The sequence below is a fragment of the Tenrec ecaudatus genome, chromosome X (assembly GCF_050624435.1).
Source record: "Tenrec ecaudatus isolate mTenEca1 chromosome X, mTenEca1.hap1, whole genome shotgun sequence".
Taxonomy (NCBI): domain Eukaryota; kingdom Metazoa; phylum Chordata; class Mammalia; order Afrosoricida; family Tenrecidae; genus Tenrec; species Tenrec ecaudatus.
Genome location: NC_134548.1, coordinates 151,222,855 through 151,284,891, shown reverse-complemented (window position 1 = coordinate 151,284,891; position 62,037 = coordinate 151,222,855). Strand labels below are relative to the sequence as shown.

The 62,037-nt window shown below is 44.0% G+C and overlaps 1 pseudogene; it reads left to right on the top strand.

Moving 5' to 3' along the window:
* Positions 1 to 25,921: 25,921 nt before the first annotated feature.
* On the top strand, positions 25,922 to 27,488 carry LOC142433790 (NAD kinase-like; annotated as a pseudogene).
* Positions 27,489 to 62,037: the final 34,549 nt, after the last annotated feature.

Sequence of the window (62,037 nt, the reverse complement as noted above, 5' to 3'; positions counted from 1 at the left end):
GGTATGCTTCTTTCATGTGGGCTTTGTTGCTTCTCAGCTCGATGGCTCCTTATTTACCTTCAAGCCTTTAATACCCTTGACGCTTTATCTTTTGATAGCTTGGCACTATCAACTGTCTTCACCACATTTGCTTATGTACCCATTATTTTCAGCGATTGTATTGGGAAGGTGAGCCCACAATGATAGTATTTTTTTTTTTGTTCTCTGATGCCTGATAACTGATCCCTTTGGCACCTCGTGATCACACAGGCTGGTGTGCTTCTTCCGTGTGAACTTTGTTGCTTATGAGCTAGATGGCCGCTTGTTTTCCCTTTAAGTCATTAAGACTCTAGATGCTATAACTTTTGATAGCTGGGCTCCATCAGCTTCTTAACCACATTTGCCTATGCACCCACTTTGTCTTCAGCGATCTTTTCCTGAAGGTGAGCATCATAGAATGCCAGTTTAATAGAACAAAGTATTCTTGCATTGAGGGAGTACTTGAGTGGAGGCCTAATGTCTGTCTGCTACATTAGTACTAAACCTATAAATATGCACATAGATCCAGTTCTCATATAAAATATATTTACATATGCATATGCCTTTATTTAGACCACTATAAATGCTCATTTGCCTCCTAGTTCTTTCTTCTATTTCCTTTTACTTTCCTCTTCTCCCACTACCATGCTCAGTCTTAATTTGGGTTTCAGTAATTCCTCTTGGTTACATTACCCTTGATCATGCCCTACCTGACCTTCTACACACTCCTCACCACTGATTTGGATCACTTGTTGTTCCCTTGTCCCTGAGTTTGTTAACACCACTTCCGTGACCCCTACTTCCCCTCTCCCATGTCTCCCTGGAACCGTCTGTCCCATTGTTTCTCTTCCAGATTGTTCATCCAGCCTATCTTATTTAGACAGACTTTCTGAGATAATAACAAGCACAAAAACAAGGCATAGATAAACAAATCAACCAAAGAAAACAAAACATCAACCACCACAACAACAAAAAGCCAATGACAAACAACAACAACAAAGAAAAGCCTGTAGTTAGTTCAAGGACTATTTGTTGGCCTTTAGGAGTGTTTTCTGGTTGAGCCTGATGGGATGCCAAGCCCTGCCCCTAACGTCTATTTTTGGTATTCCCTGGGGACTTCTTTGCCCTGTTTTCCTTGCTGTTCTGTTGCATTCCCTTAGTGTTTTGCCTCTGTGTGTTTCGAGCAGATCAGGCATAATTCCCACACTGTGTCTCCAGTGTTGTCCCCTGTAGGGCTACGGGTCAGTGAAGGATATCTTGTCTCATAAAGGGGTGGTCATATGGTTTTCTCTGTGGATTAACTGAAGAGCAGCACTTTCAATACAAACTTTAAACAAGTGGGATCTTGAGTTTTTTTGTGGAAGCACTATAAAAGGAGATGAAATGTACCTTTGCTAGTTATATGCTGAACACGAAGCCCAATCATAACAATGGCTACGAAGTGGTTGGTGGGAGTATTCCAGTCAAAGCAAAGGTATGCTAGTCAAGAGAAAAGGTCACGGTCACCACAGTGTTTTGATCATTTGGGGTTCAAGTTATCTTGCTTATGACTTTTCTGGAGAGCAAGTCAATGGTAATATGTGCTTATAATGCAAGTGCTATGAGAAAGCTAGCCAAAGCTCTAGCAGAAAAATGACCAGGAAAGTGTTATTAACAGAGTCATTCAAGACCATGTTTCTGCTCTTTCCTCTCATCAAATAGGGGATTTTTGGATAATTTTAATTGAAAATCTTTAGAAATACACCTTATACCCCTGACTGGCTTCTTGTGATTTCTTTTAGCTTCTTAATCTTAAAAAATCTTTAAGGACAGCCAATTATATTCAGTTACTAATATAAAAAAATCTGCATTGAAATGGTAAAGTTTCTTGCATCCTCAGTTCTTTAGAGGTGTAGTAAACAGCCGCTAATATCACTTACAAAATGTCTTCAATCTGATGGAACTTATGTTGAAAAATATAATTTATATATTTTTTCTCTATGTAATTAGTACATATTTTTATTTTAAATTCCATTTTCCTACACATTCTTTGAAGTTTCCCTCACACATTCTTCTCTTATGTGCATGCAACAGTCTCAAATCAGACCATAGTTTAGGCCACAAAGGAAACCTCAATAAATTTAAAAACACTGAGAAACCACAAAATATGTCCTTAGATCAAATACTATGAAACACCACACTACAAACACTAAAAAACACCAATAGTAAGATAAAGTAAATTCAATCAAATATATAAAACTGAATAACAACCTCCTTACACATGACTGGATAAGAGAAAAAATTAAAAGATGTAAACTTTCCTTGAGTCAAATGAGAATTAAAGTACCAAGTACCCAAATCTTTGGGACACAGGCCAAATTTGGGGCAATTTATACAAAAACCCCCAAGCCTATACCTAAACCCAATAGCTCAAGCAATAAGAAAAATAACTGAAAAATTGGACTGTAGCCATCAGAAGAATATAAAATAAGAACAGATATAAACGGTAGAGAAAAGAGGAAAATAATAGAATCGGAAAGGTTAAAAGTTGATTCTTTGAAAGGATTAAGTAATTCAGAAACCAATGGTAGCTCTCACAAAGAAAAAGAAGGAGAAAATGAAAGTAATTTAATAGGAAATTAAATTAAATTTAATAGCAAAACCATCGGAAATACAAAGTATAACAGTATACTAAGAAGAAGTATGCCAACACATTTGAAAAACCTAGAATAAATGGAAAAAATTTTTAAACATCATACATATCCAAACTAAGAGAAACTGAAGTGGAAATTTTGAACAGACTTGTAGCACTCCAAAAAAATTCCCCGAAAGAGAAGATCTGGCATCAATTCTACTCAAAGGAACCCAAAGTATAGAAAAGGACAAAATACTCCTCAGGGCATTTTATGATGGGAATATAACCCTGACTAGGAAATATATATATATATATATACATACTAATATCCCTCATGAAAATAGATGCAAATTTCCCAATAAAAGCTTGCGAACAGAATACAAAAACGTGAAAAAATGCATCATGTGCAAGTGAGAATCATGCCAAGCAAGGCAAGCAAGGATCGTTCAACATTAGAAAAACAATCAATGTAATCCACCGCATAAATAATATAAAGAGAAAGAATCAGATGATACCATCAATTGATGCAGAAAAAGTATTTGACAAAACTTAACACCCATTCCTAAAAAACAAAAAGAAAAAAAAAAACCCCTCAACAACATAGGACTAGAAGGGAAATTCCTCAATATAATTAAATACATATACATAAAACCAACAGTCAATAATAATCTTAATGAACAGAGGCTGAAAGCATTCCCTCTGTGGATGGGAATCAGACAAGGAGACCCTCTATCACCACTACTATTCAACAGAGTACTGCAACGCTTAACCTGAGCTATTACAAGGCAGGAAAGGAAAAATAAGTCATCCAAATAGGTAAGGAAGAAATAAAACGATCTCTATTTGCAGATGATAAGGTCCTACACATAAAATCCCAGAGACTCAGCCAGAAAGATATTTGGAGTAATAAATGGAATTCCACAAAGTGACAGAGAGATTAACATACAAAAATCAGTCAAATTCCACTACACTATGGAAGAGAACTCTGGAAAGACAATCAGTTTTTTTTAAAAAAAAATTACAAATTCAACAAAAAGATTAACTAATTAGTAATAAATTTAACCAGAGATACAAAGACTCATACAAAGAAAACTACAAAACAGTACTGCAAGAAACCATATGAGAGCTACATGAATGGTAAAAGCATGCTGAGTTTAAAAGTGTTGTTAGGTGCCGTCACGTTCCTTACAACTCATAGCAACTCTATGTATAACAGAGCAAAACACTACTAGTCCTTCATAATGCTCACAAGTGTTGCTAGGTTTGGGCCCATCGTTGTGTCAATATTTATCATTTGCTAGGTTATTTGTAGCTGCCACCATGTCTGCTCTGACCCCTAGCGACCGTAGGCACAACAGAACAAAACACTGCCCAGTTCTGTGCCATTCCCACAACTGTTTCTGTACCTGAGCCCGTTATGGCAGCCACTGTGTCAATCCACTTTGTATAGGCCATCTCTTATTATTAAGATGTCTTAATATTGTGAAAATGTCAATACTATACCAAGTGATCTACAGATGTAATGCAAACCTCATATACATTCTATCATCATTCTGAAAGTGATGAAAAAACTCAATCTAAGCTCAAAGATGAGATGCTGCTAGCTTAGGTAAAAACACAGCAAAACAAAACAAATAACCCGCAGCCACTTCAAATGTATAGTATGGATTTCTTAACACACTGACTACAAGATGCATCCCAATTTAAAAGAAATTATAAGGATGCATCTTAGAATCTATAAAGAGCACTACTTCAAAGAAAAATAAAATCAATAAATTGCCACTCAGCTAATAGTTTGGAAAACTTTTACATATATAATTAACCAATAAATTTTTAAAAACATTTTATTAGGGGCTCATACAAGTCTTATCACAGTCCATACATATACATACAGCAATTGTACAAAGCACATCTGTACATTCTTTGCCCTAATCATTTTCTTTTTTTTTCCTCCTCTTTTCTTTTTTTTACATTTTATTAGGGACTCCAATATAAAATGTAAATTTTTACCAATGTAATTAACTTAAAAAATGAATATTACAAAATATTCCGCACATTATTAATTTTAGTAAGTTCACTGTAAGTCATCTTGTTTACAATTTCCACTCAAACATAGGTGGATGTTGCTCATGCTTCATCTCTGTCAGATATAGGTTGATGAGTCAGTGAATGATAATTCACTACCTTTCAACTGAACCACGACTAACGACTACACTCTGGGATTCTTTTCAGGAAGGATTTGAAATCCTGAATGATCCCATTAATTCTTCCCTAAATAGAGGTGAAATTGCTAAACCTGGCCTAAAAATTGGAATGAGTACTTTGGCACATTGACCATGGAAATCCAGACATGTGCTGAAAAAAATCAGTATATGCAGAAGATGCAACTTACAAATTTGAAGTCTGAACTCCCACCTTTGCTGATTTAATTGAAACAACTACAGAATCACATCGAATCGTAACCCAAAGCATCATATTATCCACTTCAGAGTCTGAGAACCTCCAGGTTTTAAAGGAGCATTTGTTTGACCCCAGCAAAAATCAAAGCCACTTTCTACAAAATGAAATTACACATGATCCTATTTTACACACTCCTATTTTTTTCCTTATTTCCAAAGCAACTAGCTGCAGTGATGTCAATTCTTACTCATGTGTGCCGGGGAAGATTGCAGATCACATGGCCTTTCTTCCTAGGCACCTGTGAACCAGTTCAAACTAGAAATCTTTCTATTAGTAGTCAAGCAATTAACTCTTTGAGACAACCAGAGAATCCCCTTTACCACGAGGGTGCTAAAATATTTTACAGAAGCAGTAAACAATGTCTCTGTCCTCAGAGGGGTAGAGGGTGGGCTTTCAGACTTGTTGAAATGAGTATTATAATTCAAGGCAGATTATATGAAGGAACAGAGGGGATTATAAACCAATCTTCCAAAATCTTCTTTAAAATGTCTTTAATTCATTTGGTGCAGGTAGGAGACAAAACAAAAAATGCCATTGAGTTTATGCCAAGTCCTAGGATCCTATAAGATAAGGTCACTTCCCCTGTGAGTTTCTGATATGGTAATTCTTTACAACCTATGGCAAAGCATTTAATTTGGATGCATGATCAAATTCCTTAAGCAAAATAGGAAGGGTTTGGCTAGCCTCTATATAGAAAGGAATGTGAAATAGTAAGCATTAGCATGGCCAAAATTTACCTACAAATGTTTTACAACAAAAAAAGAAAGAAAAGAAAAGCCAAAGCACACGTGGACATACACATGTAAAGGAATCCTGGGAAACTACACCAAGATTTGTACCATCTTTACTGTTCATCTTTTCCACCTGAAAATGGAATCTTCCTTAAGGTATAAACAAAGTACATAAACCAATGAACTTTACATTATGGCTGCTAAAATCAAGGAAATAAGCAATTTATGTTTACCTTGAAGGTGTCCTGAAGGTGTAACAATTAAAGTAACCACTGTGGACTCTGTCAGAAAATTGTCTCCTTCAAAATGATTCCAAACTTCGTAAAGATTTCTAGGAAATACCATGGGGCCTCAATGAGTCAGAATCAACTGGGCAGTAAGGGGTTTCATTTTTCTCACTAAATACACATACATTTTGCCACACCAAGAGCACTGCCTAAAAGCACTGGCCTGTATCCCCTCCAGTTGTGGAGCAAAAGAGCCACAGCTACTCATTAAAAATCAGAACACAGAGCTCCAGGTAAAGATACTCCCACCCTTAACTGCCTTGAAAGTTTTGGTTTTGTTTTGTTTTTATAAAGCACCGATGTTCCCATCAACGTCTGATTTTTTCTCGTTCCTAGATAATTGACCACCTTCTTTGAAGGACAGCCCACTTGATTCACGATGAACTCTTCCAGCTGAACCCACTGAAATACTTTAGACTACACACAATTTTGGTTCTTGTGGAGAAGTGGGGGTCCTCTCGAATGTTATGCAGAAAACACCGAAAACTAGAACAACCAGTTCATTCCCTCACCTCCCAACATTCACCACCAGGAGCCTTTGGATCTCTTCAACCGCCAAAAACTCAGGAACACTGCTCTAGGGGCGTGGTCCTCAGGGATTAGCTGTCCCCCCAGCTCCCACTACTGCAACCTGAAGGTTCTGCTCCGCACAAGGGGTGGGCGGGAAGCGGAAGTGACCGGAACGCCACTGTCTGTCCTCTATCCCTTGCTCCCACCTGTGACCTCTGCCCAGGCCAGGCCCCATGGCTGCTGGTCGTAGCTCCACCGCTTCTTTGGCCATGTGGAGCTTTGCTAATAACACGAGGTACATATTCCAGGTCTAGCGTTGAGCTCAAGCCAAAATGGGGACGTCAGTAATATGTGCAGAACCGAAATGGTATCGTCCCTGAAACATGTACAAATGTAGCTCCGCTTTACTCTCTTCAGATAGATTGAGCACCTCCATATGTTGACCCAGTGCCCAAAAGTCAGTTTTAAGGCTAAGGAAGTGACAGAAAATTACCCCCTAAAACAGTAAGTGGCCTGCTGCTGTTGATTCAGCAGTCCCCTCAAACATTAATTGTTAATAAGGCAGATTGTAGAGACAGGTCTATTGATTCTATATGAGTTAAACTGTTTTTTTCTCTCAAGGGATGTGTTGGCTGATCTCAGATAAACAAGGTGCTTCCTGGTTCTACATACCAGAGTCTGAGTGAATATTGCAATTCTGATCCATGTAACAGGATAGTCAAGATTCCTGGAGGGTGGGTCAAGAGCCTTCTGCCCAAGGATACTTCATTCCTAAGATGGACTTTGAGCAAAAGAGGCTCAACTTTCTTCAGACACTGTCTTGTGGGTTTTGAAGTCTGGGAAACTGAGTGGATATCAAAGGGCAGGCAGGGAGGGCGGCAGAGCAAGACACAATGAAATTGGAACCTTAACTATGTGACTGAGTCCCTGAACCAACCAGCCCAGCAGTTTACCCTACTCTTGGGCAGTGACACAAAAAATTACATATATATATATATATATATGTATATAACAAATTACTCCCAGGATTTTGAAGGTCAAAAAATGGTATGATTGCAAGAGGTTAACGTAGGTTGGTGGATATTGAGGAGTTTAAGTCAATCCCACATTTAGTAAACTTAAATATTGGTGTTACAGTAGTTTTGTAATATAATGTTATTAACAGGACACTTGGCTTGTCAGACATTGTTCACATATTTATGCATATTTTACCATGCATGCTTAATATATGGTTGACTTAATGCTAGTATCAAATAACAGACATCCAGATAGATATGAGGAGAGATTTCATTCAGGAGAATGACTATTGACTGCAATAAGGAGATATTGCTTAAAGGAATCTTTTCGTTTCTCCTTCTAGAACAGCTGTCCTGAGATATAACTGGCATAACAAAACTCTTTCTTTAAAAGTGTACACTGGGTTGTTTGTTTCTTTCTAGGGAAGTCTAGTGAATTATTTTACAGGCTCATAGCTATGGTCTTGGGACTCCCACAAAATGATTGCGTAAGACTTCACATAAAGTGCTTGTGGTCCACCAAAGGGAACTAGAGAGTTTGCGAGGTGACCAGAGCCCTTGCAAAGATATTGCTGCTAGCTGTGGTTAAGTAGGTTCTGATTCACAGTAACCCTAGATACAAGCGAAGGAAACACTGCTCAGTCCTACACCATCCTGAGAAGTGTTGCCATGCTGGAGTCCAGTGCTGCAGCCCCAGTGCCAGCCCACCTTGTCACTGATCCTCCACTTCACCAAGCATCTCGCCATGCTCACACCTAAGGAGCATCCTGGAAGTACTTCTGTGGTCGTCACATAATCTCGTGTCAACCTGAGGGTATTAAGAGGGAAGGGGGGTATTCTAGCCTGGTAGTTAGGTCACAGCATGATGACGTCTCCTTTTGGGCATGGCATTCTCATGAGGATTCTTTGAACTTCCTCTCTCCCTCTTCCTTGGCCATCTTGGTGATGAGCCACATGTAGACTTGCTGAAACCTTTAAGGGCTCTCTTTCTCTGTCTCACCTTTCTGTTAGAAGTTATGTGGAGCCTGAGTGAGCCACATGGTGTAAATATGTGACAGCCCTGTGATGCTTCCACTGACATTGGATCCACAAAGCTTTTCACCCCCAGGCTTATGATCTACCTGTGTTTTGAATCATTACATATGTTATATGAGTCTAAGCAGTCATCGCTGGACTAGTGTTGGACAAATATCAGACTTATGGACTTGATCGGGACAAGGCTGGACTCATATATACGTATATGAGGATCTCTGGGTTCTATTCTCTAGTCAACCCAGACTAACACAGCAGCCTTCATCTGTGTTTGCTTTTGTGCCAGCCCAAAGAGCTTTCAATGTTTTTGTCAACACAGTAATTCAAATGCTTTGATTCTTGTCTGCTCTTCTTCATTCACTGTCTGGCTTTCACATGCACATGAGGTTACTGAAAATACCACATCTCGTGTCAGGCTCAGCTTAGTCTTCAGAATGACATCTTTGCCCTTGAACACTTCAAAAGGTGTCTTTTGAAGCAGATTTGCTCAATGCAGTGCCTCAGTTGATAGCTTGACTGCAGCTTCCATGAGCGCTAATTGGAAAATGCAATCAATCCTGTACAATTTCAGTCTTCTCTCCTGTTTATCAAGATGTTGGCCACTGGTCTGATTATGAGGAAGGAGTGTTGTTTTCCTTAAATTCAATGGGAATCCATACAGAAGGCTGGCTGTATTATTAGAGATAATTAGAGAGTTCTTCCATGTGGTCATTGGACTTTTGTGGGGTGGGGGGCGCCTGACTTGGAGTGTGTCCCATTGAAAGGAACCCAGATCACCATATGTTTAGCACCCCTATGCCCACCTCTCAGCGTCATGGGAGGCTTCAATCTGCTAGGCAGAGATCTGCACTTGGAAGCATTGATCCAGGAATGTAGACCAGGCACCAAAACCCATACATAGGATAAACAAAACACAATCAATTAGGGGTTCAAATAATGTACAGCAACAACTCATGGGTTGCATTGCAAGGTGGAAATGTACTCGAATAGACTCCTCATGCTGACAGTGTACAGGGCACTGTGTCATTGAGAAAATTGTAGATGCTATCAGTACAATCACCTTATACCCCAGAGGGATGATTGACAATGTTGTACTTGATGTTGTTGATGTACTTGATGTTGATGTTGTTGTTTCTGCCGGTTTTGTTTTTCTGCCTTTGGCATGTTATCTTCCTTTTTTTCCTGTTTCTGTCCTGGTTGGCTGTTGCTATTATTGGCAGAGTTGGTATTATGGAGTTTTGATGTTGTTATACTATGGCTGCCAATGTAAACCTGAGTCGTGCATATCCCATGGACGAGCAGATGGATCTTGGGTTCCCAATTAACTCCAGCACCAATCCAAGATCAGTTAGTTCTCTTAACATGATCCTGCTCAATACTCACCTCCATGAAATGATTATTGAAAATAAGGGTGCTACAGCAAATTGTGGTGAAGATTTCAGATGGTGCCTGCCTATCAGCGGTATAGTGTCCGGAGTCTTAAAGGCTTATATTCACATGAGCTGCCATCTAAGTGTGGAGTCAAGTCCACACAGAAGGACACCAGCTTGTGTGATCCAAAGACAACAGATACAAAATTTGAATATGGTGAGGAGAAAAGTATCAGCAAAAATTATGAACACCCAATTTGTGGAGGGCTATGTGGGACAGTGGGAGCCCAAATGCACTGCAGAGTAGCTAGTCAGAATGAGCAACTGGCAGTTCCCCTCTAGCTACAGAAACAGACTCCATCAGCCTTATTACCATCAATGGTGACATTGATGGTGCTTGATCAAATTCCATACTCGGACAGTTGACCGCCCTTTAGATAAATGCAACCTGAATCTGTTCTTGGTGCAAATATCTCTTACCAATTCCATGGCAGAAATTTCTTCCCTTGATTTTTGAATGTTGTTGGGGATCTTTTTCTTCTTATGCATTATTTGCATTTTTGTGTGTGTTCTATTATGTTTTTTCACTTATCACCTTAGCACGATTTTGTGTTTTATTGTTTTCTTTTTGGTCTCCAGGTTGTGAAGGACAGGAGGAGTGGATTCATAGTGAGAATAACTGATAAAAAAGGATATGGGAATTCATGGCTGGGGTAGATAATAGGGAGGGAAAGGGGATTTCAGGAATAAATAATGAAGATGGTAGTGGGAAGGGAGCAGTAGAAAAGATTGTGGTTGCATAACTCATATTAAAGACGATTTAACCATTGGGGTGGGTGTTTGTGTGTGTGCTCTAAAGTCATGTGGAAGTGATTGTACAATTGTCCTTGGTATGATTGAATAGCTGAACTCATGAATTATATGCTTTATAAATTACATACCAATAAAACTGTTGGAAAGAAAAAAAGAAAAGCTTTTAAGACCCAAATTTCTAGGCGTCCTGCTAGTTGGGCACCATCTACTTTCTTCAGAACACATTGCTATAGCACCCTTATTTTCAGTGACCTCTTCCTGGGAGCAGGCATCCAGCAGGGTCATTTCATAATGACTAATTGTCTTTAAATTAAGGCTGTGATTGCACGAGCCCCAAATCCATCCATATCTCTATGGTTTATATATGTCTCTGGCTTAACTTAATGACATCATCATTCATTTGTTGAAGGACATTATAAATTATCCCCATGGGCATATTATAGTTCTGTGGATAGTGCCATTCATTTAGTGGATGGTTTAGGATTTAAACAGTCAAGACAAACACAACTTTATTACTCCTTTTACAAGAAACCTAGAATCATCAATATTTGAGAATCTGCTCTCTAGGTTTCTGAGGGATAAAGCTTGAAAAGTCATTGTAAGATTGGCATGTGGCAACAGTTGGCTTCCTCTGACTTCACAAGGGGAAGGAAAATCAAACTCAGCATCAGCCCAAGGCTGGTCCTTATTAGTCGGAGGTCTTACCGGTCTTTCCCCTTCTTTACAAATTTTGGCACCAGTGGTCCCTGCGAGGACATTCTCAGCTTCTCTAGTGTGTCTCATCATCGCGTGCAGTGTCCACATCAACCTCATGCAATACAATGAAATTTTTGTTCTCAGGAGTATCTCTTCTTTGCCATGCCCATGGGTACAATTGTATTTGGATCTCGACCTCTCAGCCTGAGACCTCTGCCCTGCCTGGTCATGTTTCAAAGCCCTTTTAGTACTGCCAATAAATGCTTCAAGGGCAGTCCACTCCATCATCAGCTTCAGCACAAAGACACTCAGCTCTAGCTCCTTGAGTCAGCAACTTAGATCCTCCAATTAAGTACCTGGTGGCACTTTACTCCACAATCTCACTTCCTGCCCCAAAGTACTCAGGTTGACTGAATCCATGGGCTGGGAAACACTGCTCTGGCTATTGACTCTGTTGCTGCTCTCTCTCTCTATTGGCATAGCTCTGTGTCTTTGATCTAGGAAGTTCAGTGTGCAGAGATTTCTCTCTTCTTCTGGTTATTCTTTCTTGATAGTATTGGATCACCTTGATCACACTTCCAAGATGGCTCGTTTTATTCCTGTGGGGTGGCAATACTGATCAATGGCCAGGTTAAGGTTCCAGATATTTAAATCACAATTACCCCTGCTAACAATCACTCAGAACAGATTCATGTAATTTTATCAGCATCTACCCTCCCTATTTCACCCAGATTCATCAATAAAAGAAGACAAGGTCCCATTACATGGGAATTACAAAGAAGAGGCCTAGAAGAGATATATGAAGCAAGTCACTATCCTGGTTATAAATTAGGGGACTGCTATGCTGCCCATCAGGTTATCTTTCCTACTTCTTGTATCAGTAGAAAATCAACTGTTTGAACATTATGGTGGTTTTCTCTCTTCCCCACTTGGAAGATAAGCTCCAATGGACAGGCTTCTTGACTGTTATAATCATTGGATTGCACCTGATACATTGAGAGGTACACAGGATGCACACAATACATTTTTGTTGTAGCACACGTATCATTTATTCAGGTTAGCATATTGAATAAGTGAAGCACGTTGTCAAAAAAGTGCAAAGAGAATGCACAAAATGGGAGAGAACATTTGCAAATTAGATATGAGAAAAGTTCTTACTATATATGCAAATATATGTGCATCTATGTCTAGATTATTTTCACAAACGTTTATGTAGTTTGGCATTGCCTCAGTGGCCCTTATACAATCAACTCTAGCTGCCATTGAGTCAATTCTGAGTCCCAGAAAATCTATACAATAGAGTAGATCTGCTCCCTAGCCTTCCTGGGGCTTCAAATCTTAATAGGAAGAGATAACCCAAGCTGCTGAGGTTGTGGTTACAGCCAAATGTGGAACCCAGTATGCCACTAGGGCTAAATATGCGAAAGCAAGTATACATCACCTTGCATTTTCACAAAATAATGGAAACATTTATTAAACACAAAAATCTAAGTCATCGTTTCCCAACATATCCTCTATCTAGGTATATACATTTACAAAATAATTATGGACTTTATTGGGAATATTAACTGGGAGCAATTCAGGCTAAAAAACGGTCAGGATATTGTGCTTTGGTCAGAACAGTCTCTTGTTAGCTATGCCCATAGGTAAGCACATCTTTTGGCCTCAGACATATGGCTTCTTGGCCTCTTGGCCTCTGCCATGTCTACATGGACAAGTTTGCAAAGCTCTTTTAGCTCTGCCACCAAGTGTTCAGAGGCTCCCCACTCTACCAGTAAGCCTTAGTCTGCAGACATTTTTATGGCCTTCTTGCTTTCGTAAGACATATATTAATCAGGAAAGCATGGTTCTGCCTTTGTGAATGTGTTATTGAAAATGCTTCCCTATCACCAACTCCTGTTTTTTTGTGTACCATAGTGTCCAATCACTTAAGAATTTCACTTGTACCAGACAATTATTCATTGATTGCAGTCTGTAGCCGGCCTATATTTGTATAACACCTTTTCTCAACAGTGCTTTAAATTCTAAATTAATAATGCTATCAGTAGAATTACATTATGCCCCAGAGGGATGATTTATAATGTTCTCTATCATAAAAAGAACATAATGTCTTTAAAAGAAACTAGGGACATATGTACAGCATATATACATGAATGCATTTGGGGCTTACACTTAACTCTAGCCCCAATCCAAGAAAATTATTCTTTATGACATGGTCCTGCTTGATGCTCGCCCACAGGAAGAGATCACTGAAGATATGTGTGCCACAGCAAAGTGTGCTGAAGCAACTAGATGGTACCTGGCTATCAAAAATAGTAGCATCTAGGGTTCATAAAGGTTTGTCTTCTTACAAGCAGTCTTCTAAGTGAGAGGCCATGTAAATCCCCATGGAAGAAGTACTCCAGTCTGTGTGATTCAAACATTGTAAATAATAGAATTGAATTCTGAAGGTATTGGAGTTTAAATTGTGAGCACCTAGTTTGCAGAAGGCTATTAATGAAAGTGGAAGCACAAAATCCATTTGTTGGGTCTCCACATGGGTTAAGCCCCTGGAAAAGGCAAGGATGTGAATAATCGTGATATTAGAGTGCAATTATGGCAGATATAGGTAAGTAAAAATCATTTATCATTTAATTTCCCTTTGGACCCATTTTAAAGTTGTTATATTTATTTATTTTTGCCTTTTCTGCTTCTTTCTGTCTGAAGTTTCTTTCTTTTGGATAGTCATCGATGTTGTTTTTGTTTGTTTGTTACATGTTTGTATTTTGTATGGTTTTCTGAATATGAAATCCATGGTATGTAGCTCTGCAGACAGTAACTGGATTGATCATATGATTGAATGATTAAATTGTATGATGTCTGAAGTTTATGCCAATGAAACTATGTTAAAAATAGAAAGATGGCCCAGGAGTGGAGCACATCCTTCTGAGTATGAAATCCCTGTGCCACTCTGAAACTCCTGCATCTGGAGACAGAGCGCTAAATCACTAGAGACAGCAGAGAATCAGGGACAGCCAAGCCAAAGCAGTAGGCTTCCCAGGCCACTGAAGGACAATAACGAGTGCCTCTAGGCAGAAAGTGTGCTTGCTGAGTGAAGGGCTTCCTAGAAATTTGTCTAGAAACTCGGTATATACACCTTTGAAAGTAGAATTTCCATCTCTGTAACCCTCCCCGCCAGGAATTCTTCAGTCTTCAATTTATACCACACCAAATCAGCAACTTTGGCCACCTCAAGGGATTCAAGTAGTGTCCCTTTGTAAAGTTGCTTGAATTTGGGGTACATTAAGGAATCTGAAGGCCTAGGAAAAGGGTTGTAGGAAGGACCAGATTAGGTTTCCCATGACGTTTCCCACAGCACAGCCCTTGCTAGCCTAGAAGGATGAGGGGACGCATTGTCCTGATGAAAACATGTAGTTGTCAATTTCCCAGAAACGTCTATTAATTCCAAGGGATTTTCCTGTGTTCTTTGACAAAAATCAAACAAACAAACAAACAAAAACCCAACAAACTATCAATAGCCTCTTTTGGATTGCCCCCAGTTGCCATAATTTTCTGAGCTGCCTAGATTTATCCGGTTTAGCAGATTCCCTTGGAAGAAACTGTGTGAGTTTTACCTTTTTGGAAAAAACACCCCAAGAACACTGAGATAAGTGTGTTATTGAGGGAACTCATCCATAGGAGTGTTTAAGTTCAGTTGGCTTGGAATTAACATGTGCACGTATAAACTGGTAGCACTATTGTGTGTCTTAGTCATACTTTTTCCTAATATTCACCAATTTATTGCTGTGTGCCAAGGAATTGATTCCAACTCGCAGACCCCCTATGTTTTCATATGGGGGACTCTTTATGGGAGCAGATCAATGGTTCTTGTCTCCCATGGAGTTTAATCAGATGACCTTATGGTTACCAGACAAATGCTTAGCCACAGAACCACCACAGCTCCTTACTAGACATTTATCATATTTATGAATTTAGTCTCTATGATAGTTATAGTTATGGTTCACATTGATTGGGGGGGTGGGGTTGGGAGCCTGTGTGAGTCCTTTGAAGCCTCTCATCCAAAGAAGTATCCAACCCAATCTTGTGAGTATTATTTCACTCCCCAGCATCCTTCATAGATACCCATAGATACTAGGCAGCTTCATGCTTGAGTTCTAGGGAGTCTCTCTTTCCCCCCAGTGTCAGAGTGACAGCCTTCCTCACAAATTGAACCAGGGATCAAAAAGGGGAATGGTCCCAATTGAGAAAGATAAACAAGAGATAGAAGAAAGAAGATACAGTCGGGGTTTAGGGGGCTTAAAGAGCATAGGAAATCCAGGTTCCAGAACTTTATTTGAGGCAGGTTGATATAAAGTATTTGTCATATAGCCTGCATTTCATGACGCGTTCTCCCACAAAGGATTTGTTGACAAGCTTTTGAAGGCAAACAAAGAAGCAAGAATATCTTTAGTTAATTATTCTCTGGTCCGGAGTGGAGTATAACCTAACACCTGCAGAATGCTATGTTTCAGCTGTTTCCCAGAGAATGGGAGAGAAAGTGTTTACCTTCACTTATTTGAAGGCCAGACCTTCAGTGACTCAACTCCCTGATCTGATTTGTTAGCTCTTTCCCACAGGTCGTGTTGAAACTGTGGAATACAGTGATGGTCCTGTCTTAGTTGAAGAAGGAAATGAGATTCGAACTGTCTCAATAATGCACACCGTTACTCAGAAGCTCGTGAATTCCCTTCCCAGAGTAAATCTTAAGACAATCGGATCCCACACCCCAGAATTTCCCTGGCCTTCTCTAGCACTGTGTAAAGCTTCCTGTTGATTGGCTCGCAATGGTTCAACTCTATCCCATTTCCTAAGCCCTAGCACCCTCTTATTTTCCCGTCTTTCCCTGTCCTGGTCTCAGAAATGTGTATCTTTCTCTTCATCCCTTTTGGGGGAGATATGGATTGTTCCATGCCTTTATGTCTACTGGGAAACCCCATGTTTTCCCCCCTATCTTCCTTTCCTAATATCTTCTCAGAGCCCTTCCCTGAACCATGAATAATCACCCTTAAGGGAATGATCCTTGACTGCTGGTCAGTATTGCCTTTCCAGAGACTATGAGAGAACTGCAGCTGCTACAAGAAACAGGATGTCCTCAGAGGGAAGCTACTATCCCAGGAGTTGCAATGGAAGCTGAAGGGAACTAGCCAGAGTGACAAGTGCTAAGGAGTATGGCCAATTGAGTGACACCTCTATGGAGCTGCTGGAGGGCAACCAGAAGTTTTCCCGGCAAGAGAACCTGGGGCCTCCCTGTTCCACCCAGGTGAATGCCCTCTGATTCTAGAGTCTCAGGACCAGGGACATAATTGCTGAAGTCATATGGATCTTGGATATAACAGAGACTACCAAAAGTGGTTTACTTGTGTTTTCTTGACTATGGAAAGACATGTGGAACATAAAAATATATGGGCAGCCTTGAAAAGACCTGGAATTCCAGAACACTTCACTGTGCTCATGCAGAAACTGTACATTGATCAAGAGACAAATCTGGGAAAAGAATAAAAAATTACTTAATATTTTAAAATCAAGAGAGGTGTGTGTCAGGATTCCATCTTCTCATCATAGTTACTCAATCTGTATGTTTGCTGAGCAAATAATCAGAGAAGCTGGATCATGTGAAGAAGAATGCAGTATCAGAAATAGGAGGAAGTCTTAAGAAACTTTGACACACAGATAAGACAACTTTGATTGTTGAAACATAAAAGTACTTGAAGAATTTTATGATGAAGGTATATGATTCCAGCCTTCAGTATGGATTAAAGTTCCATGTAAAGAAAACAGAACTACTCACAACTGGACCAATATGTAACATCATTGTAAACAGGAAAGATTGAAATGCTAAGGGTTTCTTCTTGCTTGGACCAACAATCCATGCTCATAGATACATCTGTCAAGGGATCAAGGGGTACATTGAATTCCGTTAATTTGCTGCACAAGATCTCTTTAAGGTCTTGCGAAAACAAAGGTGGTACTTTGAGGACTAAGGTGTGCCTGACCCAAGCCATGGTATTGCCAATCTGCTCATATCAAGTCAAAGTTGGACATTGTATAAGATAACCCAGTATCATCACTCTCACCACTGGTCCTGAAGTGATCATCTGTCCTAGATTCCCTGTGTTTCTGGTTCCGAGTGATGATTCCAGGAGGGTGGAGGTAAAGTGAAGTAGAAAGGGGGAGCCAATTATAAGGATCTACATATAACCTCCTCCGTGGGAGTTGGACAACAGAAAAGAGGGCAAAGGGACACATCAGACAGTGCATGATATGACAACATAATAATAATTTATAAGTCATCAAGGATTCATGAGGGAGTGGGAAGCAGGGAGGGAGGGAAAAATGAGGAGCTCATACCAAGGGCTCAAGTAGAAAGCAAATGTTTTGGGAATGCTGAATGTAACAACTGTACAAATGTGCTTGACATACAAAGAATGGATAGATGAATTGTGATAAGAGTTGTACGAGCACCTATAAAATGATTTAAAACAAAGAAAGCCCAAAGAGTAATCAATGAGCTTGAATTATGGTGCTGGCAAAGAATATTAAAAGAACAAATAAATAATAATCAAGAAATCTCTTTTGGAAGAATTTTATAATAAAAATAATCAACAATCTGTTTTGGAATGCCCCTTAGAAGAGGGCATTTGTCTCAAGTACTTTGGACAAGTTTTCAGCAGAGACTCCGCCCTGGAGAAGGACTTCCAGCTTGGTAGAGTAGAGGAGCCGAGAAACAGGGAGAGGCCTTCTACGAGACAGGTCGACACAGTGGCTGCAACACTGGGCTATAGCAAAAGAACAATTGTGAGGACGGTGCAGAACCGGCTGGTATGTTGTTCTGTTGTACACAGGGTGTTGATGAGTTAGAACCAACTCGAGGGCATCTAAAAACTGTAACAACAATGACCTTTTTTCTTTTAAGCATTCATTCAAAAGATAAGAAAGATCTTCTAAGCAGGAAAGTGTTGTGTGTTATTCTGGATAGACTAGAGAAACAAATTCATAGGCACTCATATGTGTATAAGAGAGAACTTTATATCAACAGAGCAATTGTTCATTAAGAAAACATCCCAGCCCAGTCCAGGTCAAGTCCATAAATCCCATATCAGCCCATGTGTCCATTACCAGTCTATAAATTCTACAGATCCACACAGCAGATGCAATGACACTAAATGCAGGAAGAAAGATCAAACACCAGTGGGTGGAGAGTCTTGTGTATCCAGTGGCGGTAGAAGCCACTGACATGGCCAAGTGGTTCCTCCAGTTGGAGGGGTCTGGCTGCATCAGCATAGCTCCATCTGGTTTGTCAACAGTCTCAAAGGGAGTGTCTCTGTGTCTGGCGTTCAGTGAGCTATTTATTTCTGTCACGCCTCCTAATGAAGACATCAAGCTGTGACCTGATTGACAGACTAGACTTCACCCCTTCCTCAAGTTGACAGATTATGTGACTGCCACAAGTTGACAAGGAATTCCAAGAAGAAACAGAGCAGATAAGAAACAGTATGTTGGCATCTAAATAAAATAAACCTGGCACATGGGCAACATCGGAAGCTAAATATGAAGTTACAAAAATATTTTTACAAAATCATAGAAATCTTTATTAAGCAACACTTTAAACACTTGCTCCAATTTCAAGAAAGCAAACATTTCAACAATATGTCCCCAACATATTCTACATCTAAGCCTCTGCATTTCTGAAGTCAGTTTCTCCATTTCTCTACACCTTCTCTGAAGAATTCTCTCTTAAATTACACCATGTCAGATATGGCAATTTGGGCATCCTCGAGCAATTCAAAGCTTACACCTTTTAAATGTTCTTTGAGTTTGGGGAATAAAAGGAAGTCTGTCTGAGAAAGATCAGGGTTGAAGAATGGGTATAGGTCCCCAACAAAATTATCTTAGGATAGCCCATACTACCCTTCAAGAATGAGGAGGTACGTTGTCCTGATGACGCGTTAACAAATTTGGCACATGCAAGTGATTCAAATTTGCTTCAGAATAGTGAAGAGGACTTGAAGCACTTAGTGGTGAAGATCGAAGAAGACAGTCTTCAGTAGGGATTAAAAGTCAATGTATACTATTTCATAGCATTTCAATAATGAATTGTCCCATAACTTAGCTATACTTATCTCTGTCCTGATAATTTACTTGTATTTTGCTTAATTTAATGGCATCTCATTAAACAAGACTTTGTCTATCTTGCCTATCATTATACTAAAGGACTTCAAAAACATGTGGAAAATAATGCAATTATAAGATGATGGAATTTTCCCATGAACTTTCTGAAGCCCCCACACATGAGTGATACTCTGTAAAATGTGTGGCACATTATTGTTCTTATTTCTTGTCGTCAAATAGATACCAACTCGTGAAACCCCATAATCAGGGCTCAATAAATAGATATAACAAATGAAAAAAAAAGTCAATGTAAATAAAGCAAAAATCCTCACAAAATTCCAATAGACAACATCATGCTAAATGGGGAAATATTGAGATTTTCAAGAATTTCATTTTACTTGGGCCCACCATCAACAGTCATGGAAACATCAGTCAAGAAATTAAACCATAGTGCATTGGATAAATTGCCTGTAAAAGAAAATCTCTCTAAAGTATTAGAGGACAAAGAGGTCACTTACAGGACGAAAGTGCGCTGAATTCAAGCCATGCTATTTTGAATCACCTCATATGCATGTGAAAGCTGGACATTGAGTAAGGCCAGAAAATAACTGATGCCTTTGAATTATGGTGTTTCCAGAGAATATTGAAAGTATCATGGAGTGCCAGAAAGACAAACCCATCTGTCTCAGAGGAAATACAATCAGAATGTTCCTTAAGATCAAGGATGGTAAAAATTCATCTCACATCCTTAGGACATGTTATCAGGAATATGAAAGAGAATAATTGAAGTTTTCAAGTGTATAAATATTATAACAACATGCATAGAATCAGGAAGGTACGAAGGTAACTAAGGTAACTATCCATTGAAAAATGCACAGAATCCATCCAGAATAAATAGAAAACACATTTATTCTCTTAGGTTTATGTGAAGAATGCCAAAATTACTATTAAATAGTTTTCATTGATTCTGGTCATTGTTACTTATTACATTTTTCTCTGTTGGCAAGCACATTTTTGTATATATGGCAACATGGAGTACAAAGCAGTAGATATAGTTTCATGCAATAACATTAAATAAGAGAGTGACTTAAAAGTAAAGCCCAAATATAATATCCTAATGTAGCATAGTCAAGAAGAAATTTCTTATTCAAAGTATCATTTGTCAACTATTTGGTACAATTGAGTTCATTGGTGTCTTGACTCCCAAGAGGACAGAATAAAATGTCATTGTAAGCTTCAGGCAGTTTATCATATATAATTATCCAATAGTATGAAAAACATGGGTTTGCTTGAGTTGTAATTCTAGGACAATAATAAAACCAAGGAAAAAATTTTTGAAAACCTGGATAGAAGGACCCTTAAAATCACCTAGTTATGAAATAAATCCTCATTTTAAATCAGAAACTTAATCCCAGGAAGTTATTTCTGATCGTCTGATTCCTGGTCTAGCAATGCCTCACGTGACATAGGTTCTACTGGCATGTGCCTATAAACAATGCAGCTTGCACAAATGATTGAACTGATCTCCGATGAAAAGCAATGAGGAGTAGTAGGCATGGGATTAACTGGAGAGGAAACTCCATTTATGAAAGGGGCAGAGACTACGAAGCACCGACAAATGATCTCCATATGCTGCCTGGTATTCTGATTAATCAGAGAGGAGTCAGAAATCTGTCTATTTCTCTGATAGTTACTGATGTCAACTTTATTATAATTTTAACCTAATTCATTAAATATTGAGCAAAGGAGGCATTTTTGGCTCACGGACTGCCTAGGTTGGCACTGTGCATATCCACAGATATGACACTGCAGACACATGATTGACACGGCATACAGTTACCATATATATATTTTAGTCCTTTACAACCCCTGAAATTGTAACCATTTGTAAAATGAACACTATGATCATTACAATATAAAGTATCTCTCCTTGTTAAAATGGTTTACTTCAGCTTCTCAAGGAAGTCCTCTAGGTCATTGAAAAGAGAATTCTATTTGATGAAAGGATTGATATGCACGGAACTTCTCAGCAGCACATCTACCAAGTGAACAGATACATACCTGCGATTGCAAATAGCAATCTCGATGTGGCAGTAAAATCGTATGATGAGTCTGGAGGTAGTTTTGCCTCTCTTCTTATCAATAATAAGAAAATCCTTCTGACTTTGAGTTTATCTATAAAACTTCTCATATCTTTGAAAGAACAGAATGTAGAAAGCTGTGGACTGTGAATCTGGGGGCGAACAGAAATGAAAACTGTTCAATCCATGGTTCTCAAGGGGCCATCAGTGGACCCCGAAGAATTCCAAGACACTATCAGTGCTTCTATGAAGTCAAAATGATTTCATAATTACATGAAGACATCATTTACTTTGGTCACTATGTCGGCATTTGCACTGATGATGCAAGAACATTTGAGGGTAAAACCACAGGTACCTTTACCTGATTCACAGGAGCCAAGGGCAGTGGCCCTGAATGATACTAGTCATTGTTTTCTCACCCAAAGCACACTATCAGGCAAGAAGGAAAAAAAAACCAGTTTCACTTAAAACTACCCTAGTAACTGCTGGGTTCATTACTCCAGAAACCCAACTCATTGCCATGGAGTTGGTTACAACACCACCTATGGGCTTCTAAGACTGTAACTCTTTATGTGACTACAGAACCTCATCTGTTTTTAGCATAGTGTCTGGTGTTTTCGAACTCCTGACTTTGTAGTTAACAACTGAAGAGTAAGCCACTACACCACCAGGGCTCTGTCACTGATGTTATTACCTTTATTAAATTGTATTCCTAGAGCACACATCCTTGTTGATTATCTAACACTTCTGCTGAATAATAACTCTGATTGTTTCCAGGAATAAAAAATAACCACCACCACTGTACCTCTTTGAGCTGCAAGCCAAACTAGCTGCAGCTGCTTCTGGGACACCGTTTGTACTTGACAGACAAGTGAATGCTTCAGCTGTTACAACTCACATTTCTGGATCTGGCATTTTTCATCAAATCAAGAAGAAAATTTGCCACGTCAAGGAGTATGCTTGATGGCAGTTATTGCTAAATACAAAAATCAAGATTTCCAGCCCCAAAGAGAAATTAGCGTCACTTATAAACTCGAAAGTTTCTATTTGTTAAAGATTTATTTGATAAGATTAGGGATATATCCCCTCTGATGCATGTTGGGCCCGACCTGCTTTTCAACATTTTCTGTGTTTTCTTGTTTTGTTTCTCATATTGGGGTTTATCTCAAATGTATTTTGTCATTGGGGGTAACAACTCCCTTGAATATTTTTCGGTTTTCCAGCGTATGAAACCCAGGATTGATGAACCCATATTGATAGGGTTCTTAGGAGGTACAATGGGGTGGGGTGGGTGGGAGGGGATATGGTATTGAGCAGTTCAAGAAGGAAGAAATTGTTTGGAAACAGTTTTTGTAGCAATTGTACAATACTGCTTAATGTGATTGAACTATGGAATGATGTGATATCTGTATTGGCTCCCAATAAGATGGTTTTGGGGAGAAACAGATTAGGGCTATTAATGAACATGGCATTTTTATACGTCATAAAGGAAAAATTAGCATACTCACCTATGTAACTTGTCAAATGACTATTTCCCAAGTGACAAGTAGATGATGTTACAAAATTAAGTGTGAGTGAAAGATTCATTTAAATTGCAAGCGAAAACTATGGATTTTAAAGTAAGGAGTTATGAAAAGTTCATTGAAATGTTATTGGATTTCACTAATTAATATTGAAAAACTGCTCTTTGTTGAGTTTGGGTATAATATCAAGGAAGAATGCCCACAACTATCTTAAAAGGCTATCAAGGAGAGTAGTCATGGGTGTGATCCGGGACCATGTAAGTGAAAAATCAGACAGGAGTTGAGACTTCATTAAGCTCTGCCCCGCTAGATGGTCCACGTGGAGGGAGAGAGAGCCGTGGCTTGGTTTTATATGTTATCCAGCTCCATTATTGAAGGACCGTGTGGGTAAACTTAAAAAATAGGAAGTATCAAAAGAAGGTGGAAGGAATACGCAGTCATTGTACCAAAATGACTGGATTGACAGTCATGTGAGGAGGTAGCATTGGCCCAGAAACAGTGCTATTAAAGGAAGAAGCCCAAGCTGCCCTTAACTGGGTCGGTGAAAAACAAGTCTTGCCTGGGTCCACAGGCAGTGCTCATGGGAGCCACAGCCAAGGCATCCAAAGACAGGTTGCATTGGGTAACGATGCCTCATGGGACTTCTTCGGAATATTGAAGGCCAGGGATACTATTTGGAGGACTAAGGTGCTCATTTGCCTCACATGCATGTGAGAGTTGGACATTGAATAAAGAAGACTGACCAGGTGGCCACCACCCGCACCCTGCGAATGTGATGCTGCAGGAAGTGCAGAGCAGTAGGGCCTTGGCCTGCAGCCTGCACGTGCCCTCAGCAGCTCGCCTGCCCGGCCCGCCCGCCATTGGCATGCAACACTCGGGCCTTGATCTGCCGTCAGTGCACAAGTTCCCAGACAAGCACCAGTGGGTGAGAGCTGAAAACGGTGTTGGAAACTTCTCTGCACAAGAAGCTTTAGGAGGTGTTGTTTACTGTAGTCTTCGTGAAGACAAAAGTGAGCACACAGGACGAGTTTGGGGCTTTGGAAAGTGCTGGGGCTGCTAATGACTCGACTCTCCTTCCTCAGAAGTCCCAGAAATCAAGGACAGACTCACAGAAAGTCCAGGACTTGTGAGCACGGCCGGTTATGAAGCTGTTGGGTTGATCAAGATGACACTGACTCACCCTTCAGAATCTGATGCACGACTGAGTCCAAGAGGCCTGTAAGAAATACATGAGCTGCATTGGGGGGCAGCAGAGATGAGCAGGAATAAACTGGTCTGAAACAACTCGCCCAGCAGAGTTGTCTTCAGTTAGTGGCGGAAAGAATTTAAGTAGCTCTTAGCAGTAAGTTCCCCTGGAAAACAAGAAACTAGCTGTGTTAACTGCTGCTGCGTGAAAGCACCCCTTAACTTCCTGACGATTTTGGGGAGACACTAAGCACTGCTTTTGTCACAGTAGCCTGTGGGTTTTAGGATCTAGTTATAATTTTCAGCATTCATGAAATGATCTTTGGTAAGAATAGTTACAAAGCTGACATAACTCAAAAGCTACATTGTTCTCTTAAGCCTCCTATAATCTTGTAGCTACTGCTGATAGCCAGACCTGGTTTGGGCCAGAATACCTAATTCTCTTCCTGCTGGAAATGACCAGGAGTGGAGATAAGTTTAAACAACATAAGAAACCATTTAATAAAACCTTCAGCCTCTTAAAACAACAACAAAAAGACCACTGAATAAGAACCGACGCATCTGAGTTGTGGGGCTGGAGAAGAACAGTGAACATACATGGACTGCCAAAAGGACAAACCAACCTGCCTTGGAAGAAGCACGGCCAGAGTGCTCCCTGGAGGCAAGGGTGGCGAGGCATGTTGTCAGGGGAGGGACCGGTCCTTGGAGGAGGACAACATGCCTGGTCGAGTGGAGGGGCAGTGAAAAAGAGGGGGGCCCTCAATGAGGCGATTGACCCAGTGACGGCAACAATGGGCTCAAGCCTAGGGACAGTTGTGAGGACAGAGCAGTGATCCCTTCTGTTGTGCACAGGGTCGCTATGGGTTGCTGACCCAGAGGTACCCAGCAGGGACAACCACATGGCCTGCTTAAAGCAGAACCCACCCCTCCACCCAAGCCATTCCTCCTGTGTACAATGGAGCCCTCTTGGAAGGAGAGAGAGAGAAAGAGAGAGAGAGAGAGAGAATTCCCTGCACCATCCAGAAAGGAAAGCCACCTGTAGAACTGGTTGGAAGCGCCTGCCTCAGATGGCAGATCTGCCTGAGGCGATGCAGCCTTTGATCGCTTGACTGCTGCTTCCCTGAGCATGGATAGAGAATCCAAGCAAGATGAACTCCTTGACATCCTCAGTCTTCCCCGTTGTCATGTTACCTGCTGGTGCCGTTGTGAGGGTTGTGGTCTTTGCATTGAGTTGTGCTCCAGACTGAAGGCTGTGATCCCTAGTCTCCATCAGCAAGTCCTCACTCTCAGACAACAAGGCTGTGTTGTCTGCGAGCCAAAGGCTGTTAAGAAACTTCCTTCCAATCCTGACACCGCACCCTCTTAGTAGAATCCAGCATCTCTGATGATTGGCCAGACAGATTGAATAAGTACCTGCGTGTCTCTGCCCCTCGACAGCCCCGCCCACCAGCTGTGGCCATGGAGCAGAAGAACAGCCTGAGCCGGGAGCTGAGCCCGGACCTGACCGCGTACCGCTGCACAGACTGCCACGGGGATGAGGACTGGAGCCACAGCCACCCAATCCGGGGCTGGGCCAAGTCCTGCAGCCTGTCTGCCTCCCCCGCCTTGGGGAGCACCAAGGAGTTCAGGAGGACCTCCTCCCTGCATGGGCCATGCCCAGTGACCACCTTTGGACCAAAGGCATGTGTGCTGCAGAACCCTCAGACCATCATGAACATCCAGGACCCGGCGAGCCAGAGGCTGACGTGGAACAAGGCCCCGAAGAGTGTCCTGGTCATCAAGAAGATCCGAGATGACAGGCTGCTGCAGCCCTTCAAGGAGCTGTGTGTGCACCTCGTGGAGGAGAACAACATGATCGTGTACGTGGAGAAGAAGGAGCTGGAAGACCCCGCGATCGCGAGGGATGAGAATTTCGGAGCGGTGAAGAAGTTCTGCACTTTCCGAGAAGATTACGATGACATTTCCAATCAGATCGACTTCATCATTTGCCTGGGGGGAGATGGGACCCTGCTGTACGCCTCCTCCCTCTTTCAGGGCAGTGTGCCTCCTGTCATGGCCTTCCACCTCGGCTCCCTGGGCTTCCTGACGCCCTTCAACTTTGAGAACTTCCAGTCCCAGGTTACCCAGGTCATAGAGGGGAATGCAGCCATCGTGCTCCGGAGTCGGCTCAAGGTCCGAGTGGTGAAGGAGCTCAGGGGCCAGAAGCCGGCTGCTTCTAACAGAGTCGGAGAGAATGGCTCGCTGGCCCCCGACACTGAGCTTGGGAAGCAGGTCATGCAGTACCAGGTCCGTGGACACCTGAGGTTGTGCGGGGCAGGGGGCAGAGGACATGGAGGAGCCTTTGCAGAGCTTAAGCAATCCGCACGCCGCCCACCCCCCCCCCATCCCCATGGCTGCCGTGTGTCCGTGCCCCTCCTCCCTGTCCTCCCTGCCATCCTATGGCCCTGCATCCTCAGGTCCTAAATGAGGTGGTGATTGACAGAGGCCCTTCCTCCTACTTCTCCAACGTGGACGTCTACCTGGATTGACACCTCATCACCACAGTACAGGGTGGTGGAGTGATCGTGTCCACCCCGACCGGAAGCACAGCATACGCGGCCGCAGCTGGGGCCTCCATGATCCATCCCAACGTGCCAGCCGTCATGATCACCCCCATCTGCCCGCACTCGCTGTCCTTCCGGCCCATTGTGGTCCCCGCTAGAGTGGAGCTCAAGATCACACTGTCTCCAGAAGCCAGGAACACTGCATGGGTTTCCTTTGATGGCCGGAAAAGACAGGAGATCCGCCACGGAGACAGCATCAGCATCACCACCTCCTGCTACTGCTGCCCTCCATCTGCGTCCAAGACCCTGTGAGCGACTGGTTCGAGAGCCTGGCCCAGTGCCTGCACTGGAACGTGCGCAAGAAGCAGACCCACTTCACGGAGGAGGAGGAGGAAGAGGAGGAGGAGGAGGAGGAGGAGGAGGAGGAGGAGGAAGAGGAGGAGGAGCAGGGCCAGAGCTAGGCCGAGAAGACTCTCCCAGCACCCGAGGCTTCCTCTCCTGCATCCTGTCTGCCCCAGCACAGCCGTCTGTGGGGGGGGGGGGAGGGGGGCTGTTCTGGAATGTCGCCACCTTCCCCTGTCCTTCCCACCTGTGGCCAAAGGAAGGCTCCGAACCTGCCTGTTGTCAGCCGGGCCACCTATGCTGACCACAAAGTTGACTTGATTTTTTTCCACTTCAAACAAGCAGGGCGAAGCATGGTGGGAGCTCAGTAGCTTCCCCCCCCACACACAAAACCGGGGGTCTAACCAGGGCAAACCTCCCCCAGACTGGGCCACAGGAAGCTCCAGGTCAAGAAGTGTCCCTAAATCAGTTTATTGAAATTCAGAGAGTCGGGTCAAGTCAACTGCCCTTGATGTTGAAATGAATGTCTCCCAGCCAAATGTCTTCCTTTAGCCACACCGCTTCCCCTTTCTCGCCCCCACACTGGGCAGCCCCAACAAAGCCCCTGGGTACTTGGCCACTGGACCTTTGTAGTGGGCCAGTGGGGCTGGTGGGGCCGCTCATCTTGCTCCAGTTTCTGGACATGGTTGGGAGGCTCCCTCCTCCCAGCTCAGGGCCACGCCCACCAGCCTCATGGCTGTCTCTGTCCCCAAGAGATGTTGTTCCTGTCTGCCCTCTCCCCATTTCAGGCTGGTGACTGTGGGCCCAGCCAGCCTGGCTCAGGCCATGGGCTGGAGCGGGGGGCCGGGCAGTCCCACACACATTCCTACGCACAGGCCTGCGCCTTCTGCTCTGGGAGATATTTTAACCCTGTACATATATACTTTTTTAGAGATTCTTTTAAACTTTCTGAAGTGCTTATGTACATATTTTATTGTACACACTTTTGTGAAAATTTAAAAGGGAGGGGCCTTGTCCTGCTGGAAAGCACAGCCAGGTGCCCTGTTTACATTGTCTGTGCGTGCAGCCCACAGGGACCATTTCCTCTGGAGGCGCGTGGCTGTGGCAGGCGTGGTGGGACTGGGCGGAGGCGGGCTGACTTGGCTGGCCTGTGATTTCCACTTTGCAGGCATGGTGGACAGGTTGAGCAGATCCCCTGTGAGGAGGTGCTGAGCCTGCTGCCCCGCAGAGAAACCATTCCAGTAGTTAGTCACTGTGCCCTCAGCCATGAGGGCCTGGGCTGCCTCCTGCTCAGGTGGGGAGCAAGGATGGGAGGGAGGTAGTGTGCGCACAAGTGCCCAGTGGCCCCGCTCGCTCGCCAGGCACTCTGTGCAGCCACCCTGACTTCCGGGAGGGTGTTGGGTTCAGAGTTGCTCAGGAGTCGGCCAACAGGAAGGGCTAGGAGGCCTGGCAGGCCACCATTCTGCCCCTCAGGCAGAGGCCAGCCATGCTCCATGTGCAGTGGGGGCAGAATGTGTCCAGAGACACCAGGGCAGGGCCTCTGGGTGTTTGGCCTGTGGACACCCCCCCCCATCTGCCCACACCCCCTTGCAGCCCCCACCTCTGAGGTGTTACTCCGACCAGAAGAGGTGGGGGCATCCCAGGACCTCCCAGCCTTTAGGTCCAGGAGACAGTGGGGCTTGGAGTTCTGATCACTCAGACATACGGAACAATTGTTAACCAAGGCGCAAAGCAACACGATAATGGAATGATCTAGAACACATTGGATTTTTGAAGTGGATTCTTAATATTTCATATTGTTAATATCTTGAAAATTTATTAAATGTTGAAAGTCTTATTGCAATATTTTCAGATACTTTCATTAAACATACTTGTTTAAAAAAGGCTATCAAAACATTCCTTACTTTTCTAAGTCCATATCTCTTGACTGTAGATTATCCTTACATATTTCAATTGAAACAGCATATTGTAAATGCATAAAGAAGCATATATCAGATTTTTACCTGTTTTCTAAGGTAGACATTAAAGATATGTGCTAAAATGTAAAATAATGTTACTTTTACCAAAAATGCTTTTCACATTTAGAAAGAGTTATTTGTCATAAAATGTATAATTTATGTTGACTTGAATTTTTTGTTTGTTTTAATGAATTAATACTTTAAGATCTCAGTTTTTTAAAAAAAATATCATACATTTTGATAGAGATAACCCTTATAAAAATGGTTCTTTAAGGTCCTCAAATATTATTAAGGCAACAAAGATGTCCAAGAGATTTGAGAGCCACTTCTGATGTATAAATATAACACATATACAAGTACTGAAAGCCTAGCACTGTGGGAGGAGCTCTGGCGAGTGTGGTTAGAAATTCAGCCATGGTCCATAGTGCATAGAAATGATGCAAGAGGCAATCCACAAGAACCATGTCACAGTAAATAAGGAGCGCATTAATATAGCAAACAAGGGGTAGTTCCAGGCCACCATTCATGAGGCACCCTCAAGGCACAGGATCTGCACCAAAGTCCAAAGATGGCCAGTTCTGTAACTCTGGGGAGTCAGGCACCTGGTTCTGAAACACTCAGGAATTTGAGCCTTCAGGGTAAGGGCGCTCTGTGAGTGAGTTTGAAGTAATGTCCAGTTCCGCTAGTGGGGTTTCCACATCCAGTTCCTCTGGGGTGGCCTTGGGGAGACGTTGTGTGTCTCCAAAGAACAAAGTCTGAAGCCCCAGTAGTCTGCAGCATAGGGCCTGCACTGGGGAACAACCAAGTAAAAAGTGTCCAATTAGGGCCATTAGCATATTATTTAATATTTAAATAACCTCCCAGCAGTGAGGGAGAGTCTATTTGAAAGATTATTTATTTGGGGCCTGGATATGGTTTTATTTGTGTCACTAAAAAAATTCTGATGAAATCCTACCCCTTGTGTTGGTGAATATACCTTGTTTGGAAATATAGAGTTTTGGGGGACAGATTTTGCTAATGAAGTTAAAAACATACTGGAGTAGTTTGAGTTCCCACTGTAATCCTTTCATTGTAACCTCTTACAAAATATGGCAAAAAGAGAGTCCCACGTAGGGGGAACACAGATGCCATGGGATGATGCAGGAGGCAGGTGCATCTTTAAACAGTAAAGAAACAAAGGGATCGCTGGCAGCCACCTGAAACTAGGAGAGAAGCAAGGAACAGTCCTTTTCCCCAAGCCACCAGAAGAATCAACGAGACCAAGACTGTTTGGACTAATGTAGCATCCATCTCAATTCAAGATTCCTCAAGATTTTAATCACTATTTTTAAGTATCTGAAGTTGAAGAGGATTCAGGAAATGAATTACAAATTTTCTATAATAACTACTGAGGTAAGGATGATTTAAGTTAAAAGGGAGGGGCCTTCTCATTTACTCCTGAGAAGATAATTTATTGGAATGTAATTATATTCTTAGACATTTTATTGGAATGTAATTTTATAAAGGAAAGTTCACATATCCTGCATGACTATTTCAATAATTTTCACAAATTATGATGCCTACATAACCACAAAACTAATTAGGAAGCAGAATATTGCCAACTCACCCAAAACAGTGGATCAAAACATCCTTCATGGCTGGTGTGGTAGTTACATAATCTGGTGTCATTTTGGGACTTTGATAGGATTAAGAGTGAAGTGCTGGAGTCTAGTCTATCAATTGGACCATAGCCAATGAGGCTTCTATGTGGGCATGGCCTTCTCCTATGAATTCTGGAAACTCCATATTGGAGGCAGGAGCGACTCTCTCTGCCAACTTCCTGGGAGACATCCCTGAGGAGAAGCCACATGAACCTACTCTGTTGCATCCCTGGCAACCCGAGGAGCCACATGGAGACCCCTCTATAAGACGCATCTATCGCCACTGACTTTGACGCATCTATGAGACGCATCTGGAGACCCCTCTATGAGATGCATCTATCGCCACTGACTTTGCACCCACTGGCCTGTGATCTTCCTGCATTCAGCATCATTGCATGTGTTTTGTGAGTCTGAAGAGGACTTTATAGATTGGTATCAGACAGATGGGCAGATATTGGACTTATGGAATTGATATAAATTTCTTTTTTTATATACATATGATTCTCTCTGGACTTGTTTCTCTATTCAGCCCAGACTAACACAGCTGGTTCTTCTATTTCCTTTTAGTTCAAGCTTCTTCCTCAATGATTTCCATCAACTGAAACTTGTCAGCCATCTATTAGTAGTACCCAGGCCTCTGTTCAGCAGGTAGAGAAGGTTGCATCGTTTCCTCATGATCAGGGTGCTTTAGCATGGAGAAAAGGAAGAAGGCATGGACAAACACTATGGAAGCACTAACTATTCATTTGTTTAGTAAACATGGCTGATGGTTTCTATGTGATCCTCCTCCAAATCTAATCATTAATCTGGTGTAAAGTCTACCAGCCTTCTGTTGCTGAAATGCACCAGCACCCTGAGGAGAAAGGCAGAAGAATGGGACGTGAAGCTAGTAATGCAGGAACAGAAGTCTCTGAGCACTCCTGTGCCACTCACCTCTAAGTGCTACCACAGGATCCAAATATGCTCGACAGTTTTGTATATAAACTGACGCAGAACCAGTATTGCAGCTGGCAAAGGGTAATCTTAGGCCTTTCTGTCTAAGCTTACTCAGTCTTCTTTCAGAATCCTAAGGAGGTAAAAAGGCAATTTCCTACATCACCTTGTGAAACAAAAATGATTCCAACCTCAAGAAACATTTATTGCAGCAGAACATGTGGGGCTAATGGATCTTACTAGACAAAATCATAAAAGGCTGTAGGGGGGATCAGTAGTCCATACTGCCATGACTTCATGAGGGAGGGCGGTTGGACTCTATCCCTCTAGGTCACACATTGGGCTCTGCCCTGCCCTCAGGCCCACAAAACTCAATGCGGGGTCCCTGGATGTAGCATTTCCAAACTTTCTCCCAGTTGTCCTGACACATGGGTGACTGTGACTGAGGGTCCCACACTCAGGTCAGTAGAGGGAGCGGTCCCCAGTGAGGAACGGGCAAAGGGCAGATGCGGACCCCCAGGGAAGATCGAGATGTTATCCTACTGAGAGGGGACCCCACAGAAACTTGTTCTCTTATTGAAGCTCAGAATCTCCTGGGGTGGTACCCAGAGGCCGCACCCTCCCTTCCTCTCCCTGGAGCCCAAGTTGATGGAGGGCTTGATTTGATGACTGCAGAAGCCAGGGGTGATGACCCTTGTGGGGATAAATATGAATAATGATAAGAGAAGGAGTGAGAAATCAGCCTTGCCCAACCCCAACCTGCCCCTTCCTGCCCTGACCTGGGGCCCAGGACATACCATGCCTTTCCAAACATCCACCTAGTTGCCCTGAGGCCAGGGGGGCTGTGGCTGATGGTTCCAGAAGTCATGTCAGTAGAGAGAAGGGTCCACAGCTAGGAACCTGGAAAGGGCAGATGAGGACCCCAAGGGAGGATTGAGATGATCTCCTACTGAGAGGGGACCCCATAGAATCCCTTGGGGTGTTACCCAAAGGTGCCACCCTCCCTTCTTCCCCCTGGGGCCCGAGTTGAGTTGATGGAGGGCTTGGTTTGATGGCTGTCAAAATTTTCCCAGCTTTACCCCGCCCCACCCTGCCCTGTCCCACCCCACCTCACCCCACCCTACCCTGGTCTCCAACACCAAGAAATCCCAGGCTAGGTTCCCAGATGTAGCAATTCCAGACTTACACTCCAGAGGCCTGTTTCTGGACTTGTATCTTGTGACCCTGAGGAATATGAGGCTCCACTGCGGGTCCCAGGAGTCATTTTAACTAAAGGGCCCTTCAAGGGGGTAGGGGTGGGAGGTAATTGAACGCCATGAGAAAGGACAGAGAGGCTTCCCCATAGGTAGAAGCTCCCTCTACTTTGTGCCCTGACCCCTCCTCACTCCCCTCCCTCCTCCAGTTGTCCTGCCCTTCCTGTGAGCCCTGGGATGCCCCAGCTTGGTTCTGGATGTAAACTGTCCTGACTCTGCTTAGAAGGCTCAGGGGCACTGGCTTCCTCAGAAGGGCTGAGGTCTGTAGAAGGAAGGGTTCCTGAGGAAGTAGAGGGAGGGGCACAGGGAGGGCCCAACATGGAGAGGTGCCCTCCCTCCACTCTGAACTCCCCTCTGGGACACTGCCTCCTCCTTCCCTTCACCATACCTTCCCACCCCAGACCATTTAAGGCCTCCACCTGGCCCTCCTCTGCTGTTGGCCCTGGGCAGCCTCACAGAGCCCCGGGATGTGGTGTTTCCTGCTGGTCCATGGGCACCTCAGGAGATGCAGCATCAATGGAGGATCCCACACTCGGATCAGTAGAGGGAGGCATCTAGGCATTAATAGGCCAAGGTGAGAGCCCGCTAAGATGGGGGATGTCTTACATCAACCTGTAAATAGAGCCACTCGCCATTCAGTTGTCCCACTGGGATGTGTCTCCCCTCCTGGTCTCCTCTGTCTCCCTCCCTCCCTCTCAATCACCACTCACTCCTCCATGCCCACTCCCCTCTTCCTGTCTCTGCTGTTAGCTTTTGGAAGTCCCAAACAGGGTTCTTAGATGTGGAGTTTGCTGGCTAGCACCTTGAGGGCTGTCAGGAGGTGTGGCTTCCTCTGAGGTGCCCAGGTACATTCAGAGGACTAGGTGAGGACCCTGAGCTCAGATGGGTCTTCTACCCTTTTCACACAGATCTCCTTCACCCACCCCGCTCCCGTGCCCCCAGCATTCACTCCTAACTCTTATCTTTCTCTAGCCACCACGTTCCTCCCAAATGCTGCTCTTGTGCTCAGCCTCTGGAAACCCAAGGGCAGTGGCTCTCAATCTTCCTGATGGCGTGGCCCTTTCATACAGTTCCTCATGTTGTGGTGACCCCAACCATAAAATTATTGCGTTGCTACTTCAAAACTGTAATTTTGCTACTGTTATGAATTGTAATGTAAATATCTGATATACAGGATGTATTTTCATTGTGACAAATTGAACATAATTAGAGCATAGTGATTATCACTAAACAATATGTAATTATATATTGTGAAATATTTCTTTCTAATGACAAATAAGCAAAATTTTGTCTTGAAGCATGGTGTAGCATGGGTAACAGTCCTCATGCTGGGTACTCATATGTGGTGTATCTACATGTGGGCGTAGCTTCCTGGAGTTGGATAGAGGAGTGGTGTCTCAGTTACAAAAACTATTGGAAATAGGTGTTTTCTGATGGTCTTAGGGGACCCCTGTGATAGGGTCATTCGACCCCCAAAGGTGTCTCAACCCACAGCTTGAGAACAACTGCCCAATGCAGTTAGAATATGAGATTTCCAACAGTCTGAAGAGGTGCGGCAACCTGAGTCTGCCAGAGTCCCCTCAGCAGAGTGAGGAGGCGGGTCTCTCTAGCTAAGGGAGGACAGACAGGAGCTCTGCCACAGACGCAGGCTAAACTCCATTCAGCACCACCCTCCTCCCCCAGTCTTCACCCAGTGCTTTCCTCCACCCCAGACCTGCCCTCAGTCCTGGTAACCTGAAGCAGGCTCCCTGGACATGCTCTGTGTGGACTTACACCTTAGGAGTCTGAGGAACTGTGGCTTCCGCTGAGGGGAGGGAGTCAGAGTCAGGCCAACAGAAGGAGCAGTCCAGTCCCTGCCAGGAGACCAAGGGAATAACCCCAAATCCCCCTACTGGTCCTGAGTGCTGTCAAGCAGGGACCCCACACTCCACGCCTTTGTTGAAGGTCTCAGGAAAGTAGGTGTGGGTCTGAGAGGCATATAGCTGAGTCAGCAGATGGGAAGGGGCCCAGTATAGCCACCGCCATGTCACTGGGGGAATCCAGACCAGAGGGACTTGCCATGATGCCTCCTTTTTGTGTCCCTAATGTTTCAAGGAGGAGGAAGCTGTTATCTAGAAGCTACTCCAGGCAGATCTGAAGAAGGAGGCGTTCAAGGCTCTGCAGTACTTAGGTAAGGACACTGAGGAACTGAAGAACTGCAGAATGGCAGGGGCTGCAGATCCCTCCCTGGTGGAAGTCGGGTTAAGGGCCTTGTTGAGAACCAAAGGTTAGTCCCTTCCAGAAAAGGAAAACTAAATAAACACCCACAGGATCCAGCTGTCGCCTGGGCAGGGTTGTCCAGACGTGGTGGACTCTCACTTCTGCCCTGGATAGTGTGAGGAGAATGTCTCATAGAGGTCTTGGTGTAAGGGGCCAATCTTGCCCAAAGTTCAATACTTAACCTCTTTTTTTCTCCATATGCATTCACTTTCTAGATAATAGCAATCAGTTTCTGGGCTTCGACTATCACCAACATGCTCCTGACTTCCAAATTTCTAAAGTTACACTTCTATTCTCAGTCTCTCACACTATACATGCAATTCCATGAGAGAAAGCTATGGAAGTGTCTTTCCTTAAATATTACAGGCCTGATAACCCTAAGGTGGAGGGGGCATAATTTGAGTCCGTCATTAACAGGTCCTCTATGAATTAGAATCAAGTAGAAGCAGTGGGTTTGCTTTGGGTTTGTGGAAGGAACCTAAACATTTTCATTTCTAACAAATTTCCCTTTCTTTAGACACTTTTGCTACTGGAACATACTTTCTGGAATATCTGCTGTTGCTTTACAGCAAATATATGGCAAGTGATAGGAAACTGCTAGAAGATGCTAAAGCAGAGAAACTGTAAAGAGAAAAACAACAACAACAAAAACAGCAGAAAGAGCAGACGTACAGATGATTCAAACACCAGAGTTAGCAGACAAAGACTTTAATGCCTTCAATAACAGACTACAGAAAATAAAATAAAATGGGAAGTGGAGGGCATGGACAATAGACAGAATTGGCATCTATGAAAAATAAAATAATATCCTGGAATTCAGTATCACAATATCTGCAGAGAGATTTTGGAAGAGTGGCAGAAGGTCAGATTGGAAATGAAAGAATACATGATTCCCATTCACTCAAACTCACTGTCATGGAGTTGATTCTGACTCATACTGACCCTGTAGAACAGGGTAGAACTGGACCTGTGGGTTTCCAGACTGTAAATCTTTAGGTGGCTAGAGCGCTTCATCTCTCTCCCACGGACCATGTGGTGGTTTTGAATTGCTGACCTTGCAATTAGCAGCCTAACAGTTAACTTGCTAAACCATCAGTATCAATATATCAAAACCAAACATGCAGTCTTTGACCAACTCTAATTCATGGCAACCTCACGTGTTACAGAGTAGAACTGCTCCATTGAGGTTTCGTGGCTGAAATCTTTACAGAAATGAGCCCCTAGGCCTTTCTTCCACAGTGTCTCTGAGTTGGGCTCAAACTACCAACCTTTGGTTAATATTTGGGTACAGTTTGCACAACCCAGGGATTTTTATTTATAAGAAACCTCAAATGTCAGCATCATGGAAACCAAACACCTCAATTAAAAAATAAGCCAAAAACTTGGGATATTTCATTGAAGGGCATATGAAAGCACATGGAGAGATGGCCAACATCATTAGTCAGAAGACAAAATCAAACTAGCATTCTATTATCACATACCTATCAGACTGGCTAACATAAGGGATTGACTCACATTTGTCAGATATATGTCAAGTTGGCTAGACTATGATTCTCAGGGTCTTTGCAGTTATGTAACAATGTAGTGTGGCAATTATTTAATGTTATATGTTGGCAGGTATGTAATGATGCAGTAATCCTATTAGCTGGGATTTAGGTAGAGAATATCTTGAATCTTGCCCTCCCTCCTTACTTAAGATACCACCAGTGGTAGTTATATAATCTGGTGTCAATTTGAGGATTCAGAGTGAAGGGGTGGAGTCTAGCCTGTCAATCAGGTCATACCCAATGAAGCCTCTGTATGGACATGGCCTTCTCCTGAGGATTCTGGGAATTCCTCCATGGAGGCGGGAGACACACACATTCTCTCTCTCTGATTACTTCCTGTTAGATTTCCCTGTGGAAAAGACACATGCAGAGAAGCTGATGGAACCAGGCCTGTGTATCTGGAGAAGCCACGAGGAGACCCCTGCCAACGCTGAGATGTTTACGCTGCCACTGGATCCACAAGACCTGAAGAGGACTTTATAGATTGGCATCAGATATATGGGCTAATATTGGATTTATGCACTTGATTTTGACTGGGATGGATGTTTTCTCAATATTCAAGTACTATCATAAAGCTCTTTCTTATACACATATGAGTCTCCTAGTCTACCCAGACTAACACACTCTCTTTTACAGCCTTACTAAAATCATGTCCTTGCATGCATCACACATTTTAATCTTAAGTTAACACAGAGACAGAAATCTGACTACCACAAAGAAAGAAGAGCTGGTAGCAGAGTGAGTCCTTTGGGTCAGAGGTCTCTGTGCTGAGGACCTCTGTGTTAGCCCGGGTAGACTAGAGAAAAACAAATTCGTAGACACTCATACATGTAAAAGAAGACCTTCATATAAAGAGTAATTGTACATTAAGAAACCATCCAGCCCAGTCCAGATCAAGTCCATAAGTTCGATATTAGCCACATATCTGATACCAATCTATAAAATCCTCTTCAGACTTACGAAACACATGCAATGACACCAAATGCAGCAGGATCACAGGCCAGTGGGCAGGAAGTCTTGTGGATACAATGGCGTTGTAAGCATCTCAGTGCTGACAGGGGTCTCCAAGTGGTTCCTTCAGCTCTGAAACTCTCAGGGTAGCTTCATGTGGCTTTTCCTCTGAAATGACTCATAGGGAGTCAACCTTGTCAGTAGAGAGTCTCCAAAGGAATAAACAGAAAGACAGAGTGTCTCCTGCCTCCAAGGAGGAATTGCAGGAGAAGGCCATGTCCACACAGAGGCCTCATTGGCTATAACCTGACTGGCAGGCAAGACCCCCACCTCTACACTCTTAATCCTCAAATTGACACCAGATTATGCAACTACCACAACCTACTTGCCCAAAACACACAGAGATCTCCAAGGAATGTTGGGCTTCCAGATATTGAAAGGACATAAGGCACTAACTCCAGCTTAAGGAGAGAATAAACCTTCCCTTAGAACTGGGGGCTCTGAATTTTATCCTCTAGCCCCTTATCCTATAAGCGAATACATTTCCTTTTGTTAAAGCCATCCATTTGTAGTATTTCTGTTAACAGCATTAGGTAATTAATACATCTTAAAACAAACCAAAAAACCAAGCTCACAGCCATCGAGTCAATGCCAACTCATAGTTTTGCGGTTATGAATTAGGCTGCTAACAGCAGGGTGAGCAGTTCGAAAGCAAAACACTCCTCAGGAGAAAGACTGGGCTTTCTATTCTCTTAAAGCGTTAGAGTCGAAATTTTCATCTCCACACAAGTACTCCCTCTATGCAAGAACTCATTGTTGTAATAACCAGGCATTCTGTGATGTGTACCATCCTGACACAATCACTGAAGTAAGAAATGGGTGCATGTAGAAAGCTGATGGTGACCAGCTATTAAAAAGTACAGCATCTGGGGTCTTAAAGGCTTGAAAGTTAAAAAAGAGCAGGGAAGCAACAAAGCCCCCATGGAGAAAGCACATGAGCCTGTGTGAGCACAAGTTGTCCATGGGATCAGGTATCAGACAACAGAAGACACCAAACAAACAATTATATTGATGCAAACGAGGTGGGTGGGTGTTGGAGACCCAAAGTCCATCTGTAGACAATTGGACATTCCCTCACAAGGAAAGAATAAGTCAGCCCTGATGAAACACACAACAGTCCTCTAGTTCTTTAACACTTCCTCCTTCCCACTATCATGACCCCAGTTCTACTTTACAAATCCAATTAGACCATAGCATCAATACTGGTACAGATAAGAGCTCTGAACACTCTGAATACAGGACAGATAAACCTCTCAGGAACATTAATGGGAGTTGTAATACTATGAGGGTAGGGGGAAGGTTGGGGAAAAGGGAACCGAAAAGGGAACCAACTACAATGATCAACGTATACCACCACCCCTCCATGACAAACAATAGAAATGTGGGTGAAGCAATACAGCAAATGGTGTAAGATATGAAGATAATAACGAGGTATAATTTATTCAAGGGCTCATGTGGATGGGAGAGAGGGAAAAACAGGAGCTGATACCAAGAGCTGAACTAGAAAGAAAATGTTTTGCAAATGATGATGGAAGATGATGTATGGATTGTTATAAGAGATGTAAGAGCTCCCAATAAAATTAGATCATTTGTTGTTCCCTTGTTCCTGGGTTGGTTCCCCCTACCCCTATCTATCTATTTCATTGTATCCAGGCCACTCTCTTTGAATATCTTTAAATACATAATCCTTTAAGGTACAGGAGAGGTCTTTAGGATTCAGATTGGTCACCTGTTGCAGAATTGTGCCAAGGGAGTTCTTGTCTTTTTAATTTACTTCATCTTTCTGCAATTGAGCAAGCAGTTCAGGTTTCTTGTAGGCCTTCAGGGCCAGTAACTGAAACACCTTGTCTCAATATGGACGCTGAGAAATACTGCCGCTGCTGTGTGTCTTGTGAATTGTATTTGCAGGATTCCTGGGAGTTCACCTTTTCCTCTCAGGTATAGCCTCTGCTACAGCTTGGGGTGATTTCTGAATTTTCACTCTTTTTCCTACGTATGGTCTGCTAGATTTGATTATGTTGGTGCTTCGGTTGCGGGATTCCTTCCTATCTCATGTAATCTGATAGGAGTCGTTTGTTGCACACACTTTAATTTTTTCTTGTATAAAACACAGGCAATTGAGCTGGGAGGCTCCAGAGCTTGAGAATGTTTGCTGGATGCCATTAAAGCTGCCCCGAAGGTTGTCTTTACCCACATTGGACAAATAGAAGTGAAAACTCTGTATTTCATGGAGAAGGTCAATCTTGGGAATTTTGACAAACCCTTGGAGCCCTTGAAACTGTACTGAAGGCCGAAGAGGAACTGAATTCTTGTGGCTCTGGTAAGTCTCCAGCACCCGTATCGCCGTCTCGGTGAGCTTCACATGCAGTACAGTGATATTGTCTTGCCTTAGCCTTCCCCACCAAAGGGGTAGCATTTCTCCTGCCTCAGGCCTGCCCCCCTCCCCCTGTCTCCCCTCTCACAGCCTCCTCGCTCCCCCCCACGTACTCACTCTGTCTTAAACTCCCTGAAGGGCCACTGCCAACCCCGCTCGTGCTGTAGCCTCCACTAGGGCCATGGCTGCTTGGGTTTCTGCAGCTGCCGCCACAGTTACGGACATCCCACTGCTGATGTACAGTCATATTGAGTGTGGCTGTTACAGACCCATTTCACACACATTAGCATGGCATGTTCATTTAAAAGCTCTACCTTGGAAACCACCCCCAAACCCATCAATGGGATACAAATATGAACAAACTACTGACGCATGCCCCAAGCCCCTTATGCTAAGTAAGAGAGGGCAGTTGAAAGGCCCTCCGTATAAGACTCTTCTTATGAAAAAGGTCCCGCGAAGGTAAATCCATACAAGTCGAGGTAGAAGACTGAATACTGGTGGCCTGGAGCTAGGGGTAAGGATGGAGATCAGCTGAAAAGTATAATCAGGAGGCTTTGGGGGGGGGGGTGCTCTAAAATGGGATTGCAGTGGGAGTGCACAACTCTGGAGATGTTTATTAAAATTCTGAAGTACATCCTCGAAATGGTTGGATTTAATAGTTTGTAAATTATACCGAAACAAATCCCACCTGGCTTCCTAGTCTAGCTGGGAAAGACCAAGTCATTAGCACCCAAAGACCAGGTAAAGTGAACATTTAGGTCCAAGACATCACAGATACTGGTGATTCCATCTTGTGCCATGGCTGGAAATGAAAACAATATGCATTCTATTTGAGGGTATAAACTTCTTTTGCCATTTTTGATCTTGAATTTTTTAAAACTTCTAGCTGTCCTAAAAATTCATCATAATAAAGTTTTGAGAAAGAAGACACCACTACTTTTACAAATAAAAATAAAGAAGCAACCTAAAAGGAAAAGCTTTAAAGACATTCAAGAAGAACACTTCCAAATATCCATCCATTCTATCCCATCCCAGAAGCACACCGGATGCATGTGCTAGTGTATATGTTGCTTGAGCTTGAGACTGTCGGACTCTGTCGTCTTGTACTGCTTGAATTTGATATTCCATCAGAGTCTGCTTTGCTAAGCTCCTAAGCTGCTGACTGTTGTGTCTTGCCCCGAGGTTTGCTGGCTATGGGTGGACTGCCTGCTGACCCCGAGGGGAGACTCAGCTGTCTGCTTCTTTGACCTTGGACCCAGCAGCCCTCCTGAGTTGAAAGACTGGAAGCATATTAACTGCTCCATCGAAGGGAGTTGAACTGAGCCCCCTGTACTGCTGTGTGGACTACTTAGCTGCTATATTACTTCCTGCTGTAGATATAATCATCTACATATATATGATCATATACACATTTACGTGGGCTTGTATATATAACCATGCATATATATATAATCATGTGTATATATATATATATATATATTTAATCTTGTGCCCTGCTTTGTTTCCATAGAGAACCCTGCCTAACACATATAAAACTTCTTTTTCACAAAAATGTTTTAAATTCTATACCAGTGGGTAAACTAGTGTAGCTATCAACCAATGGTGGTTAAGCAGTGAGCTACTAACAGCAAGGTAAAATGTTGTAAACCACCAGCTAGCTCTGCACGGGAAGGATGAGGCTTCCCATTCCTGTGACAATGTGCCGCTTTGGCGACACAGGGACGTTCCCCTCTGCCCTGTAGGATTGCTTTGAGCCTGCATTCACTTGAAGGCAATGGAGGCAATGCTCTAGGAGGCTGATTGATAACGTTCCCTAAGACACTGAGTTGTCCTTTGGGAACCATGCAAAAATACTTCACTTTGTGGACATAAAAATTAAAAAAAAAAAACCTATGGCTACCATAGTAAAAAGTGGAAACTGCAGAACACTTAATTACACTCATGCAGAATCTGAACAAAGACCAAGAGCAAGTCTCTGTGTAATACAAAGAATACTGCATGGTTTAAACAGATATATTCTCTCTGTCTTCTCTCATTTTATTGGGGGCTCTGAGAGCTCTTATAACATTTCAGACATCAATTATATCAGGTGTATTTGTACCTATGTTGCTATGATCATTTTCTACGTTTACTTTCTATTTGAGCCCTTGGTATCAGCTCCCCTTTCCCACCCCCCTTCCCACACCTGTGACATGACTCCTTGACAAATTATAATTATTTTCATATCTCTGAGTAACCACTGTCTTCCTACACCAATGTTTCTTTTGTGAATCCCCTTGGGGCTGGCGATGGGGGTTATGTGTTCATCATTGTGATAGGTTCCTCCTTCTTGCCCTCATCTATCCACATTCCCCCTATCCTCCTGTAATTGCTACTCCCATTTCTGTTCCAGAGGGCTTTGTCTGACCTAGATTCTGTGTGTAAGAAATGCTTTTTAATTCTTAATCTGAAACCTGCTCCTGTTTCCCAGGCATTTCATGCCGATGTGTCTGGAAACATCCTTTCAGTGAATTGAAGATTGAGGTAACACCTGGTGGAGGGCCACAGAAACCCATGGGTGTACAATGCTTTGGGAATGTCCCGCAGCACTAAGCTTGGAGTTAGGTGTCCACATGTCCATTTTGATCCCACACATGATGAAAGGGCGTTCATTCTCAAAGCCACAAAGAAAGCCCATCTCCTGAGCATGTGCCCCAACCACTTCTATATGCAGCCCTCTTATTCTCTGGGGAAATGGCCCTCACGCTGTCATTCTCCAGTGGGATTTGTATTCATAGAGTTTGTTCATTCATAATGGCAAACAGAGGTACTGCCCTGTGCTCTTGTGTGAGATTTTTTTTCCCTGACTGACCATTGGCTTGACTCAGACCATCAGTGTGCTGTCACCAGGAGGAGTGGGAAGAACCTCAACCAAGTCTGCTAACCCTTGGAAGAGAGCAGATGGAAAGAGAGGAGAGTTGCACTCTCTCCTCCCCCCTCCCCCACAGTTCCCTTATAGCCTGCGCGTGATTGGGTAAGCACCAAGAGGCGTCATGGTAACCGACAATGACCTCAGAACCTGGAGACCACACATACGTCAACAGTGGCCCAACTGTGGCCAAAACGACTTTGGCTGCTTCTGATACAGGACTGTGAGTGGCTGGTGCGAGAGGAGGTGGCAGATATTCTTTTCCTTGGGTGAGTAAGATCTCTATATTGTGCTCTGGGTAGGGCTATTCAGCTAACTTGACCTCCCAGCTCTCTGTTGCCCATTGATATACTGTCAAGGGACACTTCTCCTGTGTGAGATATGGACATTATCGCTTGTATTTCAGTGGATTCACTGAAGTTGTTGTTGTTGTTAGGTGCCATCTAACCCCTTCTGACCCCTATGAAGGACAGAAAGAAACACTGCCCTGCCCGGTGCCATCTCCACAATAGTTCTTATGCTTGAGCTGGTTGTTGCAGCCAGCGTGGTAATCCATCTCTCTGAGGGCCTTCCGAGGTTTCATTGTCCCTGGCGCTGGGGGATCAGCTCTTTGGGTCTCAAGATCTAACCAGGGATCAAGTTCTAAAATTTATTATCGACTCTTTGTCCCTCTCCTGGATACACCCTGGACATGGTTTTGAAATGACTGCCTTTGTAATGTACAATTCACACGACAAGTGGGGTATTTAATGATGGAAATGTTTTATCTGTGGGTACTTGTAGTTCTCTTGACACTTTGTTTGACAAATGTGTGATATAAAACAACCCTATGTTTAAAATTACAGTGTGAAGCATTTGTGCATCATCTGGGATTCAGATGTAGCATTTCAAGGGTTATCAGAAGTTTATGCTGAGCCCAGAGCTTTGTCTTAATTAATATAAGAAGCCATTGCAACCCCAATATTAAATTACAAGGAGCCTATATGTGCTTAATTAGTTTTCGACATTATAAATTTATGCTGAGAAAATTGGAGGGATTATTTAAGAGCTGGATGTTGTCATAGCGTAAGTCCAAAGCACACGTATAGGATTAGAAATTAAACTGGTTATTAATGGAATAGAATGGTCACTTTAGAAAGGGAGTCACATACGTTGGGATCAAAACGTGGGCAGACATGGCTTATAAAATCACAGCAGGATCCAAATTAATGTCACGTGTGTGTGTGTGTGTGTGTGTGTGTGTGTGTGTGTGTGTGTGCCAGAGAGACAGAATGAACAAGAGACAGAGATTCTGATAGTGAGGTTCAGGGATGTAGAAATTCAGAAGGGATTTGTGGGGCTACTTAACATTTCCCTTGTGGGTAATTCTGAGTTTCATCATCATTTCTCAGGCTTTCTCTACGGTGTTGTCTTTCTGACATCATCTCTGACGTCCAGCAATCATGGTGACCGGACACTATGATATTACCCTCAGCACTATCGTACCAACTACCAGGAAGACAGATGAATACTTTAAACCAACGCTGGTCCCCCTAAACGTGATGAGCTTTTTACTCAGTAGACAAATGGGGAGACAGAGGAATGGTGCCAACCTGAGAAAATGGCTATGGTTGAGGATTCTGAAAAAGCTAGGATTTGTTATGTTTCAAAAGTGATTGGTATCACCTTGAGAAAGATATGGAAAAATCCAATTAAACATGCAGATCAACAATTCTTTGCCCTGATGAGACCATTAAAATTTAAACCATGGTTTGATTTTTTGATTGCTGTCTTCTTTGCCGCCGTGATCTCTTTCCCATTGAGGTATGTCTGCGCCACCCAAAGGACAGCATCATGGGAATTCTGGCTCCTCGCCCTGAATAAGTTGTGTGCTAACGCCACAGTCTGGGGGCGCTGGAGTGGGCCTGGGGCTCCCTAGGAAACCTGGACGGTCTGCTGGGTTTCCAGTCAGAAAACACAGCACCATTCAAATTCACTGGGGTGGGGGTGTGGGATGGGTAATGGGGCTCTTCCCAGAAGTCTCGTGGAGGTCTCACTGTCTCCCTTGAGGTAAGGAGGAGAGAGTAGCAAAACCAGAATTATAAATAAGAAATTTAAAATGGGAGGGGAAGAGAGACCCTACGGCCGTGAGGATGAGAATAAATTGGCCGGGCATCACTTAAAGGTGGATATCTCCAGAGAGCAACAAGTTGGTCCTATATCTTGGAAGGTATAAATGGCAGAAGGCCGTATCTCACTTGATATGGGCTCAGAAAAGAGGAGAATCTAATGCCTCACCAACGGAAAGTGGGTTTCCAGGAGACAAAGGTCCTACATGTCTACACTCCCCAACCTTCCTTACATACAACAGTAATTATCTCCCCAAACTAGACCTTTCTCCTGGGCTTTACAATCTGTCCCAATAGGCCCATCTAACCTACAGATAATATTTCCCACTATGAGTCTTCCTAAGGGGTGTTAGCAGTTTACTACAAGTCAGGATCTTCAACCCTTAAGAATACACTCTTGGTCCACACAATACTTATCTTCTTATCTTCAGCCAGCCACCAAGTCTCTCTCTGATGTCTGCCTTCACAGCCACATGGTCCCTTGACTTCTGACTTGTCCTGTGGACCCGGATCCAGGGTCAATACTCGAGTCTAACTAAAGACCTCTGTTCTCACGGCTGCAGCTACTCTCTTGTGGTGTTGCAGGTCTCTGGATGGCATGGCCTCTCCTATCTCTGCCACTGGAGGCCGGGATCTGGGAAGACTGTGATTCCCTGATGGCTGTTCTTCCGTGATGCTCCTCAGACTCCTCTCTTTCCCTGCTTATGAAATGCCTCTGTTATGCATACGGGGATGGCAACTCAAACTGACCAATTCTCTCTGTCAGTTTTTAACACACTGTATTTCATGTTTCTTGGGGAGAGTTAAAGGGACATGGAGAGAAGAGCTGTATTTAGAAATTTAAAGGAACGGCAAGGAAAGCTCCCGGCAAGACAGAAAGCAATCTGATTTCACCTTTATAGCCTAGAAGCAACTATCTAGGTGAATTTAACAGCACATATGTCTTAAATACCAAGAGACATAAGACTCACTGGCATATACTCATTTGTGACACAAAACACGTCAGGGAGAGTGCAGTTCTCACTCTGTGTGTTCATGAGACTACATTTTACAGGAGCAGAACATGTTACCTTTCTCTCACAGAGGGGCTGGTGGTTTTAAACAGTTGATCTGGTGTTGAACTGCACATCACTTAACCCACAATGCACCCTGACTTTGTAAGATCTATCACAAATGCTTACAACTCAGTAAGAAAACAACTCAATTATTAAACTTCAAAACACATGTCCACTTTTTCCATGCAAAGGAGGTGATTGAAAAGACCAGTTGCCCTGTGTCTGAGAGTGTTGTCTGGGGCCTTAAAAGCTTGTTTTGAAACAAGCGGCCATCTAAACTAGGTGTCACCTATGGCCAAAAGGAAGCAGACCAGCCCCTAGTGATCCAAGAATGGTAAATAGTAAAATCCTAGATTTGAGCACGAAATTGAATTAGGGTTGAAATCTGAGCACCTTGTTTGCATAAGATTAAAGATGACCGTGAATGCCCCAAATCCATTTGCAGGTTTCAAACCCGAATTAAGTCTCAACTGAATTCCATTGTACTAGTGCCTGGAGACATGTGGAGCCCGGCTCTCACACTGAGTTCTTCAGAATATAAGTTAACTTAGGGATGGTTGGGTTCAATTGTGGGCCCCTTGTATTTCCCTTTGGAACCATTTAGAAATGTTCATCCCTTATATTACTTTTTGCTCTCATGTAAATTGAGGATTCTCTGCGTCTTATTTTATACCTGTCCTTAGGCTTTTATTTGGTTTTATTTTCTCCAAATGAAATGACCAGTGAATCTACAGGTTACCTATCTATAGCTATCTAACTAGATTGATAGCTTCTTGGGTTTATGCATGCCAGGGGAAATTAGGGGACTAACAATAATAACAATGAGTATGAAAAGGTAGAAAATACGTGTAAAATTGATTGTGGTGATGACCGTACAACTCTTTTTATTATATGCAAAGCATTCAATTGTATGGTATGTGAGTAAAGGAGTCAAAAGAGACACAGGGAGGAAAGGCTGTGGCTTGCACAATGTTCTCTTTCTTCTCAAAGTAACACCACTACTTTTTTAAGAGTCCTTTTATTGGGGCCTCTTACAACTCATATAACAATCCATACATCAATGGTACCATGCACATTTGTGTCTGCGTTGCCATCATCACACGTGATCGTTTGTATCAGGTTTTCCCAATGCAATGTGCCATTTAAGTCCTTGACTGAAGATTCCAGGGGCATTGGTTGTGGATCTGAGTAAAATGACATCTTTGACAATTTCGTGGTTTTTTTTTTTTTTTTGCAGTTTACCTTCATGCCTCTTATTTGTTCACTTGTGAAGATACTCTTTGTTGTTATTGTTGTTATGTTGTAATGTAATCCCTGATTCCGGCTGTAATCTCTGATGTTGAACAATAAGTACTTCAAGTCCCCTTGGCTGAGCAAGGGAGTTGTGTCCTCTGTGCACCAGGGGTTGCTAAGGAGCCTTCCTCCATCAGGAGGCCATGCTGGCTCTCCTCCTACAGCCCAGCCTCTCAGACCATTTTCTTAGCACGCAGATGGAACCAGGACAGTGACAGAATACCACCTTGTACACCTGCCAGTATTCCCTTGTTCAGTCCCTGGTCTATGGACAGGTTTTCCATGAGCATAATTAAGTGCTCTGGAATATCCATTCCTTGTAATGTTATCCAAATTTGTTGTGGTGGTTTTTTTTTTTTTGAGGATTTACACAGTCAACTGACTTTCCATAATCTGTAAAGACAGGTCAACATATTCTGGGTGTTCTCTGCTTTCAGTCAAGACCCCTCTGTCTTCAGTAATGATGCTCCTTCTTCCACGTCCTCTTTTGAATCCCATTAGAATCTCTGACAGTTCCTGCACATGTGCTGCATGTGATGCAAATGTTTGTGCATTGCTGGTTTTGAATGGGATTTCTAGAGAAACAATCTAGTGATACTAACCTATGTATACAAATGGAACTTAGATCAAGAACTATATATATCAAGAAAGCATGACTGTCCAGTCCAACTCGCGTCCACAAGTGCCATGCTTATCCCCGAAGTCCCCATCAGCCTCATGTAGCTGCAGCCTAGTGATGCAGAAAGGTGAAGCAGGAAGCAGCAAGGGAGCAGGCCGGTGGGTGCAGTGTTCTGTGAAGCTAACATGGGTGCAAACATGGCAAGGCACCCAGGGCTCTCAGAGTTGGAGGCAGAGTCACAGCAGGCAGGAAGGCAAATTCACGAGGGGATGTGGGTGGTGGAGGAGATGGGGGGTCTTCCAATTGCTCAGAGGTGCCACCGTCCTCTACTCTCCTCCCTCTGAGATCTGGGCTTGATGGGAGGGCTTGTTTTGATGGCCTGGGAAGTTTCACAGCTTTAGCAGTTGCATGGAGACAGCCTAAGGGCCCAGGATGTAGAAGTTCCTCACTCCATCCTGATCACAACAGGGGCAAGGCAACTGGAGTAGGGAGCCGGTAAGGAGGTGTGGGGGCACAGGGTAGAGGGGGCTTCTACCTGTGGGAAGCCTCTCTGCCTTTCCTCAAGGTCTTCCCTTGACCCCCATCTCTACCCCCTTCAAGGGCCCTTTAATTAAACTGAGTCCTGGAACCGTCAGCTGGAGCCTCATATCTTTCAGCATCCCAAGGTTGAAGTTGAGAAATGGGTATAGGGTGTAAGTCTGGAAATGCTACACCCGGGAACATAGCCTGGGATTTCCTGATGTTGGAGAAATGGGCAAGTTGGGGTGATTTGTGGTGGGAAGCCCAGCTTGGTTCTGGATGTAGCCTGTCCTGACTCCTGCTTAGAAGGCTCAGGGGCACTGGCTTCCTCTGAAAGGCCAGACTGAGGTCAGCAGAAGGAAGGGTTCCTGAGGAGTTGGGGGGAGGGGCAAAGGGAGGGCCCAGCATGAAAGGGTGCCCTCCCTCAAACCTGCACCCCTTTCTGGAGCATTCCATCCTCCTTCCAATCACTCTCCCCGCCAGCCCAGACCCTTTAGGGCTCCACCTGGCCCTCCCTCTGCTGTTGGCATTGGGAAGCCTCACAGAACCCCTGGACGTGGTGTTTCCTGCTGGTCCTGTGGGCACCTCAGGAGGTGCAGCATCAATGGAGGATCCCACACTTGGATCAGCAGAAGGAGGCGTCCAGGCATTAGTAGGCCAAGGGGAGGACTCCTGAGGATGGGGAAAGTATTACATCAGCCTGTAACTAGAGCCAGTCTCCGTTCAGCTCCCACACTGGGATGAGCCTTCCCTTCTGGCCTCCTCTGTCTCCCTTCCCCCATCTAAATCACCACTCACTCTACCATGCCCACTTCTGGAAGTCCCGTCTTCCATCTCTGGAAGTCCCGTCTTCTTTTGGAAGTCCCAGGCAGGGTCCCTAGATATGGAGTTTGCTGGCTGGCACCTTGAGGGGTTTCAGGAGGCGTGGCTTCCTTTGAGGTGCCCAGGTACAATCAGAGGACAAGGTGAGGACCCTGAGCTCAGATGGGTCTTGTACACTTCTCTCCCAGAGAAACTCCTATTTCACCAACCCCCTTCCTGTGTCCCAGGAACATCTCCTAACTCTTACCTTCCCCTAGCCACTACCCTCCTCCCAGTGCTGCCCTTGTGCTCAGTCCAGGGAAACCCTAGGCAGGGTCCCTGAAGATGAGGTTTCCAACTTGCACCAACTGTCTGAAGATGTGCAGCGACCTGAGTCTGCCAGAGTCGGCTCAGCAGAGCGAGGAGGCGGGTCTCTCTGGCTAACGGAGGACAGACAGGAGCTCTGCCACAGATAGAGGCTAAACTCCATTCAGCACCACCCTCCTCCCCCAGTCTTCACTCAGTGCTTTCCTCCACCCCAGCCCTGCCCTCAGTCCTGGTAACCTGAAGCAGGCTCCCTGGACATGCTCTTTCTGGACTTACGCCTTCGGAGTCTGAGGAACTGTGGCTTCCGCTGAGGGGAGGGAGTCAGAGTCACGCCAACAGAAGGAGCAGTCCAGTCCCTGCCAGGAGACCAAGGGAATAACCCCCAATCCCCCTACTGGTCCTGAGTGCTGTCAAGCAGGGACCCCACACTCCACGCCTTTGTTGAAGGTCTCAGGAAAGTAGGTGTGGGTCTGAGAGGCATATAGCTGAGTCTGCAGAAGGGAAGGGGCCCAGCATAGCCACCGCCATGTCATTAGGAGAACCCAGACAAGAGGGACTTGCCATGATGCCTCCTTTTTTTGTCCCTAATGTTTCAAGGAGGAGGAAGCTGTTATCTAGAAGCTACTACAGGCAGATCCGAAGAAGGAGGCGTTCAAGGCTCTGCAGTACTTAGTAAAGACACTGAGGAACCGAAGCATGGCAGAATGGCAGGGGCCGCAGATCCATCCCTGGTGGAAGTCAGGTTAAGGGCCTTGTTGAGAACCAAAGGTAACCGTCTTCCAGAAAAGGAAAACTAAATAAACACCCACAGGATCCAGCTGTCGCCTGGGCAGGGTTGTCCAGACGTGGTGGATTCTTATTTCTGCTCTGGATAGTGTGAGGTGAATGTCTCAGAAAGGTCTTGGCGTAAGGGGCCAACATCGAGTCAAAGTAGGGGGCCAAGCTTGCCAGGAGAAAAGATTAAACAACACGAGCAAGGACTAAGGACACAGTCATCCTAGAGCACATTTCAGCCACTCCTCAGATCACTGGGAAACCTGGGCAGGGACGACTGGATGGGGTAGTTCCAGAATTGGGTGTCTTCCTGGTTTGGGGTAGATGAGGACATAGGTTTGGGGCTAGCGTCAGTTTAAATCAGGGCAGCACAAGCAGGGGTGCAGTGCCCTGCCAACTGTCTAAACATGGACCTAACAAAGGCCTGAACTCTGCCCCTGCGATAGATGGCCACTCCGCCCTGCTTTGGCCTGTCCCTGCTGAGCACTCTGGGAGGTACTAGAACTCAGTGGACACAGTCCTGTGTGGTCCACCTCCTCTCCCATCTTCTTGGTCTCGAAGAGGTGAGACTCCTGTCGTAAGGGTCTGGACTGAGGTCAGAGAGGATTATTTATTGCCAGTGGAATCCATAGCATCTGGATAAGGACTGGAAGGACCCTCCTCTTATTACAATGTCTAGGAAGCCATATCGCTACTCCACCCTTGTTACCAATCCTGTGGGGACCCAGAGCACGGCATCACCTCACTCCACCTTCAGTAGGCTCATGAATGGAAGCTCTTGCTCTGAGAGTTTTGTCTGTGACTCCCACCCCCGCCCAGTCCCCGACACTCAACTTCTAGGGGGATCTGAAGACCCAAGTTAGCACTGAGAAGATTACCTACTCCTGAATCTTAAGGATCTCACAGAGTCCAGGCTAACCTCTTGCCAACACTGCGAGTGCCAGTTCTGGTTTTGCAGTCTGTAACTTCAGCTGCCCTGCTATTTCCCTTAACAGGCTCTTAAGACCTTCGAGGTGAGGCTGCGGGTCTCAGGCACACAGCCTCAGACCAGGAGAGTACGGGAGACCCAGGAGCTGCCAGGAGTCCAGGTGAGAAGCCTATTTAGTGAGACTGTGCCACAATAGCAGGACTGAGGGGATGCCACAGGGACTGACCCAGCCTGCCTTACAGTCAGTCCTGGAAGCCTCTGGCTGCCAATGTAGCTAGAAGAGCCTTACTCCATGTTCCAGCACGTCTTTAGGGCCCAAGTTGACCTAAGAGGACAGGAGACAGGGGGACCTAGTGGACACCTAAACAAACTTACTTGTAAGGCACTTGGGTTTGGGCAGAACTGCCAAGGTTGAGTTTCTGAGCAGCAGTCGCTGACAATCTCTCCCTCTTTATTAGGCTTGTGGACTCCCGATCACCACCCTCCAGCACAAGGTCTTGTCATCAGCTCCCAAGAAGAGCCATCATGCCAGGTGTTTATCCTCCAAAGCATACACGCTACACTCTTGAGCAAAGCCCTCAGCATGAAGTGGAAGCCCACGTTGCAGCTGCCCCCTCTTCTCACGAGAACTCAGCAGCTGCAGGGCTGTCTGTTGCTGGGACACCAGGTGCGTCCCAAGGTTCTGAGCAAACCAACACCACTTCCAGTGTGTTGGTCACATTCGGTGAAGAATCCACCGAGGAAGAGGGGGATTCAAGTTCTGCTGACAAGGCAAATGATGAGTGCTTGTTCAGGGCTGTAATAGAAGACAAGGTGGCTGATATGATGGAGTTCCTGCTCACCAAGTACGAAGCCCATCTTAAAGATAGATATGCTGGCGATTGTCGAAGGATATGAGGCCCACTTCCCTATGATATTCCAGAGGGCCTGTGAATGCACAGAGCTTGTCTTTGGCATCAGTGTGAAGGAAGGGGATCATCTAGAAAATTCCTATGTCTTCTGCAGTGCTCTCGGCCTCACCTGCGAGGGGATCCTCAAGAACGACCATGGCATGCCCAAGGGGGGGCTCCTGATAGTTGTCCTGAGCACAATCTTCAGAGAGGGCAACTGTGCCACTGAGGAGAGGCTCTGGGAAGTGCTGAGTAGAATAGAGGTGTATCCTGGGATTGAGCATGTTATCTATGGGGAGCCCATGAAGTTCATCACCCAAGAGTTAGTGCAAGCAAAGTACCTGGAATATCGCCGGCTCCCCAACCATCATCCTGCTCGTTATGAATTCCTGTGAGGTCCAAGAGCCCACGAGGAAACAAGCAAGATGAAATTCGTAGAGTTCTGGGCTCGGCTTAATGGTACTATTCCAAGTGCCTTCCCAGCCTATTATGAGGAAGCATTGAAGGAAGAGGAAGAACGAGCCAAGGCCATGGCCAGTTCAAGTGCTAGTCCCTGATACAGCCGCTCAGAAGATTCGTGTGCTAAGTAGTGGAGGGCCAGTGGGGGGCTGGGGTAGCGGAAACAAATAGGTTTGTCTTCCCCTTCCATACATAATTTTGAAATTTCACTCGCTTGTTGTTGTTATAATGTGTCATTATTCTTTCCAAATGCTGTCCCTTTGACCAGCAAGATCAGTTAGCTCAGATTCTAGGTTTTATGAACTGCATCGTTGTTCTGCAGTCCCATTAAGTCAACCCCAACTGATGGCAACCCAAGCCACCCCAGGCCACCCAGCCTGTCCCTGTGCAAGTTTCAGATTGATCCTCGGAAATCCATGGAGTTTCACATACAGAGAGATCCTATTTGGATCACAAGACCTTCCTTCCTGATCCATGTTCGTTAGGAAGTTCCCTGAAGCTGCCTATTCAGCATCGCAGCTACACAAAGCCTGCAGTGACAGTTAGTTTCCCATGAAGCCCATCGTCTGGGAATCCAACCTGGATCTCCCCTGCAAGGAGAGGGCGACTTGTAACAATGAACCACCACGGACAGCAATAGCCGGTGCTCTCGCTAAGTTTCCGGAAAGAACTGGGAACCCCTCCATCTTATTAAGGGTTCTCTATCAAGTTCATGAGGAAATGGAATAGGAATTTATTTTTTCAAGGTAAAAGAAACCCAGCTGGAAAACAGAAAAGATGATTAATTATTGGATTTCTTTATGACTTTTAGGTTGCTGTTTGGTACAATTAAAAGAACAATTGCTTGTCTTATTTAGGGTTATGGGGGGGAATTAAATCTTAAAGAATTAACTTGCTCACTGGCTCATTTATTCCCTAAACATGAATTGGGCAGGTTGTCTGTGGAAAACATGGGGTTAGTGGGGGTGATGTTGGTGGCAAGGGTAAGGAAGGAAGGAAACACCACCACCATCACTAAGTCACCTCTGGGTTTCATGTGACCCTATATGGGGATTAGGGAGGTGTGAAATATATGAAAGACAGGTACATCTGCTGAGCCCTGGTGGGTTTGAACTGCTGACTTTGAGGAAATAACCCCAAAGAGTAAAGCACTGCTCTACCAGGGCTCCAGACACATGCCATATACAGAAACCTAAAAATGCAAAAAGAACACGTCCTAGTCAAAATGTCAGTTTTGACTCCTGGCAACGCGCTCTACGACAGAGTACACAAGTCCCTGGGGGGCAGGTTTCTGAGGCTCAAATCTTTAGCAGAGCAGACAGCTGCCTCTTTGTGCCACAGAACAGATGTTGGTTTCAAACTGCAGACCCTGTCATGAACAACCTAAAGACAAGGTTCAAAGAAGGCTTAAACTGGGTGTGGAAACGGGATCCTTTTAAATGAAGCCACGTGTACCAGATGCAGTGAGGCAGTTTGGGCGTCTGGGAGGCAAATTTAAAGTCAGTTGGTAGCAACCCTGATGCTGCTTTTCAGAAGATGAGAGTCTGGAATGAGAATCTGCTGTTGGCAGTTCATGTTGGACCCTGGAACAACCAGAGACTTAACCACCCGGGACAAGCTCCTGCAGCTCTGCAAGGATTTCCTCAGAAAGACCATAGTCTCACATGGCAGTGCCCAGAAGCGATTGCCTGTCATTTCCCTCGCTTGAGAGAGCCAGGGCCCACTCTGTACAAAGGACATTTCAATTAGGCCAGCCCTAAGCAGGTCTGGGTTGTTCGTGGGCTAGTTGGAGGAAAGAAACCGTTTTGGAACAAAGAGAATGGGAGGGAGGGAGTTAGTCCTTGACTCAAAAGAGGCCTTCTCCCTCCCACATTGAAATAAAATGCCACCTCTAGGGGAAATTTTCGCTCACACTCACTGCCTTAGAGTTGATGTGGACTCACAAGGCCCTACAGGAGAGGGTGGAAACATCCCTCAGTTTCTGAGACTGTGACTATGTCCCAGGTTAGAAATCCACGTCTTTCTACCTAGGAGCAGCTGTCAGTTTTAAACTTGGGACCTTGAAGACTACAGTCTAGCTTGCAACCAGTATTCCACCAGGCTTCTTGGGGGAACTTTACACAGTTTATTTTATAGCAGAATTATAATTGGCTTTATGCTCTATGTCCTACCAAACAGCATGCTCTCTCTCACCAACTCTCATCATTTGTGTGAACAATGCTCAGATGCTTAAACTTTTATTCTGTAAGGCAACCAAACTTTCACTGTCATTGTGTCGATACCCACTGCTAGTGAACCTATAGGACAGGGTAGAACTGCCCCTGTGAGTGTGGAAGTCAGTTACCTCTTTTTGAGTGTAGAAAGGCCTATATTTTGAGGAGTGGCTGGTGGTTTTGAACTGCCAACCTTGCAATTAGCAGTCCAATGTGTAACCACTAAATCACCAGGACTCCTTTGATATGTGCAAGTCAATTCATGCATTGCAGTCTAAAACTATGGCCTGTGCAGGGATCATTTCCTTTCTTCAACGGTATTTTCCCTTCGATAACCTTGAGTAAGTTAAAGATATTATCGGTAGCATTACCTTATGCCCCATGGGGATGATTTATAAAAATTTCCAGTAAAATCATAATGATCACTCCTAAAAGAAAATCTGAGTTATCTTGAATTACAAATAATGGGTGGTAGGGTCCAAGATCAAAATCCTATTATTAATAGACCCCACAGAATATGTAATGTAAGAGAGTTCAAAAAGATTGTGGATAAAAGGAATTTTAAAAGTCCTAGAATTTCCCGTTGAACCCTCTTTTGGATGTCCCTTCTATATGCCAGGCATTGTACCAGGTACTTTACATATATAACATGCACCCCAAAAGTTTAACAAAAGGCTTATCAAGGCTCCTTCACGGAGCAAGGACTCATTTCCCTAGTCTGTCACTATATGCCCAAGACTAGTCAGGACTTGTAAGTAATGAGACAGGGACTAGCCCTCTGGTTAGAGTTCATCTAGAGCTCAGGCTGTTCTCAGGCCTCACCCGAGGCTGACCTTGAGCCCCTTAAAGGCACTTCTCTGGACTGTTCCGTGTCTGTGTTGGTTTTGCTCCGCGCCATGGAGGGGGTTCCGACTGACTCGCAGCGCCCCTCTATGTACAACGGAGCACCCTGTCCCGCGCTGTCCTCACACTTGTTCTTAGGGTTGAGCCCCTTGTTACAGCCCCCGTGTCAATCCATCTCATTGAGGGCATTCCTTCTTTCCCTCTGTCCTTCTGTTCTGTCAGGCATGATGGCCTTCCCCAGCAAATGCTCTCTTCTGACATCAGGTCCAAAGCTGGCTCCTCTGGCTCAGAGCACTAGTGTAGTTAAGTGTGGCTTGTCATCTGCATCGTCTCCTAGGGAGTGAGCATGTGCCCCGCCTCCAATGAGCTATTTATCTCCTTAGCTACTCCAAATGAAGTCATCAAACTACAACTATCATTGACAGACTAGACTACTCCACCCCTTCACTCTTAATCCTCTCAAATGCATTATGTAACTACCACAGAGGCTTACACAGGGACACATGGAGGTCCTCCTGGTGATGGCAGTTTTCATTAACTTGACTGTGGTAATGGTTCCATGGGGGTGCACAGATAAGGAAACGTATCAGATTGTATGGTGTCAGGATGTGCGTCTGTGATTGTTGTGAGGTACCATCAGTCAGGTCTGACGCATAGCCACCCTCCGTGCAACAGAAGGAAACACTGAGAGGTCCTATGCCATCCGCACAGTGATTGATTGTTGTTAGGTTGGAGCCTGTCGGTGTAGCCCCTGTGTCTGTGCTGTTGCAGCGTACAGTGCTGTGTGTCCATTAGGTCTGGGATGGGGCTGTTAAAATCTGAATCGACTGGGGGCATCGTTAGCATCCTGTACACGGGAAGACCCTCAGGAACCCAGTGAAATAGCATTGCTAGCAGTATGCTGGTGGAGATTAATAAACAGCAACTTAAGAAAACCTAGGGATGTTTCTTAAAACATTTCAGAGTCTGATTAGAAATTTTTCTCAATTTGATAGGTCTGATTTTTATTGAAACTGCTGTTGGTGTTCTTCTGCCTCTGACTTAATTGCTCTGAAATGGAGAAATCATTCCTTGGCCATCTGGTAGTTTGTCATTCAGGTCAAATTGATAGCACTTGGTGTACAAATCTCTGTCCATGTCCTGCTGTTTGGTCAGGCACTGAATATTAACGTTTGAAATCGGGAAAGAAAAATCACATGCACAATGAAAAGTGCAGAGGAGACCAGCAGACCAAACAATCAACGTGTCCACATTGGGGCCAATTGCCCTTTTCCCTTCAACTCAGCTCTCTTGTGTCACTTGGACCCCTGGGGCCGCTTCTCTTCATTTGTCTTCTCTACTGACCTCGTTCATTGAATGACCCCTAAGGATGAAGCCCTTGCACCCATGTCAGCCTACTTAACTTCTAGGTGAGCTTCATAAGTAGTAGGCAGAATAAGGGCTCTTTCCCCCACAGATAGCCTGGCACTTACCCCAGGAGCCAGCGAATATGAGACCTAACAGGGAAGAGAGCATTTTGAAAAGATGATTCCATTTCAAAACCACTGTAGTTCATTCTGACTCCTGGAAACTCCATGTGGGACAGAACAGACCTGCTCCTTGTGAAGTCCAGTGCCTGGACTGTCGCCCCACAGGGGACTAGAAAGCTCCAAACCATGCGGTTTGTTAGGGTCTAGAGCTGTGCTGCACTCACAAACAGATGCACACACTGAAGCAAAGAGGTGAGCTGCACGTTTATTAAAACACAGAGTCACATCACATGAAATCAAGAGGGTCCCCTTTGGGAGGTGAGAAGACACTGCTACACTTAGCTCTGGGAGTGAACTGGGGCCCCCTCTAGTGTTGCGATGAGGACATTGTCTAGGGGAAGGCTTCTAGTTTCTATAGGGCACTTTCAAAGGGGAAGGGATTGCCTCTCTGTACATAGTCAAGAAACGTTCTAATTCGTTCCTCAGTTTCTCCCTGGGTCGCATACATTGTTTCTTTCAGCTTTATGTGGGCCGCTCCTCTGCATCAGCATGTCCCAGAATTATCTTCTAGTGCAGTCTTGGGTCTGAATGTTACTGTGTCCTGGCTTCAAGGTTAAGGTGTTTGCCCGGCCAGTTCTCACAAAGCCCTTTGTTCCTCACTTGTTTCACAGGACCCTTCATTTAGCCCCTTATCAGATAGGGCGAAGTTCTGTGTGGTTTGGCTGTCCTCTGAAAGGAAGCTGATAGCTTGGCCTTAATTTCGGGATGGGATCATTGGATGAATTCAAACTTACACCCTTAATGGTTATGTGCAAATTGTCCATCAATTAATCTGCCTGTGATTAAGTTGGTTAAAGACTTAAACAGGGGACCATTCACTTTGGAAGATTATCCAGATGAGCCCAATCAAGTCACAAGACTTTTAAGAGCAGAGACCCTCTCTTGTCTGTAGTCAGAGGGTGACATGACCGTAGAATAAAGGGACACAGTTTCCAGATTGCCATCTCCGAAGATGGAAGAAGGGCTCCACAGACCATGGAATGTGGACAGCCTCGAGATGCCCGGCTGGCATCTTGAATTGGGCTTAGAAAGAACCGTGGCAGGCTTCTGACCTATAGAGCTCTAAGATAAGATAGCTATGTCATTTTAGTCCACCAGATCTATGGTAATTTGATAGAGTAGCGATTGGAAAGTAATACAACTACCTCACACATTGCACATTCAAATGCTTTGGACAACTGGTGGGAAGAGCTTAACCACATCATTCTTACTTGTTTCTATGCTCTTTGGAATGAAATTTGTTTGTACTAACCTGACTGAAACATTTGCAGCAAACCAATGTGCAACATATGTGCAGAAAGTGGAATTGTGGAAAGGCTGAAACGAGTCGGCTACTAATAGTGATTGGATAAGGGAAGAGTAGCGTGTGATGTTTTCACCGGCAAACATTCTGGTTTGGTTACTCTATACTGGGGAAGTTTGAGACTAGTAAGCCCTGAAGCAATGCTGGTGTAGTGGTGATACAATGGGCTGTGATTTCCATAGTTGGTAGTTTGAGACCACCAGCTGCTCAGAGGGAGAAAAACTGGATTTTCTAGTCCACTCTTGGAAATCCACAGGACTGTAGTCATCAGTCAGCATTGACCTGAAGGCAGTGAATTTGTTTTGTTGCTATGAAAGGTTTTATTTCAGCAGGAAAATAAAGTAAGAGTCCCTGATAAAGCATATGTATGTGCCAAGATTTTCTTTATGCATTTCCTCTTTGACTGTGCTAACACCAGAAGGACTAAGGCGATAGAGGTTTACCCAAAGGTGCATGTTCTCCTGGTGATAGTAATGCTGGAGAGAATAAATACACTTGTGATGTGGTCTGATAGAGGAGGGCCTCAAGCAATCATTAGAAAATGGAATGGAAAGATCATGACATTTTCTGACTCATTTTTTAAAGCCCCTCATAGAGCTAAGAGACAGATTCCCCACTCTTTATAAATCTCTTAAAAAAACAGAAGCTAAAATGCAAATGCTAGTAAACTGTAATCACAGTAAGATGAACACTCTATTTTTAGTCTTTACAAGGAACTCTCCACACAGGCACATATTTAGCCTTGGTAACTGATTTGGTTATGCTCAAAGTTGCCTGCTAGTAAGATGTTTAAGAGTGGGGCTCTTTGCAAGAGTGGTGAGTCGCCTGAAGCATCTGTATGAAGCAGAAATCAGACCCTAAAGATAATGGTCGAAGCTCCATTATGTTCCACCAAAATCTAGTTCCTCTCAAGGGAATGGTAGAGGAAGGTTTTGCCCCAAATCCAGGATATTTAACAAATGTTAAACTGTGGGATGAAATTATTGTCAATTATTGCGATAGTTTATTGTGACAGCCTGGCTGATAAACACAAGTGGGATTAGTTGAAGGGTGGAGAGATAAATGGCTCGGTGAGCCTGGCCTTTCTTGTTTCTCGCTCTTTAATCATTGAACCAGCGTGCGGCTGCCATACTTGTTCTGTGCCTCAATTTAAAGGGTACACTACCTGTAGGACGCCTAGCCGGTGAACTGTGTCGCTGTAAGTTGCAGTCCCTTTAAGGCCACAGGATTGGAATGTACATCTCTGGAGCTGGGGCCGACAATTGGTGACAGTTGGTGGCCTGCCTTGCTGTTTGCTGCCTGGGTATATATAGGCCAGCTCTCTCTATAGAGAAGGAACTGGTGGCCCTCAAGGCTTAAAGGACTGCTAGAGTCTCACTGCTTTATAATTTAACAGTTCATTTCTTGTGTTATATATTTATCTTTATATATATATATATACATATATAACTAGCAATCTAGAGCTTCTAGAGAAATAAAACCACAAATATGGGTTTCTTAAATTGGCTCTCCAACCTGATTAGTCTTAACAGCACTTATAATGCTACTTCAACACCCCAAAGCATGGATGAGTCTGCTACTCCTCCTAATCCATGGTGTGAAATAGCAAAGATAATACCCAAATTAGCACCACCGATAGATGGGATGCTAGGTAACGGAGAGGCTCTGAGTGATAGTATGTTTGATATTTTCTAGGAGTTTTGTAAGGATGACAAATATAGAGAAGCTGGTTGGCTGGTCCTTCTTACAATGGAAAATGTGATTAAGGAGAGGGATGACCTCAGAGCCTCAAAAGGGCACCTCAGGTGCAGACTAACAGATTTGAAAACTTCCATCTCTGCTACAAAAGAGAGTGGCTGAATTGCAGACGTAGAGTAGTGTCTGAAACCAAAGTAAGAGCATTAATTGGGAAAAGTTGGGACGCTAAAACATGGGATGGGAACATATGGGCTGATGATACAGAAGAGGAGGGTATTGAGCCCTTAGAAACACCTGAGCAGATTAGCCAAACTATTCAAGTTGATGTGCCTGGTGGGGCTGTATCGGTAGGCATTGCCTGAGGGAGATGCCTTACAAGATATTGCTGAGAGCACCCAGGAAACACCCTCACCGCCCATTATTTCCGCTAGGTCTGTCACTAAAATTAAGTCTCAGAAAGCTCCTAAAGGTGAGATTGAGATGATTACCCAAGAAGAAACGTGCTAAACTCATAAAGACAAGCTCGAGTTTTCAAATACGTACAAGTAGAAGCCTGGGGAATATCCCTGTGAATGGTTACTAAGGGTGTGGGATACTGGTGCATGAAATGTAATATTAGACCGGTCTGAGTTTCTGGATATGGGACCCCTAAGCACAGACTCTTCTTTCAATGTCTCTGTGAGAGAGGCTAAGAGAGGATCTAATTCTTTATTTGGTTGGTTCAATGAAGCATGGACTGCCAGATGGCCCAGATTAGACCAACTTGAAGTACTTGACCTACCTTGGTACACTGTAGAGGAAGGCATCCAAAAGCTTAGAGAAATTGGTATGTTGGAATGGATCTATCAGGATATTCCCATAGACCTAAAAGGAGGGTATCCTGAGGACATACCCTTTACCAAAACCATAAGGAACAAGTTTGTGAAATGGGCTCCAGCATCTCTTAATACTCCTGTATTTGCTATTTTGTGTGCAAAAGGATTAACAATGGGCACTGCCCTAAGCGAACTCCGACATTTGCCCACAATGGGGCTGATTAGTCCCCGTGATGGTAGAGGGCAGGTGTCAGCACTGAATCAACAGAGACATGTTGGGCGTAGTTAAAATAGACAACAAGGTTTCAATAGTAATCAAAGCAACCTGTCTTGTGTGGAATTATGGCATTGGTTACTTAGCCACGGTGTCCCTAGGAATGGAATAGATGGGAAACCTAAATATTTACGTAATTTATACCGGAGAAAGAATGGTTTATCAGGTGAACAGCACTATAGACAGTCACGATCGTTCAATCAATTCCCAGACCTGAGCCAGGTTACATTCCCACAAGTCCTTGAATGAGGGGGAAGCCGGGTCCCTTTCACAAGAGTGACTGTTTAATGGGGGAAAGGAAATAATCAAACTTTTTGGGGATTACTGGACACTGGCT